The following is a 72089-nucleotide window of genomic DNA, read 5'->3' as shown; positions in this document are numbered from 1 at the left end:
AAAGAAATTCAAGGAATATAAATAGGAAAGGAAAAATTCATATTATTCCTCTTAGCAGATGATATAATGCCCTAAAGAGTCCATTAAGTGTCTCTGATAACTGATAAACACATTCAGAAAAGTAGCAAATTAAGAAAAATCAATATACAAAAATTGATTTTCCATATATCAACAACAAATTCTCTGAGGAAAAAAAATTAGGAAAAAACAATTCTATGTTTCAAATACAAAAACTCAAAAATACAAAATACCTCTTAAAAAAAAAACCTAACCAAGGAGTGAAAGACCTCTGTAATGAATAATATAAAACTTAGAAGCAATAAATTAAAGAAAAGTAGAACATCTATTTTCATTGATTGGGGCAATTAATATTCTTAAAATGACAAAACTACCTAATACAATCTACATATTCAATGCAATCCAAATCAAAATAACAATGACTTTCTTAATAAAACTGGGGGAAAAATCCTAAAATTTATGTTGAAGCATAAAAGATCCTGAATTACCAAAGCAATCCTGAACAAAAATAACAATACAAGAGGCATCACGATACCTGAATTCAAAACATACTGTAGAATCATTATTATAAAAACAGCTTGGTATTGGCATAAAAACAGACACGAAGGCCAGTGAAAAAGAATAGAGAGCCCCGGAAAACCCACACATCTAATAAGCCTATCAGACTCAAAACAAACTAGCCAAAAACATACACTGCAGAACCACAGACTCTTCAATAAGTGGTGGTGGGAAATATTTAATTTCCATCTATTGAAGATTAAAATTAGATGCCTGTGTCACACACCAGAAATCCAGACCATAGTGGAAGGCTTAAAAGTCTGTAACTACTAGAAGAAAACATACAGGAAACACTTCAAGACATAGGTATAGACAGCAACTTCCAGAACAGGATTCTATAGTTCAGAAAGTAATGCCAGGAATCGGTAAATGGGGTTACATCAAATTAAAAAGGTTCTGGGGACTGTGATTATGGCTCAGTGGTAGAGTACTTTCCTAAGGCACTGAGTTTGATCCCCAACACCTCCTAAAAAATAAATATATTGGGCTGGAGATGTGGCTCAAGCTGTAGCGCGCTCACCTGGCCTGCGTGCGGCCCAGGTTCGATCCTCAGCACCACATACAAAACAAAGATGTTGTGTCCGCTGAAAACTAAAAAATAAATAAATATTAAAAAAAAATCAAATGTATGGAAGACGATATGTCATGAGCTTTGTAATGTTTTGAACAATCAATAAAAAAATAAATTATATATATATATATATATATATATATATATATATATATATATATATAAAATAAAGTTATTATGTCCATCTACAACTAATTTTTTAAATAGCATATCTTAAAAAATGTTTCTGGGGAGAGACATGATGGCAGATTAGAGAAAGGAAGCACTTTCCAGTTGTTCCACAGCTTAAGATTAAAGCAGTGGGAGTATACTTTTCAAGAAGGCAACTCAAGGAATTCACCAAAATTCAATATTTGACATAAAATAATCATGAAGACACAGAAATTCAGAAGCTCTGAACAAAAAACAAGATATAATACATTACAGACACAGCAGGTTTGATGGCACCAGTGGCATCTGTACTACAAGTTCACTACAAATAGGAGGGATAATACAGACAGAAAGAGATAAAAAGTACTCTGAATAAATTTGGCTCAGGAGAACCTGTGGAACAGAGAGGGAGATTGATCTTAATTGACTCAGAGACAGCAATGCAAGCCGATAATGGAGAAATTCTCTAAATCTCTTGGCCAGCAAGCAGAGGGTTGAGTTGGGAGCCATTTTCAAGTGGCCATATGGCAGCTTTCAGTGGCAGGACCCTGAGAGTTCATAAAAAGCAAAGAGAACTAACAAGTCTGCCAGTCTGTTCCAGTGAACACTTGCTGACTGATGGGAGCTCCATAGTATTCCTTGTCCAAGAGACTGAAAAAGGCACAGAAAGAATTTTTCCCAGGGGGGATCCTGCCTGTGGATTCTAAGGGGAGAGAGGTTTATGATCTCTTTGTTTCTGGATGCCGAAAAATTTGCTAGGGAAAATGGTCAGACAGATGCATATGCCCTCCTGATCAGAACCTAGGAAATACACATTTTAATATGAGATCTGAGGAGTGTTGGTTCCCCCACCCTATGAGTGAAATTTTCAGGAGGTCGGAGATTGGCATCTTCCCAGTAACAGAGGGTGTGAATCTACTCTTTCTGGAGTAAATACCACCTGACAAAGTTCCAAAGGACAATTAGAACTAAACTCCAGAACATCCTATTTAGAACTCTGCTTCAGACCCCACTCTGGGAGTGCATCAACCCAATCTGTCCAATTATCAGTACTCCTCAGTCTATCCTACCATGTACTGTGAGACGGTAAGCTGAAATCAGCTTGGTTCCAGGACACAACAGCTGGAAGTTTGGTGAGAAACACAAAGAGGTTGAATTCAACAACCACCTCCTGTTGATAAAAAGGGTATATAGCCAAAAAAATAATTACAAGGAAGGATGCAACAGCACAGGCAGTGAACATCCATCCTTGTCAACAATTTTGACCATCTCAGTGGAGACAAGCCCTTCATTTTTCATTAAGATTTTTTTTCTACTTTTTCTTATTTTCCATTCTGCATTTGTGTGTGTGTGTGTGTGTGTGTGTGTGTGTGTGTGTGTGATGCATGTGTTTTCTCACTACATTGTTTGGTTTGAATACTTATATGTAGACCATATATTACTACTTATATTATATATACATATACATAATTAATTTTTTTCCATTTTTATTATTTTCTTTCCTCATTTGTATTTAGCCTTGTTTTGACGTTGGGGGTGTAGAAATTTTTATGGATTTGTTTTTGAGTGTGTGTTACATTTAGGGTCCTATCAAAAAAAGTCATGACCTAGACCAATGTTTTGAAGTGTTTTTCCTCTGTTTCCCTTTAATATTTTTAGAATTTCCAGTCATAAATTTAGATCTTTGATCCAGCTTATAAGGGTTCTATGTTTGGGATTGAGGTCTTTGATGATTTCATGGCTGTGGCATGCTTGATGGCTGGGAAAATTTCTGTTCAAAAGTACAGGATCCTAGCTGCTGGGAAAGTTTCTGTGCAAAGACACAGGATGTCTAGCTGCTGTTCCAATGCCCTCCATGAGGAGGCTCTTAATCTCAGGCGCAGAGCTTCTGGGAATAAAAGAACTTGCTTGTTAGACAACCACATGTTTCAAGAACCTGTCCACATAACAGGAAATTTAAACAATGGAGTTTCTTGAGAGCTACACAAAGCTCCTAGCATTGCACATTGCAACTATAGTATGTAACTGAGGAATAAATTGCATGATGTTGCTAGATCTGTAACTTGCATAATGATATAATGAACAATAATGTACTAATGATGCCAGTGAACTAATGTAACCTATTGATATAAACAAAGCTGAAAGCTTGGAATAGAGCCATTTTGCCTCTGCACCTTGCTTCTGTCTCCTTTTGATTTCTTTTTTTTTCTTCTTCTACAATATTGTTTTATTTATTTTTTTATTAATTTTTATTGTTGGATGTTCAAAACATTACATAGTTCTTGATATATCATATTTCACACTTTGATTCAAGTGGGATATGAACTCCCATTTTTACCCCGTATACAGATTGCAGAATCACATCAGTTACACATCCATTGATTTAAATATTGCCATACTAGTGTCTGTTGTATTCTGCTGCCTTTCCTATCCTCTACTATCCCCCCTCCCCTCTTCTCTCTCTACCCCCTGTACTGTAATTCATTTCTCCCCCTTATATTTTTTTCCCTTTCCCCTCACTTCCTCTTGTATGTGATTTTGTATACCCCTGAGGGTCTCCTTCCATTTCCATGCAATTTCCCTTCTTTTTCCCTTCCCCTCCCACCTCTCATCCCTGTTTAATGTTAATCTTCTTCTCATGCTCTTCATCCCTACTCTGTTCTTAGTTACTCTCCTTATATCAAAGAAGACATTTGGCATTTGTTTTTAAGGGATTGGCTAGCTTCACTTAGCATAATCTGCTCTAATGCCATCCATTTCCCTGCAAATTCTATGATTTTGTCATTTTTTAATGCAGAGTAATACTCCATTGTGCATAAATGCCACATTTTTTTAACCATTCATCTATTGAAGGGCATCTAGGTTGGTTCCACAGTCTTGCTATTGTGAATTGTGCTGCTATGAACATGGATGTAGCAGTGTCCCTGTAGTATGCTCTTTTTAGGTCTTTAGGGAATAGACAGAGAAGGGGAATAGCTGGGTCAAATGGTGGTTCCATTCCCAGCTTTCCAAGAAATCTCCATACTGCTTTCCAAATTGGCCACACCAATTTGCAGTCCCACCAGCAATGTACAAGTGAACCCTCAGAGCAATAGTAACAAAAACAGCATGGTACTGGTACCAAAACAGGCGGGTGGACCAATGGTACAGAATAGAGGACACAGAAACCAATCCACAAAATTACAACTTTCTTATATTTGATAAAGGGGCTAAAAGCATGCAATGGAGGAGGATAGCATCTTCAACAAATGGTGCTGGGAAAACTGGAAATCCATATGCAACAAAATGAAACTGAATCCCTTTCTCTCGCCATGCACAAAAGTTAACTCAAAGTGGATCAAGAAACTTGATATCAAATCAGAGACACAGCATCTGATAGAAGAAAAAGTTGGCTACGATCTACATACTGTGGGGTCGGGCTCCAAATTCCTCAATAGGACACCCATAGCACAAGAGTTAATAACTAGAATCAACAAATGGGACTTACTCAAACTAAAAAGTTTTTTCTCAGCAAAAGAAACAATAAGAGAGGTAAATAGGGAGCCTACATCATGGGAACAAATCTTTACTCCTCACACTTCAGACAGAGCCCTAATATCCAGAATATACAAAGAACTCAAAAAATTAGACAATAAGATAACAAATAACCCAATCAACAAATGGGCCAAGGACCTGAACAGACACTTCTCAGAGGAGGACATACAATCAATCAACAAGTAAATGAAAAAATGCTCACCATCTCTAGCAGTCAGAGAAATGCAAATCAAAACCACCCTAAGATACCATCTCACTCCAGTCAGATTGGCAGCCATTAGGAAGTCCTTTTGATTTCTTTATACCAGCTTTGATTGATAGTTTACAGGGTGAAAATAAGGGTCAAGTTTCAGTCTTTTGTATGTGGATATTCAGTTTTTCCAGGACCACTTATTGAAGAGGGTATCCTTTCTCTGATGCACATTTTTGTCACCTGTGGCAAGAATTAATTGGGTATAGATGCATGGGTTTATTTCTGAGTCTCTATTCTGTTCCATTCATCTATGTATCTGATTTCATGCCAATACCATACTGGTTGGGTTACCACTGCTCTGCAGTATATCTTGAAATTGGGTATTATGATGCCTCCAGGTTTGTTAGTTTTTCTCAAGATTGCTATAAGAGTCTTTGTTCTTCCACATGAATTTTAGGATTTTCTTTTAGTTCTGTGAAGAATGTTATTGGCATTTTAATGGGGATTGCATTGATCTACACATCACTTTGAGTATTATGGACATTTTGACATAAATTTTTCCTATCTGTGAACATAACAGGTGTTTCCTACTGTGTCTTCAATTATTTTTCATCAATGTTTTGTAATTTTCATTGTAGAGATATTTCACTTCCTCAGATAAGTTTATTCTTAGGTGTTTTATTTATCATAGATATTGTAAATAAGTTGATTTCACAGTTGCTTTCTCACCAAATTTTGATGTATACAAACTCTACTAATTTTTTGTGTGTTGACTTTGCTTCATTCTACTTTTCTGAATTATTTTATCAGTCCTAAGAGTCTTTTGGTGGAGTCTTTATGTTTTTCTATAAATAGAATCATATCATCTAAAAATGAATAGTTTGACTTCATCTCTTTCTATTCATATGCCTTTTATTCCTTTTCCATCTGCCTAGTTACTCTGGCTGAAACTTCTAGTACTACATTGAATAGGAGCTATGACAGTGTACACCCTCTTCTCATTCCTGATCTTAGAGGACATGTTTTCAGTTTTTGAATATTCAATATGATGTTGACTGTGTATTTGTCATATATAGCCTTTGTTATGTTGAGTTATAATCCTTTTATATCTAATTTGTTCAGGACTTACATCATGAAGGGGTGTGAAATTTTATCAAATACATTTTCTGCATCTATTTATATGATCATAGAATCTTTTCCTTCATTCTCATAACTGGATGCATTATTTATTTGCATATGTTGAAACATTCTTTCATTTCTGAGATAAAATCAAGTCGATCATGGTAAATAAATCTTTTTGATATGTTATTGAATTTCATCTGTTAGTATTTTGGGAGGGGATTTTTGCATATATATTTATCAGGGATTGGTCTCCATTTTGCTTTTTTGTTGGAATAGTGATTCTAGCCTTATAAGGCCTAATGAGTTTGGAATTCTTTCAATATTTTGAAATTGTTTAAGAAGAATTACTGTTAGTTTGTCTTTAAAAGTTTGGTAAAATTCAGCAGTGAAGTCAGCCAACCCTGGGCTTTTACAGTTTAGGACTGCCTTACTTGTATTTGATCTATTAGTGTTTTGATGTCCTCATTGTTCAATTTTGGTAGGTTGTATGTGTTCATCTATTCAAAATTCATCTATTTCTTATGGTTTGAATATAGGTTTTCATAATAATCCCTAACGAACCTATGTATTTCTGTGGTGTTGGTTACAATGCATCCTTTTTCAGTTCTGATTGTATATGATATGGACTTTGTATGATTTGTTTTTGGTTTATTCCAATTAAAGGTTTATCAATTTATTCTATATTTTCAAAAAACCAACACTTTATTCCATTGATCCTTTGTATTGTTATTTTTAGTCATTACTTCTTTTTATAACTTTATTTTATTCATTTATTTTTTATGTGGTGCTAAGAATCGAACCCAGTGCCTCACAAATGCTAGGCAAGTGCTCTACCACTGAGGCCCAACCTCAACCACTAGACATTATTTATTTTATTTTTTCACTGATCTTTGTTATTTCTTTCCTTCTACTAATTTTGAATTTGGTTTGTTTTTGTTTTCTAAACTTTTGAGAAGATTTGTATGTTCTTTGTTAGAAATAATTCTTTTTTTGTTTATAGGCACTTACTGCTATATGCTTCCTTTTTACTGCTACTTTTCTGTATCCCATAAGTTTTGGTGTGTTGTTTTTCCATTTTCATTTGCTTTCAGAAATAATTTAATTTCCATTTCCATTTCTACAATGACTCATTGTTTGTTCAAGAGTGTGTTGTTCAGTCTGCATGTGTTTGTGTAATTTTGAAATTTTCATTTTGTATTGACTTCTATTTTTATTCTTTTGTAATCAGAAAAGATACAGGATATAATTTCAATTTTAAAAAATGTGTTAAGACATTTTTGAGGCCTAATATATGATTTATTCCATAAAAAATTCCATGAAGTGATGAAAAAAATGTATATTCTGCAGCTGCTACATGGAATTTTCTGTGTCTATTAATCTATTTAATGTATAGTATAGTTTAACTCTGATATTTCTCTATTGATGTTTGGTCTGAATTATCTGTCCACTAATAAAAATGGGGTGATGAGTTGCCACAACTTTTATTTTATTGTAACCTATCTCCATTTGGATCTACAATTTTTGTTTTATAAAAGTGAGTTTTCCAACATTAGGTACATATAGATTTACAATCATATTTTCTGGTTGAATTGATCACTTGATCATTTTATCTTCATTTTCTTAGTTATTTTTTTCTTAAAGTCTATTTTATCAGATATAAATATAGTTAATCCTGTTCGCTTTAAGTTTACTTTTGCTTAGAATGACATTTTCCAACTGTTTAATTTTAGTCTTTGTGTATTTTTACTGGTGAGGCAAATCTATATGTTTTAATCCATTCAGTGGATACATACATTTAATTTGGAGAATATAGTCTATCTAAATTTAAGGTTATTATTTAGATGATAACTAAGAACTTTCTCCTGACATTTTATTGATTTTCTTATAGACAATTTGAATATTTTTTATTCTTTCTCTCTAATTATCTATATGGTTCAATGGTTTACCATATTAATACAATGTGATTTTTTTTATATTTATCTTTTGTGTACCTACTCTCCTAGTGGGATACATATTTACATATGCTTATCTTTAAGTCCTGAAAGTGGGACAGCTTTAGGCATCTTCTGTCAAGATGGTTTGGTGATCATGTATTATCTGTTTTTCTTGTCTTGGAAGGAGGTTAAATTCTCCTCTATTTCTATAGTCTTACTGGGCATAATATTATTCTGTTTTTTGTTTTATTACTATATTATAGTTATACATAATATTGGGATTCTTTTAAATTTTATTTTTTATTCTGATTTATTATATATGATGGCAGAATGCATAACAATTCATATTACACATATAGAGCACATTTTTTCATATCTTTGGTTGTATGCAAAGTATAGTCACACCTAAGTACCTCATACATGTACTTCGGGTAATGATGTCCATCTCATTCCACCATCTATTCTACCCCCATCCTCCCTATCTTCCCCTTCCTCCCCTTTGCCCTATCTATAGTTCATCTAATCCTTCCATGCTCCCCCCCATTATGACTCAGCCTCCTTATATCAGAGACAACATTTGGCATTTGTTTTTTGGGGATTGGCTAACTTCACTTAATGGTATATTCTCCAATTCCATCCATTTACCTGCAATATGCCATGATTTTATTCTTTTTTAATGCTGAATAATATTCCATTGTGTATATATACCACATTTTCTTTATCCATTCATCTACTGAAGGACATCTAGTTCCACAGTTTAACTATTGTGAATTTTGCTGCTATAAATATTGATATGAAGGGATTCATTTTGACATAATCATACAAGCAGGGAATATAATTGAATCTACTTCAATTCCCCATATTTTCACCTTTTTCTCCATTTCTCCCCTGTTTCCCTTCCTCTACTCTTCTGACTTTCTTACTAAGTATTTATAGTTTTTTAATTATTGCTTAATAGATAAACATAAAGGAAAAAAAATGCTGTGGTATGTTCATACATGTGCATAGTATAATTGCTCAGTTTCATTCCAACATTCCTCTCTTTTCCTATCTCTCTTCTTTACCCATCAGTCTCATTATTTTGATCCAGTGATCTCCCTTCTATTTTCATTGTGAATTTCCCCTCAATCTCCCTTATTTTAAAAAAATATTTTTAATTGAGATGGACACAATACTTTTATTTTATTTATTTATTTTTATGTGGTGCTGAGGATCAAACCCAGTGCCTCATATGTGCAAGGCAAGTGCTCTGGCACTGAGCCACAATCCCAACCCTATTCCCTTATTTTGGTCTAACTTCCACATATGAGAGAAAACAACTGACCCTTGACCTTCTGTGTCTGGTTTGTTTTACATACCATGCTGTCCTCCAGTTACATCCATTTACTAATAAATGCCATAATTTCATTCTTCTTTGTGCCTGAGTAAAACTCCATTGTGTATATACTACATTTTCTTTATCCAATTTATCTTTTGGTAGGCTGTTTCCATAACTTTGCTATTGTGAATTCTGCTGCTATAAATATTGATGTGCACATATCACTCTAGTGTGCTGATTTTAATTCTTTTGGATAAGTACTGGAGAGTGGGATAGCTGTATCATACAATTGTTCCATTTCTAGTTTTTGGAGAAATCACCTTACTGCTTTCCAGAGTGATTGTATTAATGTGCACTCACACCAACTATCTATAAATATACCTTTTCCCCACATCCTCACCACCATTTTTATTATTTATATTCATGATGAGTTTTATCATTTATGTTCATAAGATGTTTGCATCTATTTTCAAAAGGGATATTGGTCTGAAATTTTCTTTCCTTGTTCCTTTGTCTTGTTTTGGTATCCAAGTTAAACTGGCTTCATAAAATGAATTGAGCAGAGTTCTGTCTCTTTCTATTAAATGGGATGATTTAAGGAGTATTGGCATAGATTCTTTCTATAAAGGTCTACTAGAAATTAGCTGAAAATTCATCAAGTACTGGGCTTTATTTTTATGAAAACCTTGAAAGTATTATTCCAATCCCATTTCTTGATATTGGTCTAAGTTTTCTATATCCTCATGGTTCAGTTTGGGTAGGTTATATATCCCTAGGAATTTGTCAACGTATTTAAGATTTTTCAATGCAAAATAGTTTCTAATTATCCTGTGGATTTCAGAAGTGTCTGTGGTGACCTCCTTTTTCTTTTCATATTTTGTTGATTTCAGTCTTTCTTTTGCTTAGTTTAGCTAAGGGCAATCAATCATGTTTATCTTTTAAAAGAACCAACTCTTTTTCATTGATCCTTTGTATTATTTGAATTCTCAATTTTATTAATTTTGGCTCAATCTTAATTATTTTCTGTATTCTATTGGCTTGGGAATTAATTTTTTATTTCTTTCTCTGGGTTTCAGTTGCAAAGTTAGATTATTTATTTGTGATCTTTCTTTTTTTTTAAATGTGGGCACTCAATGCTATAAACTTTTTTCTTAGAACTGCCTTCATACTCTCCTGGAGACTTTGACATGTTGTAGCTCTGTTTTCATTTGTTTCTAAGAATTTTTTTTCTCCCCTGATTTATTCTGTCATCCATTCATCATTCCAAACTGTATTATTTAATTTCCAGGTCTTGGAATGATTTCTGTTTTTTTCCTCATCATTGGTTTCTAATTTCATATCATTTTTATCTGATAGGATGCAAGGAATTATCTCTATTTTCTTTAACCCTTATATTTGCTCATATTTTCTTTTGCCCTAAAGTATGATCTACTTTGGTGAATTTTCTTTCTGAAAAGAAAATGAATGCAGTTGTCAATGGATGAAGTATTCTATATATGTAGGACCATTAGATTAAGAGATTTTTAGTTGTTAATAATCTTTATTTAGTTTATTTATGGATGACCTATCTAATGGCAAGAGAGGAGTATTAAAATCACCCAGTATTGTTGTATTTGGGTCTATTTGATTCTTTGTATAGAGGTTTTGTTTTATGTATGTAGATGCACCAAAATTTGGGGCATTGATATTCACAATCATTATATCTTGTTATTGGATGATTCTCTTAATAGTATTAACTGATCTTTTTATCTCTTCTGATTTTGGCTTGATGTCTACTTTGTCTGATATGAGAGTAGTAGCCCTTGCTTGCTTTTGGTATCCATTTGCATGGTATATTTTTTTCCATCCTACCACTTCAGCCTGTGGATTTTTGCCTATAAAGTGAGTCTCTTATAAACAACATATGGTAAGATCTTGTTTTTAAATTCATTCTGCCACTCTATATCTTGATTGGGGAGGTTAAACCATTTACATTCAGTGTTATTATAGAGAAAAAATTGTTAATTTTCGACATGTTGTTTTGCTTCTGCTGCTTCATTCAGACTTTATTTTTCAATGGCTATTCTTTTAGTGAAATTCATTTCTATACTGGTTCTTAATACTATTTTTCATTTTGCCTACATGGAGTATTTCATTGAATATGTTTCTTTGTGGAGGATTAGTGGTTTTGAATTTTTTTAGTTTTTGCTTACCACAAAAGATTTTCTTCAATTCTGAAGCATAGTTTTGTTGATATCATAATCTTGGTTAGCACCTGTTTTCTTTCATGGTTGATATTTAATATTCTAAGCCCTCCTACCTTTTAGGGTCAAATCATTTGAAATATATTTCTTGGTTTTTTTTCTTTTTAGATAATGACAGTAGAGTGTATTTTGCATATTATGCATACATGGAGTATAACTTATTCTAATTAGGATCCTATCCTGCGATTATATATGTTGGATTATGTCTAAATGTGACTTGCTGTTTTTATCTTGTGGCTTTTAAAATTCCACCCTATACCCTTGGCATTTTAATTATAATGTGTCCTTGAGAGGATTTTTGTTGTTGTTCTTGCCAATTTGGGGTTCTAAATGCCTCTTGAAAGTGGATTACCATCTCTCCTTAGGTTTGGAAATTGTTGTGTTATAATTTCATTGAAAAGGTTGTTAATTTCTTTAGTTTGTATTTAGGTGCCTTCATCTATACCAATGTTTTGCCATATTTCTTGATTATTCTGGTCATGATCTCCTAACATCTTTTATTTATTTTTAAGTTTATTTTCAAGATTATGTACTTTGTCTTCAAGGCCTGTGAGTCTGTCTTCAGAGTGGTCTAATCTATCAGTGATGTTTGCAACTGAATTTTTAATTTGATTTACTGAATCATTTCCAGGATTGCTGTTTGGTTCTTTATCAAAATCTGTCTCTATTGAAATTAACTTTTACTTCCTATATTTTCTTTCTCAGTTTATTCCTTATATCTTCTTTTAGCTTATTGAACATTTTAACTATGAACTTTGTAAATTTTTTCTCTGACATTTACTCCACTGTGGCATCAATGAGGTCAGTGTTTTGAAGTGTTGTGGGATGTTTATGGTGGTGTGTTCCCTTTCTATTTTATATTTTTTGTACATCTACTCATATGCTGGGATTATTATTGCTTCTTTTTTTATCCAAGTTACTATATATTGAGCTTCTTTCTATTAAGTGCATAGGGATGAGCAGATATTCAGGTATTAATAATTTGAATCAACATGTGTCCTCTGCTATTGCCAGTGTGAGCACTACTAAACCATATTAACTACAATCACTTCAGAGATCAATCTGTGTATTAGTCAACCTTAGGAAAAACAACTTGTTCAAAATGTTCTCCACAATTGCTCTAATCTGGTTATACAGTTATAATAATGTTTTGGAATAAGATGGGAAATTAATAATGATAGTAAAATTATGATTACATTATAAAGGGGATGAGGTGGGGAGAAGAGAAAAAATTGGGCACAAAAAGAAAGAGAGGGCTGGGGATGTGGCTCAAGTGGTAGTGTGCTCGCCTAGCATGAGTGAGGCACTGGGTTCGATTCTCAGCACCACATAAAAATGAAATAAAGATATTGTGTCCACCTAAAAATAAAAAAGAATATAAAAAATAAAGAGAAAAGATAGAAAAGAATAATACAAAGCAAGGTAAACAGAAAAAAGATAAATGTGGACAATTGAGGCAGTAGCAGGTAATGCAAGAGGGAAAAGAGGGAATAAGTGGAACAAGTATGAACCTTAGATGGGATAATAAAGAAAAAATTATTTCAGTTAATGCTTTAAAACATGAGAAGAAATATAATCAAATCAAACTGGTTGACATTATAATATCAAATTCTAGGGGGAAAACTACTGATTCAAATTGAAAAGTAGTATATGTAAGATTAAAAGTGATATTGGAGCCATGCCAAGTTGGATAAATTTCTTATTGAGTCTTCCTGCTTTGGATTTCATCAAGAATTGGGACCTTAAGCCAGGTGCCCTGGCACATACCTATAATCCTAGCAGCTTAGGAGGCTGAGACAGGAGGATCATGAGTTCAAAGCCAGCCTCAGCAACTTAGCAAGGCTCTAAGAAACTTGGCAAGATCCTGTCTCTAAGTAAAATATTAAATGGGGGCTGGGGATATGGCTCAGTGTTGAGTGCCCCTGGGTTTAATTCCCAGTACCAAAAAAACATGGAACCTTTAAAAGACACCCACCATCACTCTTCCCCATGTGTATAAATAGTGATACACCAACTCAACAACTCACCACTAATACAATTTTAGGAGTTCTTCTCTGATCTTTGGTTTGTCTAGGTATCTAATAGCTTTCTGTTGGATCAGAGGAAATGATCCAAAATTGTGTATGATTTTATGGTCTAGTTATTCTTTGTTATAGGGTGTAGTTATGTGTGCCCTACTGAAGAAAAGCTCTGTGTATCCAGCACTGTCAAATCAAGTGTGATCTACTCTGTGTATATTTCAGAGTATGTGGAGGGTATAGCAGTCTAAGGTAGAGTTATTGTAACCTGTTGTCACACTGGGTGGTCTGTGGAAGGGTGAAGGACTGCTTTCCTCTCTGGGTTGCACAAGTTGCAGAACAATGAACTTCAACATAATCACACTGGGAAGTGACTGGTATCTTTGGCATGCTCCTCTGTAAGCTCCTTTTTGAAGTGTAGTGTTATTGAGTATGTGTGAGGTTGTCCACTGGCTGCTTGGGGTTATCCTCAGGAATTGCCTTGTGTTGGTCCATGCATCCAAATGAGCATGAGTTAATTGGCAACTCTGGATCCTCCTAGACATGCTAGGGCACAGGAGCTACTTCTCTGTTTGCTATGAATTTCTCACCAGCAAGTACTTTTTCATTAGACTAGGGGCCTGAGTCTACATGCTTGAAAGGTACTGTGCTACATGTGCTTATTGTTTTTGGTAGGTGCAGGAGCCCAGAATGTAGGATTCAGGGCTGTCACACTGACTACTGTGGGACTCTGTGGGCCTGCTCCTCTCCACAGGGCCATCTTTAAAATGACATACAGGACTGGGGTTGTAGCTTCATGGTAGAGTACTTCCTTGGCATGTGTATGCAAAGCACTGGGTTTGATTCTCAGCACTTCATATAAATAAATAAAATAAGGTCCACTAACAACTAAAAAAAAGTTTTTTTTTTTAAAAAATGACATCAAGGCTGGAGCTGGAGCTCAGTGGTAGAGCACTTGCCTAGCACATGAAAGGCACAGGGTTCAAGCCTTGGCACCACATAAAAATAAAATAATAAAAAAGTTGTGTCCATCTGCAACTAAAAATAATAAATGGCATAGATTTGTATTCCTGGTCATTTTGGTTTATTTCTTATTTTTAATTTGACCTAGCTTCTCCTTTGATTGACTTTTCCTTTAATATAGTTCCTCTATTTGCTGGTTTTCACTTTTTATTTTTCCATTTCATCTTCATGGAATAATTTGCTGAGAGTGTTCTCTAGTGCAGGATTTCTAGTTGTGAATTCTTTAACTTTTGTTTATTATGGAAGATTTTTATTTTATCTTCAAATTTGAAGCTTAATTTTCCTGAATATAAGATTCTTGGTTGGCATTCATTTTCTATCAGTTTGGTGTATGTTGTTCCAGGTCTTCCTAGCTTTGAGGGTGTGGCTTGAGAAATCAGCTGAGATCCAAATTGGTTTCCCTCTAAATATTACCTGACATTTTTCACTGGCAAGCTTTAAAGTTCTATCTTTATTCTGTATGCTAGGCATTTTCATTATAATGTGCCTTGGTATGAGTCTATGTAATTTTGTATATTTGTGATCCTGTAAGCTTTTTATATTTGATATTCCATTTCATTCTTCAGGTTTGGGAAATTTTCTGATATTATTTCATTGAAAATACAGTGCATTCTACTGTTCACAGTTGTAAATTGCAGGCATCTGCTCTCCTACACTGGGGGTTTATTGAAGCAGTGCTGTCTAAGCACTTGGCAAATGTCTGTAACTGTTTTAGTCAACTTTTTTATCACTGTGACCAAAAGAACTGACAAGAAAATGTAGAAGAGGAAAAGTTTATTTTGGCTCATAGTTTCAGAAATTTCACTCCATAGATGTCCAACTCTATATAGCTCTGGGCCCAAGGTGAGGCATAACATCATGACAGAAGGGCATGGTGAAGCTCAGAACATGGCAACAAGAAATAACAGAGTACTGCTCACCCAGGACAAAATATAAAGCCATATCCCCTGCTGTTTTCCTCTGCCACACACATTGGCCTCAGTGACCTACCTCTCCAGTCACATCCTACCTGACTAAGTTACTGCCTAGTTAATACGTATTAGTGGATCAATCCACTGATTAAGTTAAGGCTCTGAAAACCTAATCATTTCACCTGTGAGCAGATATTAAAGGAATCACCTTGTATCTACGCCCATAACAACAACTGTGGGGCCTGTGAGTACAGGTTCTCTGTGGGTCATTGGTGGCATAGAATCTTCCACCCAGGCTAATGTAGATCACTTGGGTACTATCACTGTATCTGGAATAGAAAATCAGTTGGCCCACTTGAATCTGAGCTCTTATTGCCCACCATTGTGAATTGTGGGCACCCACTTCCTTCTACTGGGACTTCTCCAGGGTACCTGATGATTATCTGCAATTTGGGAGCCTGTAGGTACAGGTTCTCTATGGGCCATCTGTGGCACAGCAAGATTCATCCTGGTTGGTGCAGCTCACCATGGTTTATCCATTACTGTGATGGGGTTATACAGACTACCACTGAGTTTTCAAAGGAAAGACTGGGAGGCCAGACAGCATATTGCATGGTGAGAGTCCCTACAAGCATAACCAAACAGGAAAATGCACAGAGCTGTGGAAATGAAGCCAAAGATGAAATGGAAACTTCAGGAAAATATAGAAGCCAGTAATATGCTAATGCTTATCAGGGAAAACTAAAGCTTGAGCAAAACCTTCCCAAGAGAGCAACCATGTGAGCTACAACCAGCAAAGATATGGGGGTGGGACCGACAAGCCTCTGAGACCACACATGCCACTTCCAGTGTGCCTCAGATACTGAACATTGGAGCTTTAGTATTTAACATTTGCCCTGCTATGTTTTGGTTGGTCATTGATCCAATCCCAATTATCCAATTATCTTCTGGAATAGTAATAAATGCTAGTGCCTGTCCCACCAGTGTATCTTTAAATTGTGTAATTTTCTTTTTTAATTTATATGAGCTCACACCTCCAGTTGGCTTGAGTCTCAGAGAATAACTTGGAAGAGGTAGGTCATTGGGGTATATATTTTGTTAAGCGGATTTCTCTCTCTGTCTCTCTCTGTTTCCTGCTGCCATGTCCCCTGCTGTTTTCCTCTGTCATACACATTGGTCATAATGTTCTGCCTCACCTCAGGTCCTGAGGAATGGAGTCAGCCATCTATGGACCTCTCAAACCATGAGCCCCAAATAAATTTTTCCTCCTCTAAAATTGTTCTTGTCTGGTCTCTTCATCACAGCAGTGAAAAAGCTAACTAAAATACTGGATAATGAATAAGTAGCAGTGCTCTGCAGATTCTCCCACCATAATGTACAGCCTCACCATTGATTGGAAAGCAATAAAGCCAATTGATCATGAACTGAAACCTACAAAACTGGGAGCTAAAGTACACCTTTTCTCTTTATAAGTTGATTATTTCAGATATTTGCTATAGTAATAGAAAACTGACTAACATATCTCTTCCATACAGATGAGGAAATTGAGGCTTTCTGCATCTCCCTCAAGCTTACACAACAACCATTGTAATTTCTATGAGCCCTAGTTAATGTTAATTAGCATTTTTTAAAATAGGAGATTACAGCTATTTAAAGGGTCCTGAATTCATTTTTAATCCTAACTGGATTTTAGAACAGAATAGAAAATGTCAGAGTACATCAACATAGAGTAACTTTTTGTGAAATTTTTTTGTTGTTATAAATATGGGGGTGTGTAAGTAAAATTTTTTACAAAGTAAAATGTTTTATTCTTGGCCATTCATCTTCTGCCTAAGATTCCTTATGCTACATCAGGTACTGGGGCACAAAGCTGGTACATGGAGTGCTAGGACCCAGATGTGGCATTGGCACTGGCAAGGGAAAAACTGAAAGATGATATCCAGCCTGCGTTTCACTTACAAGTTGTGTGATCTTTTTGGGGGCTGAGTATACCCTAAAGTGCAATTTTCTGATCTTTCAATATTGCTGGTATTCTAAGCTTCATAAAGGTATATGGCTGCTGGCATTCCAGCTGACTTAAGAGAGGGAACATGAGTAAATTGAGGAGGTATTAAATACACACTGACCCCATCCCCCAGCCAGCTCCATGCAGTCCACTGGAAGAGGTTAAAACTTGAATTGCAGGTTTGGGAGTCCACAGCCCACGTCAGAAATGTTGCAGGTTGCCATAAAAGAGTATCAGCCACATATAATGTCATTGTCCCATACACTTTGCTTTCTTCCCTCTGTTCTTAGTTTTTTTTTTAACATTTATTATATTTTTAGGTGTAGATGGACACAACACAATGCCTTTATTTTTATGTGGTGCTGAGGATCGAACCTGGGTCCCGCCCGTGCTAGGGGAGTGCTCTACCGCTGAGACACAATCCCAGTCCAATGTTCTTAGTTTTGACAATGAAATTCGTTCTTATTTTCAGCCTAGCCCTTCTATTTGATATTTCTTTGCTTGGGTATTGCTATTTATAATGTTAAATATATTTACCAATATTACTTTGGCTTTATAATTGTACATGCAACCTATAAAATTTGCTGTTTAAAAAATATTTTCAGTGTTCAATAAAGCTTTCCAAAAGAAAAGAAGACAGTTATCGTTTCTTCCTCCTCAAGACTCTTTTTTTTTAATAAGAAGATATTTTGAAGAAGAGGAGCATTTTTTAATATTTATTTTTCAGTTTTAGGTGGACACAATATCTTTATTTTTATTTTTATGTGGTGCTGAGAATCAAACCTCATGCACGCTAGATGAGCACGCTACACTTGAGCCACATCCCCAGCCCCGAGAAGAGGAGCATTTTAAAAAATATTCTTTTAGTTGTTGGTAGACCTTTATTTTATTTATCTATATGTGGTCCTGAGAATTGAACCCAGTGCTTCACACATGCTAGGCAAGTACACTACTGCTGAGCCATAGCCCCATCCCCTCCTCAAGCCTCTTATTTGAGCATGTATGGTGGGTAGGGTTTTTCTATGAAGTGTTTCAGAGAGGGAGATAAAGTTTTGTTTGTTTGTTTGTTTGTTTTTCTGTGCCACCCTATGAATTTAATGCATGTGGTAGTAAAAGAAGGTGCACTGTTATGCAGACGTCTTACAGTTCTTCTATGGACATAGGGTTTTCTTCTGTTTTATTCATTCATGACTTGTACTTGTTTTCATTATAATGTTTTGTAGATTACCATTATAAACATATGCTTTGTGGACTCTTAACAAGACTTCTAAACATTTTTTTATTTTATATTTTTATTTGTTTTTTTTAGTTATACATGACAGGAGAATATATTTTGAAATATTATACATACATGGAGTACAACCTCCCATTCTTCTGGTTGTACATGATGTGGAATTACACTGATCATGTATTCTAATATGAACAGAGGAGAGTAATGTCTGATACATTCTACTATATTTCCTATTCCCATTACCCCTCCATTCCCTTCATTCCCTTTTGTCTAATCCAAAGTACATCTATTCTTCCCTACCCTACCTCCCTTATTTTGAGTTAGCATCTGCATTTCAGAGAGAACATTCAACCTTTACTTTTTGGGAATGGTCTGTTTCACTTATCATGATATTATCCAGTTCCATTCGTATGTGTGTGTGTGTGTGTGTGTGTGTGTGTGTGATGTGAATTTATTTGTGTCTATGAATATTTCTATGTGTCATTTAGAATGTGCCTCTATATGCATACATTTGTTCCTGGAATTACAATACTGCCTTGAGTATCTGTGTGCATATATGTTTAGGTCTTGTCGCTTATATTGCTGCATTGTTTATCTATGTGTACATATGTTTAATTGAATATGTCTTTGTATTAGGCTTCATGTATTTTTATGTTTGCCTAAAAGTAATTGCATGTGGGATATATCTTTATCTGTGGGTAACCTCACCAATCTCACTAGGAGGGGAACAAGAGGATATCATTCCACTAGATTTAATTCTTCATCTGCAGTAACTTCCCAACTGGCATTCCTGATTTCATCATTGCCCCCTACAGTCTGTTCTGAGAACAGTTTGAGTTATTCTGTTAAAATTTTATGTCCAATCTTGTCCAATCCAACTCCTTTGCTTAAATCCCTCCAGTGATTACCATCTCCTTCAGGATAAATACAAAATAAAAGCATAGTTTCTCAATGTGTATTACATATACACACAAGGCACATTCCCATCTCTTTTTTAAAATATTTTTTTAGTTGCAGTTGAGCACAATATCTTTATTTTATTTATTTGTTTATATGTGGTGCTGAAGATCGAACCCAGGACCTCACACATGCTAGGCAATTGCTCTACTACTGGGCCACAACCTCAGCCCCCTACATTCCCATCTTGAGGTTTTTTGCATTTGCTGTTCTGATCGGAATACTTTTCCACCTCCCATCTGCATGACTCTCTCCCTCACTTCCTTCAGGTATCTCTTTACCTTCTTGGAGAACACATTTCTGACTTTCCTGTCTAAAATATCACCTCTCAATCACTCTATTTGTTCATCCAGCTCTACTTTTATTCACAGTGCTATATTACTATGCTGCTAATATATATGAACTTATTTGTCAATTCCCCCATAATGTAGCCACAAAAAGGCAAGAATTTTTTTAAGAGAGAGAGTGAGAGAGAGAGAGAATTTTAATATTTATTTTTTAGTTCTCCGCGGACACAACATCTTTGTATGTGGTGCTGAGGATCGAACCTGGGCCGCACGCATGCCAGGCGAGCGCGCTACCGCTTGAGCCACATCCCCAGCCCTAAGAAGAATATTTTCTATTTGGTTTTTTGCTGCTTTCCTAGCACCTGGAACAGATGTCTGGCATATACACCAAAGTGCTCAGTAAATATTTGTTGACTGATTTAAATGGAGAAAAGGTAAAGTAACAATCAGAATGAAATGCATCTGTAAAACAAGGATAATAACACTTCCCCTACTGGCCTGCATGTATACATGAAATGTAATGCTTTATTCCCACCATAGTCTGTAAACCATTGTAGGAATTTAATAATATTTTAAGGAAAAACTCTAACAAGCCAAACTTCATTTGCTGTTGGTAGCATCCTCTGGAGAGCAGGGAGAGCTCCGAGGTGAGTATGTGGTAGGGGAGCTGGAGATGCCCTTAATTCATAAGTGTGAGGAGAGAAGTGTGGTCTAGGAACAATTTGGGAATATCTGAGTCTCAGCCATAGCACCTTAGGATCAATGTGGTAAGGCAGAATCTCTATGTACCTCTTTTCTCTTCACTACCTCCCAGCAATGTCTCCAGACCTCCAAGAATGAAGCTTGCAGCAACTGCTTCTGATACAACACTTCTCTCTCTCAATCTCCCCTGTTCCCTGCCCCCATCCCCACTTCCATAACTCCATTTGTTTCTGCTTTGGGTGAAGCAGTAAGATTCAACTGGGATAGCAATCAGAAGCCACATTTAATGAATTTCTGTTCAGCCTCTGCCTGATTTCCCTTGGACCCACAGTCATACTTCCAGAGGACTCTGAGGTGAGATGGAGCTCATCTGTCTTTTCTGATTGATTTAAATAGTGACTACAAGGAAATCTTCAGTTACTGCTGTTCAGACTTCAGACAGGACCAGGGCAGGGATTTTCTCCAGGGCCTGTTACCTTTATTTCCTTGGCTCCTCAGAGCATGTGGCTACTGCCCTTCAGTTCTACCATTATTTGCCTCCCCTCTCTTTATGAATTTTTATTTATTGAGATATAATTTGTCTATCATATATTTAACTCTTTAATGCATAGAATTCAATGGCTCTTGGTATATTCATAGTTATGAAACAATAATTGCATATATAATTGTAAAAAGTGTCAGTGCTAAAGAAAAATCAGTACACATTAGTAGTTGCCCCTATTTCTTCAGCCTTACAGCCCCTTTCAACTATTAATCTACTTGCTGCCTTTATGGATTTGTCTATTCTGAATGGAATATGTTAGTTGGCTTCCCATCACTGTAACAAATACCTGAGACAATCAACTTATAAAGAGAAAAGGTTTATTTTGGCTCATTTTGTTAAGGTTTCATATCATGATTGATTGACCTTTAGCTTTGGAGCCTGTGATGAATCAGCGTATCATGGCAGGACATGCATGGCAGAACAAGATACTCACCCTATGGCCAGGAAGGATAACATAGGAAGAGGAAGGGACTGGGGTGCACCTATCCCCTTTAAGGGAATTCCTCTAATTCCCTGAATGTCTACACAACCTCTCAATGCCAACACATGGGCCTTTGTGGAACATTTGGGAACCAACTCATAGCATGAAATCATAAAATACATTGCCTTTTGTGACCTTTTTCAACTTAGCCTAATGTTTTCAAGGTTTGTCTATGTTTTACTTCAGTCCTCCTATTATAAAATAACTGTTACATGGAATTATATAGATATTATTATAAGGAATGATATGGGTACTATTCCATTATGTGGAAAGGAATTTTACTTATGTTTTTATCATTTGGTGGATATTTTGGCTTGTTGGTTTTTGTGCAGTGTTATGAATAGTTTTTGTGTAGACACGTATTTTCATTCCTTTTGGGTATACCTAGGAGTGGAATTTCTGGATCAAATGGATAAACTCTATGCTTAACGTCTTGTGAAACTGCCAAAACATTTTATAAAATATTTATATTCCTGCATGATATGTATTTCTGTCTTTCTAGAAATTTGTTCATTTTATCTATGTTATCTAATTTTGTAAGGAAGATAGTACTATCTTTCATTCCTGATTTTAGTAATATGGCTCTTCTCTCTTATCTTCATTACTATAGTTAAGGTTTGCCAGTTTTGCTGATCTTTTTAAAGAGCAAACATTTATTTGGTTTTACTGACTTTATTATTTTTCTATTCCCTATTTCACTGATTTATGATCAAATCCTTATTTTTCCTTCTTTTCCTATTCTGAGTTTATTTCAGTCTTCATTTTCTAGCTTTTATGGTGGAAGATTCAGTTGCTGATCTAAGACCATTCTTTTTTAATATATATTATATATATTTGATATAATATATCAGTATATTTATATTTATCATTCTAAGCATGGCCTCACTGCATCCCATGTTTTGATGTGTTGTGATTTTATTTTCATTCATCTTAAACTATTTTTTCTAACTTCTCTTGTGATTTATAGGCTATTCAGAGGCATATTGTTTAATTTCATCATAATGATGATTTGCAGTGATTTCATGTCTTCTATTTCTTTATTGATCTTTCGCCTAGAGGTTCCATTCATTATTAAAAGTAGAGTATTGAAATCTCTAGCTATTGAATTGTCTATTTCTCCTCTCAATTCTGTTAGATTTTGTCTCATGTATTTTGAGGCTAATTTCATGATGTATACATATTTTATAATGATAATATGTTCTTGATGGATTGACCATTTTATCATTATGAAATATATTTTTATCTCTAATAACATTTTTTGCCACAATGCCTATTTGTTTCATATTATTACAGGCACTTAAGCTCCTTTCTGGTCACTTTTTGCATGGTATATATTTTTTATACTCTTGCTTATACTTTGATTGTGTTTTTGAAATTAAAATGTGTTTCTCATAGACAGAATATTATTGAATTATGTTTGTATCCATACATTTTGGTTAGAGGTCTTAATATATTTACATTTACTAAAAGTACTCAAGATTTATGTCTGCCATTTTTCTGTTTGGTTTCTTTATGTCTTCTGCCATTTGTTGTTACTCTGTGTCTCTTTTCCTGCCTTTTTATGTTAAATAGATATTTTCAAGTGTATTATTTTAATCACTTTTTGTTTCTCTTACTTTATTTAGAGTCATTTTATTAGCCTTTCCTGTGAAGACTGAATTAATATTTTAATTTACAACAATACAAATCAGATTAATGCCAATTCATTTCAATAGTCCACAGATACTTAGCTTCAATATCTCACTATTTTCTCACTTGTTTGTGCTGTTATTTTCATATATATCTTATAAATTATATGCCTATCAAAAATTTTGCAATTATTGCTTTATATAGTTGTCTTTTATATTATATTGAAGAAAAATATTACAAAGAAAAAGGCATATCAATTGCCTTTATATGTACTTATTTTTGGTACTGGGGCTTGAACGTGGGTGTGCTTTACCCAGCTGAGCTACATCCCCAGCCTTTTAAAAATTATTATTATTTTTTATTTTGAGGCAAGTTCTCGCTTAGTTGCTGAGGCTGACCTTGAGAGATTACAGATGTGCACCACCACGTCTGGTGCTCTATGTACTCATATAGTTACATTTATTGGAGTTCCTTTTTCCTTCATGTGTATTAGAATTTTCAGTGTCCTTTTATTTCAGCCTAAAGAATTCCATTTACTATTCTTGTATGACAAGTCTGCTTATGGCAAATTGTCTTGGATGTTTTAAAATATGGAAATTTTAGTAATTTCTCTTTTGCTTTAAAGAATATTTTTCTGTATATAGAATTCATGGCTGGCATACAGTTTCTTCCAGTCTTTTGAATAAGTCATTCCATAGTCTTCTTTTCTCAATGGTTTCCGATGAAAAAAATCAACTTCTAATTTTATTGAGGATCACTTTTATATGATGAACTGTTTCACTCTTGCTTTCAGTATACTTTTTCTGTCTTCATCTTTTGGTAGCTTTAATATGATTTGTCTACCTCTGATTCTTGGTGTTCATTCTTCTTGACCCCTTCTTAGATTTACACTTTTTTTTCATCAAATTTGCAGTAAAATACTAAAAAAGCCATTATTTCTTCACATGTGATTTCTGTACTTTTCTTCTTTCTCTATTTCTGGATCATTTCTTATAAATATATGTGTATATTTGAGGATGTCCCACAGTTCTATCATGTTTTGTTTATTTTTCTTTTTAAATTTTTTAGTAGTAGATGGGCTGCATGCCTTTATTTTATTAGTTTATTTTTATGTGGTGCTAAGGATTGAACCCAGTGTCTAACCCATGCTAGGCAAGCATTTTGCCAGTGATCTAAAACCCCAGCCCCAGCTCCAGCTCCTGTTTATTTTTCTTCATTCATTTTTCTTTCTGTTTCTCAGACTGTGTAACTGTGTGATTTCAGTTGATCTGGAGTAAGGGTTTCCTATGTATGTTGTAAAAAATTTACCACAAATTTGATGGCTTAACAACAGAATTTATATTTATATTTAATTTATATTCTCACAGTCTGAAGGCCAGAGTCTGAAATTATGGTGGTCACAGAGCTGGTCTATGGGAGAATCCATTTCTTGTCTCTGGTAGCATGTAATAGTTGCTGATATTTCTTGGCTTAATGCTGCAGTATTTCCATCTTTGCCTCCATCTTCACATTACCTTCTCTCTCTCTCTCTCTCTCTCTCTCTCTCTCTCTCTCTCTCCTCTCTCTCTCTCTCTCTCTCTCTCTCTCTCTCTCTCTCTCTCACACACACACACACACACACAGGAGAGAGAGAGAGAGAGATGAATGTGATGAATCTCCTTCTATCTCCTTCTTACAAAGACTATTGTGATGGTATTTAGGGCCCAGCAGGATAATCTCTTTAGATTGAGACTCTTAAATTAATTAAAGACTCATTATCAAAAAATGAAAGGAAAGAAGGAAGGAATGAAGAAAGAGAAGGAAACAGAGATTAGTACATAGACACATATTTGGAAGACATTAACACCCTTACATGCCTATCTTCAAGTTCAGTGATTCTTCTTCTTCCAACTAAAACCTGATATTAAACATCTTTATTGAATTTTTTCAGTTATTATGCTTTTTAATTCCAGAATATCTATCTGATGCCTTTTAATTATTCTTTTTATTGAAATTCGTATTTGTTGAGACATTATTCTCAGAATTTCCTTTAATTCTTTAGATACTGTATCCTAAAATACTTTAAACATATTTATAAGAGCTGATTTATAGTTGTTTTTTTTTTTTGCATCCAATACCTGGGCTTCCATAGGGCAATTTATATTGATTTTCTTTCCTTGTGCATGGGCTGTACATTTTGTGTTTCTTTGCCTCTCATAATTTTAGGTGAAAACAGGATATTTACCAAAATATAATGTGGCAACTATGGAAATTCGACTTCCTATATCCCTCAGCATTTCTTGGTTTTTGCTCTTAATGATGATGATGATGATAAAATTGTTGATATCGTTCTTTGTTTATTAAGTTTCCTTGACTAATTATGTAAAATCCGCATTCAAGTCAAGAGAAACCGGTGCAGTGTATTCTCATTTAGCTTAATACTCAGCTAATGATAGTATGTAGATGTCTTTAATTACTTGAACAAATTAACCTGTCAGCCCTTGCTGAATGAATTGAGGGTGGATTTGGGCACACCTTCACCATTCTGGAAGAAAGTTGACGATTCAGTGTTACCTTTCACTCCCTGCTTATGCAGAGACTCATGATCAGCCATAGGTTTTATATTAGGAGTTTCTTAGGTGTTCATTAAGTATACACAAATACCTGAACATATGCATAGTTTTCTAGATTCCCAGTAATATGTTGGAGTATTTCAAAACTCACTATGAGCATCTCATTACACATATTTTCTGGAATACTTAGACTAACCTTTCATTTGACTCAGCTAGCCAGGCACAGTGGTCCCTACCTATAATCCTAGTGCTTCAGAAGGTTGAGGTGGAAGAATCAAAAGTTTGAGGCCTGCCTGGAAAATTTAGGTAGACCTTGTCTCTCAATGAAATAAAAATTTCTTGGGATGTGGCTCAGTGATAAACCCTGGTTTTAATCTACAGTACCAAAAAGCAAAAATCCTTTGACCCAACTTGTATCACTGCCTTGGGTAGCTGCAATGTCACTAAAAGACTTCAATGAATGCAATTGTCACTAAAAGACTTCAATGAATGCTTTGGGGATAATTTTGTCTACTGAGCCTAAACTCTAAATCAGGGCCAATAATCACAAGCCCTGTGGATAGAGCTTTTCTTGGAAACTTTCTGGCATATCAATTTTCTAAGACTAGGCACTCCAAACCCAGTCTTTATATTGCTTACTTTCATAGCATCCATGGATGAAAAACTATTTGCTTTCAAGACTGCATGGAGACCATGATGTGACTTACATGCTCTGGCAAATGGAGAGGTCTGATCAAATAAGAATGTTAAAATGCTTTTTTTCTTATAGTACCTTAATCCACAGAAGAGTGTGTAGAACATTGCCAAGAATTGATTTTTATTTACTCTAAAATACGATCTGGACTACTCAATTAAGACCAACTGCAGCAAAGAAAGGGCCAGAGTTACACATGATAGTTATATGAACAAGAGCACTCACCCAACAATTCGATGTGTTCATAGAAATATAACATCTCATTGAATATGCAAACTAATCCTTCTCTCCCTCCAACAAGTCCACTGACCAGTCCATAAGAACTTTGATCTAGGGCTGGGGTTGTGGCTCAGCGGTAGAGCACTCGCTTAGCATGTGCAAGGCTCTGGATTCGGTCCTCAACACCACATAAAAATAAATAAATAAATAAATAAATAAATAAATAAATAAAAGACATTAGTAAAAAAAAACTATAAAAAACTTTGAACTATATGTGCTATGTGAGTGAAATTGGGGGAATGAAATGTTCTTTTGGTAAATATGAAATATTGTTTCCATGAGAAGTTCAGCATATACTTTCTTTGTTGCCATTTGGCAAAATGAAATATAAAATTTAATTTTTATTTGGTAAAATGGATGATGAAAGTGGTAGAAGCCAAGGGCAGAAGTATCTGTCTTCAAATATGGAAGACTGCCACATAGAAGAGTGTGTTCATGGTTTATATATAGATTAAGGTGGTAGAATAAAGAGGACTCAGAACAAGATACCAAAAAATTTCACTTTAGATTAAGAATATAGTTTTCTCCCACACTGATGTACCCACATTGCAATGTGGTGTAGCAAGGAATGAGACCTCCTTGGCTGCTGCATAAGGGTTGTGTGTAGGTTTTCAGAGAAAGATAAGACAATTGTTCTGAATTCAAGATTCTGTGCTACTATGTTCATTGAGCACCTAACAACATCTACAGGTATATTTTCCTTTTCCATTAAAGTTTTAAATTTGCTTCCAGGAGACTATTTTGGAATAAATGTGAAATAGAGACATAAATAAACCTTGATCATTGCTCAGAGACCATTTTATATTTCTAGCATTATTTCATCGAGATTCTTTTGACTTGGGCACCCAGTCTAGTTGAAGCCTCACGTGCCCACCTGCAGGCCCAAGCCCATTCTCAGGTCTGAGCCAGTTCTCACCAGGGTAGTAACTCAATCAAAAGTTTCTACATATTAAGGAATAAAACTTGTAATTAAGATGTATTGCCAAGCAGAGTGCTGACAAGGGCAGTAGTGAATAATAGCCAACATTAATTAAGCACCGACCTCAGGCCACACATTTTTTCTAAGAATCTTAAATGGATTCCTCACAACACTATTTTCACATTTTACGAAAGAAGAAAATGATGCTTAAGAGAAATTATTGGCTTACTCAAGGTCACACAACCAATAAGTAGAAGATCCAAGATTCAAACTCAGATCAAATTGCCCTTCTCCCCATATTTATGCTACCTTAACACATGCAACTCAAAGCACCTACATGACCTCTAGGTGGCACCACTCCTCTTCACTGAGCTAACAGCAAAGTTTGGTGACTGGTCTCTAGTCTGGGCAATGCTAAAATCTAGATGATGTTGGGGAACTATGAATTTTAAACTTTTTCAGGCAACACAAAGCTGAGAGATTTTTCAAAACACTTTGCTGCCCAGAAGAGTAACAGCAGTTGTCCTTGATTTGGGTTTCTTCGGGCAGTATAAGGAAGGGCAAGACACAAGGAAAGCCAATGGTATTGCTAATCTAAATGTTGAAACAATAGAATAAGAGGTTCAAGCTTTGGAAAGAAGGCAGGACAAGGTGAATGGACTAGGAGAGTGTCCCAGGCTGAGACTTTTGTGAGATCTAGGGGTAGGTTGGCAGAAGGGACTGAGAAAGAAAAGAGGAAAACTAGGAAACATGGTAGAAGTATTGCAGAAAGACAAAGCTGGAACATGGACTATGACTAAAATTCATAGTCCACCAACATCATCTAGGTTTTTAGCTTTGCCCAGTTAGTCTCTAGTCACCTTACTTTCCTGTTACCTCAGTGAAGAGGAGTGGTGCCACCTAGAGGCCATGTAGGTGCTTCGAGTTGCATGTGTTAAGGTAGCATAAATATGGGGAGAAGAGCAATCTGCAGTTAGGTTGATCTGAGTTTGAATAAGATTTCAGAGGTAGAGCCCTTTGGGCTTTGGACAGATATGGGTATTGTGGGTTGAGATGGAGTAGAAATGAAAGTTAAACAGGCTTTGATTTGAAAATTGAGGGAACAATTAGGCCTTAGCAGTGATGACTATTCTATTCCTGGGAGTTGTTAATTCTCGAACTTCCTTGGTCGGGTTGGATGTTTCAAAATAAATAAATAAATAAATAACTGACTGGTGTGTGGATCCCTTACATACCATGGCATATAGCAACAATTTCCAGAGGCTTCCATTGCTCATGTTGATATGTTGGTGACAGGGCCACTTGGGGATGCCTCAGAGATGAGGGACTCAATAAGAAAACATCTGGCTGTTTAGAAGAATCAGAAGACATAGGACATTAGGAACCTGATATAAGTTGGAACTCAGGAAGAGACCTTGGTTCTACCCCTTCCTCTGTTACCTCATGCAAGTCCCTTTTCCTTCTGTGTTCAATATTCCCATTAAAAGAAGGACAAGTAGGATGAAATGCCTCTAAGTAATAAACCTGTTCTAATGTCTGATAAGTTATTAAAGAGACTTGATGAGATCATGCAAGAATTCCTGAATTACTTTTGAAGCTTTAAAAGCTTACAAAGAACAACAGCTGCAGAATACAACAATCACTAATATGGCATTATGTAAACATTGTGAATGTGTAACTGATGTGATTCTGCAATTCGTATTTGGGGTAAAAATGGAAGTTCATAACTCACTTGAATCAAATGTATGAAAGATGAAAATAAAATAAAATAAATAACATAAAAAATGAAACCATGAAAAAAAAGAACAACAGCTGAATTTCTTCATATTAAAGATGGTCAAATTGTTGGCTAACATAATACAGGCTTCCAAGATCCCCATGCTGGTTGAGCATCATAATATTCTGATTCCCAGACAAAACCAAATTTGTTTTTCCTGCTTCTCATTCTCCTCCAACCCTGAACTTCAGCAAAAGAATGATGAGTGTGTCTAAATTGGCATTTATAAGATGGATTAAATAAATGCATCACGAATCCTCATCAATCTTCAAGTAATTACCCTTCATATGGCATTCTAGCATAGCCTTAGATCCCCAACCCCACTCATCACCTCCCCCATGCTGATGCTGATCATGATTCATCTGCAGAATGCTTTTCAAATCGGAACTTAGATAGTTTTCAGGGCTAAGTGCTGGTGTACATGGGGAGATGTTTTAAGGCATGACTCGGAATTAACCTTGATGTATACCAGCTTCTATACCCCTGCCAATAATTGCCAAAACATAGAGTCAGAGGGGAAGGATTGAGAGCCATAGGTCATTTCCATCCAAAGCTGTACCACTGTTTGGCTGTTGCAGTGCTTGGCATGATGTGATTGGGAGGCAGGGCAAGGAAAGGTGAAAGGAACAGGTGTTTGATTGCCCTTCCTCAAAAGGTAGGGTCAAGGCTGGCTCCCTCAGTCTAGAAAACCTGGTGACTATGGCCAAAATTGCATTCAAAGTTGCTGCAACCTCTAGAACATAGAGAACTGAAGCATCAGATGAGGATGAGAACTGGGTTCCCATCACTGACTCAACTATCCCCAACCCTAAGGCACAGAAAGAATAAGAGGTAGGATCAAGCTGGGTGTAGTGGCACATGTAGTGGGTGTAGTGGACACAATATCTTTATTTTACATTTATGTGGTTCTGAGGATCGAACCCAGTGCCTCACACATGCCAGGCCAGCACTCCACCACTGAGCCACCACCCCAGCCCTGAAAATGATTTTTTAAAAGAAATAAGTATTAGGATGGCCTAGGGGCTTGTAATAAATAGCCTTGATGAATGTGTCCACCTTTCAAAATGGAGTACTCCTATCTCCAACCTATACATGCCCTTCTCTGATAAGGTCTAGCCCTTGGCCTTCTTGAATTTGTTGGTGAAGGACTGTAATATATTCTTACGTGTTGTAGAGATGAAAAGTGGCTTTTCACAGGCTTTCATTTGGCTCATGATCCTTTACTGCACCAGACATTGGATCTGTCTGTGGTGCTGGTGAAAGTCCAGACCACTTCCATTCTGCTTTCCAGTTCTCCATTTCTGTTTGATTTGGGTGAACACAGGGCTAAAAGTAGAGGACGGGCTCTAGGCAGGCCAGATAGAGCAGCTAGCTATAAATGGCAGATAAATGAATCTTCCTTGACAGTGGCAGCTGGAAACACTTTGTTTCTTTCGTAATTGTTTTCCAGTGTTTTGCAGGGGTATGACTCATAAAAATGGGCTCTATAGGAAGACTATCTTCCCCAATGCCTGTGTACTGAGTTTTGCACTATTCCTCTGTAAACTCCAATGAGTCTTTTTTAAAAAAAATATTTATTCTTAAGTTTTAGGTGGACACAATATCTTTATTTTACATTTATATGGTGCTGAGGATCCAACCCAGTGCCTCATGCATGCTAGGGGAGCACTCTACCACTGAGCCACAACCCCACCCCCACTCCAATGAGTTTTATATGAATTTGTAAAGGTTTTCGGCTCAAACAACTGCTATCAGGCTAATAGTAGTATGCTATGGGGTAGGGTAGCAGCAGAGGTAAATGTTATCAGGGTAGAATGAAGAACAGTGGCCAATTATGTGCATGGGTCCAGCATTAGTAAGGTAGATAGACCAAGCTTATTGTCAGTAACACGTTTAGCAGCTGAAGTTCTCTCTTTCTAGGCCCTGACTATTCCTGGGTTGTGGTTGATAGACTAGAAACATATAGAGGCAGAAGGAAATAAGCAGTAATTTGTATTATAGCATCATTGCTAAATCCTATTGTGAACTTCAGAAGAACTTACGCTCTGTTGTGAAGTTTATGATAATTCTGTCCAGAAGCACTTCCACACTGAAAATCAGATGATAGCTTTTTGTGGGAGGCTGGTTTTGCACTCAAGTTTTGCTGTCTGATTTCTTAGATTTGAGTCTCAACTGTGCAACTTACTGCATGACCTTGGACAAGAAACTCAATCACTTGGTGATTCCATTTTCTGTAAAATGGGAATAATAGCACTACATTTTTGGAATGTTATGAGGGTTAAAATGAATATTATGTGAAGCACATAGTTCAGTGCTTTAACTGCTCACTCAATAAGAAAAGCTGTGATATTTTATCTCATGCAGATCTGTGTTTACCCCCAATAGGTGTAACAGAGGGAAACATACTGGAAAGCATCAGACCAAATGCAGGGATATCAAAATTCCTAGCAATTCCTATTTTTAAGTAGATGTAACTTTTTTTAACTAACAAAGTAACATTAGGCAGAAGGAGTGTACCTCTCTGTGCACTTCTCTCTTGGAAATACGTAAGCAGCCATTTGGGGACCCCCTGAGTTTGCTCTTCATTTCGCCTAGGTGTTTCCAACTATGACAATTTATACCTTGCCTTTTTTTTTTTTTTTTTTGAATAAACATAAGTACCTGCCTGCTGTGAAGTTAGTTCTTCTTCTTTCTGAATGGAACCTAGACGCCTCCTGGTGGGCAGTGTGGTTAAGTGATCAATGTCTTGAGTCAGAGTTACCAATGGGACCTGGAGGCCAGCAGCAATGTTTCAGTGCCTTTGGTGATGGTGGAGCTGTTTAGGATTTCAGGCATAAAGAGCCAGGACTGTAGTGAAGTGTGGAAGAAAAACGAGAAGTTATAACTGCCACTGCACCGGATGTGGAGAGTTCTGTGGGAAGAGGTCTGCAACAAGTGCTCTTTTTCATCAACGGGGGAAGCATCCTCCCAGATGGCAAAATGAGTGAGTCAGGGCCAGATCTCAAACTGCCTGTCTGGAGCCCCCAGCATGTTATGACATGGGTTAGAAACAATAGGTGGCAGCTACTCTTAACACTACCAGAAAAAATAAGAAAGTTCACAGCACAGCTGGGTCCAAAAGTATAGTAAGATTATCCACCATTCCAGTTTGCCTAAAATTAAAGTGTTTCCCAATATGGAGGAATTTCCACTTTAAAACCAGGGCAGTCCTAGGAAAACTGGGACAAGTTGGTCACCCTAAGTGGGAGTGCAGATTTATCACCCTCTCTTCATTATTTACTCCCTGGTGCTCTGTCAATTCCACTGGGGTCAGTGAAAATTATGCTGATTATTTAAGAAGTCAGATTATAAAGTGTCTTACATGCTAGGGAGCAAACCAATGATGTTAGGCAGCAGAACAATGTTACCATACATATATTTCATTCCCCAATATTTTGTTATGAAATTACAATAAAATATAGCAAATTATATAGGTAACACCCATATGTCCCCACCTAGATGCTGCAATTAGCATTTTGCAGGATTTTTTATCACATATCTGTCCTGTTACAGGGCAACAGTCTGCTGTAAAACTGAGGCTGCCACACAGGCCTACCTCTTCACACTGATTCTTGTGATCATTCCAGAAAGTTTTCACACATCACACACTGTTTAGCAGTCAAGAGTTTATTGAAGGAATGGGAAAAGGGAAAAGGGGGCACTCTCAAGGGATACAGTGGGTCCTCTGAGAGGAGAAGGGCAGTATGCCCCTCCTGAAATTTTAGGAGAGTCCCACCTAGGTCTACCTCTTGACTTTTTTTAAAATTATAGTTATAGATGAACAGAATGCCTTTATTTTATGTGTTTATGTGGTGCTAAGGGTCAAAGCCAGTGCCTCACATGTGATAGTGAGCTACAGCCCTAGCCACCCACCTTTGACTTTTGACTGACAGCAGGATGACATCAGACTTTCAGTCCCCACTGAGCATGACAACTCTAGGTCACTTTGGCCCGTGTGTCCAGTTCTAATTGGACCATGTTATTACATATTTTATGGTTAGGGGAAGCTATCCTTATATTCCTGAATTCTGGGCTTTGCTCTGTGAAAGGGTCACAAAAGTCCACCACTACCCCATCCTTGCTTTCAAGATAACTTGTGTACTTTTTATTAATATTTCAGGCTTGCATTTATTCTCCAGATAAGTTAGTTTGCTGAGGAATGTAATATATCCTATTGATTTAAGTCAGGCAGGACTGCAGGTAAATTACTTTTTTGTATGTGAATTTTTTTGGGGGGGTTACTGGGGTTTTAACCTAAGGGTGCTTTACCAGAGTCACATCCACACCCATTTTTAAACTTTTATTTTGAGAGAGGGTCTCACTAATTTGCTTAGGACTTTGATAAGTTGCTGATACTGGCTTTGAATTTTGATCCTCTGCCTAAGCCTTCTGAGGCCCAGCTTAAAGAATTATTCATTTAAACTTATGTTCTCACTGCTTGTGTTTGTCTGTTCACTATTACTTCCATCCATCTATAAACCACCTAAGAATTGATGCATTTCAAAATAAGTTGCACACAACCATATATTCCATCCCTAAATACATATATCATTAATATTAATATGTATATTAACATAAGCATTAATATTGCTTATAGGTTTTTCTTTTGAAAAAATTTACATACAATTCAATTTATAAATCTTAAGGGTATTAACCTCTAAATTTTGACATTGGAATACACTCATTTAACCCAAATCCTATCAAGATATAGAACAGGGCTAGGGTTGTAGCTCAGTGGGAGAGTCCTTGCCTAGCATATGTAAAGCACTGGGTTTGATCCTCAGCACCACATAAAAGTAAATAAATAAAATAAAGGTATATTTAAAAGAGAATTTTAAGAAAGGTATAGAGCACCAGAACTGTACAGAAAAGAGTTAATATGGTCAGTCTGACTTCATTCCTTTGATAGCACTGCTTAAAAATTGAGCCTTGGATGGCATCTAGGAATTTGAATTTTTGGAGGGTTCCCATCATTCTGTGGTGAGAATGGATCACTCTGCCTAGATTGTTTGTGCAAATAATATGGTTTATGCTCATACTTAATTTTGTCTGAGGAGTATGACATGCTAGGCAAAGGGTGGCTACATGACAAGTTCCCAATTTAAAAAAAAATCCTCATACTGAGTCTCTAATAAGCTTCTGGTCAACAAGATTTTTATAGTGTTGTCATAGATCATTGCTAGGTAATTAATTATGTCCCAATTGTGATTCTATTGAGAGAATTCTTGGGAGCTTACTCCTGGTTTCCTCTAGACTTCACCTTATTTACCTTTCTATTTGCTGATTTTATCCTTTTCCTTCAACTGTAACAAATCATAATCACAATTATGACTGTATTCCTAGTTTTGTGAGCCTTTCTACAAATCACCTAATGTAGAGTGAATTCCCATGTTAACAGGTTAGAATTCCCAACACAAACACCTTGCCAAAATTTTTCCCATTGCTCTCGCCTTTTAATCCTCATTTCTCATCCTCCAAAAACAAATATTGTGCTAATTCATTCACCATATATTACTTTTGCCTCTTTCTATAATGTCATATAAATAGAATCATACAGTGTGTACTCTTGTGTCTTGACTTCTTTCAGTCAGCATGTTTTCTGAGATTCATCCATGTTCTCTCAAGCATCAATAGTTTGTTCCTCTTTACTGATGAATAGTGTTCTAGGATACAAATAAGCCATATTTTCTTTATCCATTCTTCTATTGATGAGCACCTGAGCGGTTTCCAGATTGAGAATTTTATGAATAAAACTGCTATGAACATATAAATATTTTAATGGAAATGTGTAAAAACATATTTCTTTACTTAAATATATATATCTAGCAGGGGGGTCATACTACTGGGCTGTAGTGCTGGATCAAAGTGTAGATGACTATTTTATTTTAAAGGAAACTATTATATCTTTTTACAAAGATTTAAAGATTTTACAGTGTATATTTGTTACTCCACATTTTCACCAGTATTTGGCATCATAATTCATTTTATTTATTCTAATTAGTTATACATGACAGCAAAATGCACTTCAATTCATAGAGCACAAATGGAGCACAATTTCTCACTTCTCTGGTTGTACACAAAGTAGAGTCACACCATTGTGCAATCATACATGTACCTAGGGTAATGATGACATCTCAAGCCACCACCTTTCATCATTTATGTTAATATTATTCATTCTAGTAGATGTGTATTGGCTTGCATAGTCTAGTTTTATTTACAAAAGTCAAATGTACTTATTAAAAATAAAAACAATTCAAGGATGGGGGTGTTAGGTTATTGGTAGAGCACTTGCCTCGAATGTACAAGGCCCTCATTTCCATTCCCCATACAACAAAAATTAATCAAATTAATAAAACCTAAACAATTTATAAGTTTAAAGTATAGTAAACATTTTTTCAGCTCCAATTTCTCCCACATACCACTAACCCCAATCCCACTGCCCTCTGGGAGTAGTTGGCCATTCATTCCTCCAGGCCTTTCTTTGAAGGGAAGTTCCTGTCCCAGCATCAAGGGGCTCCCAGAGTTCTGTGGGGAATAACTGTCTCTCTCCATGCCTCAGCTAGGCCTCAGATTCCCTACCTACAATAGCTAACCCAGAAAACTTCTTTATGGGGAGACTCCTTGGGAGAAGTACTTTGGCAATTGATTATATTGTAGAAGTCACAGTTCCCAATTAGCAAAAGTACTTCTGCCATAACTATCCAATTTAAACCTCAGAGAAAACAACAACATCACTAAGGAACTAGGAATGAATTCTAGAATTGGCAAGCCTGCATTCCTCCTCCTTAATGCTACAGGCCAGAAATGCTCTAATCCATGACTGTAACTCTGTCCCTTGTTGAACTTAAAGAGGAAGACTTTAGGTCTCAGTCTGGAATAAGCCTTCTCAGTCATCCTAGGCATAGTATTTCTTCTTTCCTTTTCCCCAGGAGCCTTTTTTCTCCCTCCTGAATTTTAACTGAATCTGTCCCTCTCATACCATCCCTAATGCAATGCCTTAGTTCAAGACACTTTTGCCTTTTGCCTTATCTATTACAGTAGGCACTCAGAGGATCAGTCTTCCTCAGGCTCTCCCTCATGTCAATTATCCACATTGTTATGAGAAAATCTTCTGAAATAAATCAAACTCTTTTGTTTTACATGAGTACTATGTGTTTTGTCTGATCTTTGACCTTTGATATTCACCGTTCCTTTAGCCTGGAAAGTCATTTATTCTCTAGTATGACGTGTCCAATTCCCCCCCCCCAAGTATTCAAGCTGTTACCTCCTTGAATTTATCTCTAATTTCCCAGTCTTTCTGCCCACATTGGGGAAAAAACCTTCATTTGAAGAATTTTGTATCATTCTCTGAAAACATCATTCTCTACCTGATAGAACAAAATGGTTGAGAAAAAATATTCTGAAGTTTGGCAGACCTGAATTCAAATCCTAATCCCAACATTCATAAGGTGCAGGGTCAAAGAAACTACTTAAGCTATTTGAGCTTTAATTTCCTAAATAATTAAGATGGGAGATAATAAGAGTAATCCCTGTTCCCATAAATCTCTTGTGAAGATTCTATGAGGAAATTTATGTAAAGTACTAGGCACATTGCAAATGCTCAATAAATCCCAGCTGTTGTTATTCTCCTATTTGTTTATAGCCCAAGAGGAGACAGATCAGATATGGCAGTGATTATTGTCAAGGAGCTGTTGAAACCAGAGGATGGGGTGGTAGATAATATCTCTTAGAGACTTTATTGTAAAATTCAAAGAGAGAAGAGCTGAGGAACCACATGGAACTTCAGGTAGCAAGCAAAAACACAATAATTCACAAAAGAGAATACAAAAGATGGCTATAGCCAGAAATGGTGGCATATACCTGTAATTCTAGTGATTTGGGAGGCTAAGGCAGAAGGATCACAAGTTCAAGTCCAGCCACAGCAACTTAAAGAAACCTTCAGCAATTTAGTGAAACCCTGTCTTGAAATAAAACATAAAAAGGGATGGGAGTGTTAGTCAGTGGTAAAGCATCCCTGGGTTCAATCTCCAGTAACAAAAAAGAGAGTGGGGGGGTGTATTCCAGAAGGTACATCAGGATGTGGAACCAATATGAAGCATTGTGAGAAGCCAGGGAAAGGCAACAATACAGAGTGTTAATGATACAAGAGGCAAAAAAAGATCAATTAGGGTCAACTCAGGTCCACTAATTTTAACAAGGTGAAAATTAGTTGAGGTCTCTCAGAGAGTCCCCATGGATCAGGAAGCAGAGTAAACTGAAGTGGTAAGAAAAGAAATGAGGAAGACAGAGGGCTCAGACTATCCAGATGTCTATGTGTAAGTTTGGCTGAAAGAGGAGAAGGGTAGAACATGAGAGAAAGTATTAAGAGGGATTTATTTTTTTTATTATTCCTTCCATTCTCTTTCCCTTTCTCCTTCTTTTTAGTTGTATTTTTTTCTAAAAGATAAGAACTAATGGAGCTTGTTAATAAGAAGAGAAGCAGCCAAGACACAGGTTTGTGTTGGGGAAGAGAGGAAGGATAGATTATGGAATGAGTAGGACCTGAGGAGGAGAAAGTTGATCCAGAACAAGGTAGAGGGATAGGCCTTGTCTGGTCGAGATACCAGAGAGAAGAGTATGTTTGGATAATAGGGAAGTTTGTCCCATATCTTTTACCCTCCAGAGCTTAGCAGGGCAGGAGGTCGATTGCACATGACATTTGGCAGATCTCTAGGAAGTGACAAAGTAAAGAAGACAGAAAAATTGTGGAGAAACAAGCTGCAGGAATAGGGATATTTTATGTATCATATGAATTTCTTGATGTAAAAATGATAAAGCCTGGGCTGGGGATGTGGCTCAAGTGGTAACGCGCTCGCCTGGCATGTGCGGGGCACTGGGTTCGATCCTCAGCACCACATAAAAATAAAATAAAGATGTTGTGTCCACCGAAAACTAAAAAATAAATATTAAAAAATTTCTCTCTCTCTCTCTTAAAAAAAAAAAAAAAAAGATAGAGCCTGATATTGGAACTGGGGAATGAGGGATGTGAGGATATAAAAAACCAATTTTGTGTGAAGAGAGATGTGTGTGTGTTGGTGTGTGTGTGTGTGTGTGTGCGCGCACATGCATGCCTGTGTGTGGGTCTGTGCATGAGCATGTGCACAAGTGTGCACATATGGCTGGATTGGTAAGGCATGCACTACAAACTGGCAACCGTTAATTAAGTTGAATTAGTTCTAGTTGTTCCATTTCTGAAATGGTGTCACTTCCTTTTAATTGGTTAGTACCAGGACAGCTGGAAAGAAGCAATCCTGAGATTGAATGATTGATGGTGCCCCCACCTACCTCCTCCTGTCTATCCTCCTCCCCACTTTCAGCCTAATTTAGGTGAAATCTCCCTAGTAAATGATCTTTGCCAGTTCTCACATTCCTATCTCCAGCTTCAATTAGAGACCTCAGCTGCAAGCCAGATGAAAAACTATTTATTAGGAGGGAGGGAGCCTGTCTGGGGTGTTCTGGAAGGCTGTGTTTTCAGTTTCAACAACTCAGTAACTCCCAATGGAGACTGCCCAAGCAATTGGAGATACAAGCTGGGTTCTCAGGAAGCTCAGCTCTTAGTACAGAATAAAGGCAGACAAGCAGAGAAATTGCCAAAATTGTGCCTGCCAAGATGGCAAAGGCTAGCCTGAACTTTATGTAGAAAGGAATCGCTTCCAGAGGCTTTTTATTGAAATGTAACTTTGCTTCTGTCTCAATTTTCCTCCTCTCTTCATTGACTCAGAGTAAAACAAAATTCACACTCATGCCTTCACAAGAAAGGAAAGGGATGTTACCAAGGATCTACTTGTTACCAGGTTCTGTTTTAGGTACTTTTGGAGCATGTTAGTCACACAGAACCAGGACATTTGACTTCTCCCAACCTCTTATCTCTAAGTTGATAACACATAATTTTGCTCAAAAGATTTTACTCATTTAGTTTTTTAATCAAACACTCAATAATGCTTTCTATGTTCACTTTACAAGTGGCAATTCATTTAATCCCCATAACAACCCAGCCAAATAAATTCTATTATCTCCATTTTATAGATAGTAACACTGAGGTTTCAGGAAGTCAAGTGAGTTCACTAAAGGTTATGTTAGCAAATCACATTGCTAAGATTTGAATTCAGACCACCTTGCTTTAGTATCCATGTTCTTAGCAACTAAGCTGTGAAGTATAATTAAATACCTAGTGCAGTATTGCTACATTATGGGCACCTAATGAATGTTGACTCTCCTTCATTTTTAAAAATTTCACTGAAATTCCTACTGCAATCTCCATTTTTATAATTAAGAAAACTGGAGCTCAAAGAAGTTTAATAACCTGCTCAAGAATGCACTGTTAGTAAATAAGGGATCTACAATTTGAACCGAGGAACAATTGGCTTCTGTGTGTATCATTTCCCTCCACTAGGCAGTATAGGGACTACTGAAGTGCACGTGGGTCTAAACCACTGATAGGAGATACTTGATTAATAATGATCTTCCCTCATGTGTAACTAAAAAGAACAAATAAAAAATTGTTAAAAAAGAATGATTTCCCTTCCCAGCCACTTACTGGACAGAGGGGCTTCCACTTAGTTACCAAGAAGGCTGTGAACCTTTTAACAGATTTTGTGGCTAGAAGAAGCAGTCTCAAAATTTCCACAATCTTCAGGAATTTCAGCTATCAACTTTCCCTCTATGGGAGGCCCTACACAGGAACAGCCTAGTACCTATTGTACCTTCTAACTTTTTTGAACATTTGGAGTTCTAAGTAAACCTTTACCACCATCTCCATCATCATTATCATCATCTTTGGATTCTCAGAAAGCCAATCATCTTCTTCAGAGCTACCATTTATTCAATTCTTTTCAGGTGCTATTCTAGGAATTTCCCATGTATTAGCTCATTTCATCCTCAAAACAATGTTATCAAGAAAGGACTTACTATTCCTGCTTCATGTGTTAAGAAATATAGGCCCACAAGGATAAGTAACCAAAGGCATGTGGCCCTTGGTTACTGGAGTTCACCCTGGGAAATGTTGATCATTATAAAATATTATTAATTATTATGGGAAAGCTAAAGGCACAACAGAACAGGAAACTGGACTTTAAGAGCCAAACTGCTAAAATTACATAACTTTCCCTGTGGAGTGAGCTCTTACATTCAACATAATAGTAAGAACTCTCTGACACCACAAAGCATTCCTACAATTCATTGCTCCTGGGTCAAGCTTCTGAAAAGAAGTTTCCAGACTAGATTATGATTCCCAGATTGGAAGGCAAAAATGGTAGTTGTGGATTTACTCTGAACTTACTATGTGACCTTATGCAAGTAATTTCCCTTCTCTGGGCCTCATCTTTAAAAGGTAGATAATAATAAATATTCTACAAACAGTACAGTGTTGTCGATGTGAGTAAATGGGAATGTTGAAGAAGGTGTTTTAAGTGTCAAGTATATTACCAATATAAATGATGACTTTTCTTAGTCCTGCTCCCCTCCTATTCCTTTTATTTGCCCCCATCCCCTTTATCTCAATTCACTATTTTGTTCCTTTAACTCCCTTCTTTACTTTCCTATAATCAGGTTTTGGGCTTACCTGCAGTATTGTACCTAGGTAGGCAAAAAGGAACCCAGTTTAGGGGCAAAGAGACTTGAGTCTGAACTGGCTTTATCCTTCCAAGTATTTTGCTGGGCAATTATTTGACCCTTTTTGAATCTGTTTTATCATCTGTAAAAAATGAAGATTGTGATGACTAATATAGATTGTTTATTGATTGGATTAAGGAGACTTTGGAGTCAGCTGATGAGGATGTTTTCAGATATTACTGACATTTGGAACAGTAAACTGAGAGGGGTAGCCCCACCCTAAGTGTGGGGCAGTGCAGCTCAATGAACTGGGTGCATGGTAATAAGGAGGGCAGAGGAAGGAGAAGCAAGAGCACATGCAGATGCTGTTTTTGCTCTCAGATGGGTGCTTGGCTTGCTGCTTCAAACACCTGAGGACATCACACACCAGCTCCTTCATTCTTCCAAAATGGACTCTCACTGAATGACTCTCCAGGGAGTGCATCCTCCAGTCCTAGAATTGGGCTGCATCATTGATCCCTTTTCTTCTGAGGCTCCAGCTTTTTGAACTGAAGAGCTACTCTTTCCTCCAGCTCTCCAGTCTGCAGAAGGCCATTGTGGGACAATCCAGCTGCTGATACTTTAAGTCAATCTAGTAAATCACCTTTTATAATCATATATAAACAGAACCTTTTGGTTCTTTTCCTCTGGAGAACTCTGAATAATATGGACACTGCATTACCTTCCTTGCAAAGTTGTAGGCAGAAAATGTGGTAGATTGCCTTCAAATGTAAAACTAATTCTTCCCATCTTTAACATGCATGCAGCTCCTTCCATTAAAAGGAGAAGTCTCCCCCCCCCCCACTTTTCCCACCTCTTAAATCTGAGCTGGCCCTGTGACAGTTTGTTCAATATGGTACTATTGCAGTACTGTTGCTATATGACTTCTGGTTTTATGCCAAAAGAATTGCCTTGCAGCTTTGGGTTTCACCTTCTTAGAAGCCAGCTGCCTGGTGAAATGTGTCATTACTCTACTGGATAGAGAAGCCATATGGAGAAAGAAAGACCCTGAAGGATAAAAAACAAGAAAAAGAGGATAGGCTTCCAGCCTACAGCTATTCCAGCTGAGGGGCCAGATGACAGTATAGTCATCTAGGATCCTCTGGCCCCAGCCAAGCTGTCTGAAGAGTGCATGGAATAGAAGTTCATCACTGTCAGCCAATCCTGCTCAAAACATAGAACCATAAGCAAATAAATGTTGGTTGTTTTAAGCCAGTACATTTTGGGATACTTTGTTTCACAAAATATAAAATAAATGAGAGAGTAGTGCCCATCCAAGTGGTGCTCACCAAGGCCTATACTGAGTAAGATGTATCCTCATTTACACAGATGAGTACCCTCCCTTTGCCCAGTGAGCCTGGGCTATCTAGAAAACAGGGATATGGCTGAACAAACTCTGAGGTGTTGGAGTAATGTCAAGAAAGATGAATAATATTTATCTCGACTGCTCATCTGATCTACTTGATCTCAGAAGCACAGGGAATAAAAGGAAATTAACATTTATTGAGTACTTATTATATACCTGACATTGCTCATAACAGCCCTCTAAAGTAGGTGCTATCATTTTCCCTATTTCCAAATGAGGGCAATGAGGTTCAGAGTGGTTTTTGTCAGTATTTAGGCTGTCTGGGAAGCACTGAGACAGTGTAATAATAGGGTAGTAAAGGAAACCCTTGGGAGCAATATTCACATAAGAGAAAAGACATGGGGATGAAATTGGAGATGCTAAATTGTGATGCAGTCATAATGGACCCCTCGGCAACCCCTTTGAGGATCTCTAAACCTTGGATGCCCCTTAATTCTTCTCTATTGTGTCCCTATAGGGGATCAGGACTTTACACCCCTGAATCAGACACTAGATAGTTAATCCCTGATTTCAGTTTGAGAGTTGTTGCAATCATTTTCATCATCAAGCCATTCCCAAAAGGAGAAACGTTTAAAGAGAAAAAAAAATGATCATGGAGAAGTAGAAAAACTAAGCACTGGAATCAGACAAATCTGGTTTCAAATCTTGAAATGTCCTCTTAATAGCTAAAGTTATTTAACATTTCTGGGGTTCAGTTTACTTTTTTGGAAAATTACAATAAGAATACTTAGCTTAGGGGTGGGCCTGGGGCTCAGTGGTAGAGCATTCACCTGGCACATGTGAGGCTTTGGGTTCAATCCTCAGCACCACAGAAAAATAAAATAAAAATGTATATGTTCATCTATAACTAATATATATATGTGTGTATATATACATATCTATGTATATAAATAATACATATATATATATATATATATATATATAAAGAATACTTAGCTTATAAAGTTGTTTTGAAAATTAAATACAACAGTTTGTATAAAATACTTGGCATAGAGTAGGTGCTAAATAAATGGAAGTTGTTATAATAATTGAATAAATTATTGTGCCGTGATGTCTGGTTTTCTCATTTGTAAGCTGGAGTGAATAAAAGCATAGAGCTACCTAGAAGTATAAATGGTATTACATCTTCTGTATTATCCAGCACACAGTAGGCACTCAGTCAACCTTTACTCCAATGAACGAATGTTTATTTAAAAGAATTTGTACGACAACACTCTTACTTTCAAAGAGCAGAGGAAAGTTTTATATTATTAACACATACACTGTGGCAAGAAAACTACAGTTAAGGAAAGAAGGAAAAATATTCCCCCTCCATAGCCAGGGACTGAGACCCGAGGCCAAAACTTTTTCAGTTAGCCAGCCCCCAGCTGCCTTCATTAAATCCAAGAGTGACTTAACAAGGAGACATAGCTTTGGTGGAGAGAAGAGCTGTGGGGCTTGGGAGCTCAGTGCCATTTCTTTTAGGAAGAAAGGCCACCCACACAGTCCATAAAAGGGTGGCTAGAAGCTGTCCCGAGCTGAGGCTGCTTTATGGAAGTGGACAGATCCAGGAGAGGGAGAGATGAATGGAAGGGAAGCCCTACCAATGTGCATGTGTAAAGTGATTGACACTCAACTGAATCTAAATCCACTCCTCTCCTCTCAATGAAACACCATCAAACTGATGCCAGAGTAATAGTTTTGAACAGAAGCCAATCTAAATGTCAACCTGGGGTTCCTCAGCCTAAGGCAGCCTCTATATCAGAGGCCTCAGCCCCAGTGTTTTAAGCAGTGAGTTAAGTAAGACTTATAGAGTAGGTATGGTTCCCTAAATTCACTGTGGCAAACGTCTACTGATTTTCAAAGACTGGAGGTATGGAGGAAAGACCCATAGATCTCAGGATACCCAGACATGGCCTGGTACCTGAGACATTTAGTATATATAAGTGAGTGGGACAAGCTATAGAATAACAGCTAGGCCTCACAAATGAATATATAAAGGAAGGCTTGTCCAATCTACCTCTAGGCCTTAAGGATGAGGGGAGGATATATGCATATAGCCTGTTAGGAAGCCCAGCAAGAAGACTGTTGTCCCTTCAAAACCTAAGGCAAAAAAGTACAGGGAAGAGAAGGACTGGAGCATTTTCCTGAAACAAAATACAGGCCTACCCCAGCCCTCAGAACCTACATCTGCTCAGGTTCCAGGTCTCAGGCACATGAGACAGAGAATTACATCTGGGCTCCTTGCCCTCCCCTTAGCTCCAAATAAGGGCAGCAGTGTAAATGTGGGTGGGAGAGAAGGGATCATGAGACACAGTCATTAGCACCTGAACCACATCTCTTCCTAAACCAGAAATGCCAAGAGCAAAAAGAAATAAGTAAAGTGAGAGAGGGGTTGTGCTTCTGTCACATTAAATAGGAGACAGCGGGGGTGGGGAAAGGTGTTTTCACATCAGGACATCTATCACTCTGGCCAAAGGGAGGGGTTATGATCAGCACAGCTTCACATGTTTTCCCTCTCTTCATTCATCCTGCTTCCGCTTAGGCTTTTTGGGGTTTCGGGACCGACTCTTGGCTTTGCACAGAGGGCATATAGGTGCATTCCGGTGAATTTGCTGATGACATGACAAGCAGGCCTGGTGAGGGAGCACAGGACAAAGAAAATTAGTGGTCAGATTTTTCTAGGCTATGGCTCAGACTTCTAATACCCAGAGGCCCAGAAAGCAATCATGATTTCCCATCAGAAGATAATAGTAATCATTAAGATCCAAGTAGAGATCAGTGTTCTTAGAGACAATAGAAGATGAGAGTGAAGGATTAGAGTAATCAGATTAAAAGGGATGCTGAAAAAATGTCTGCAAAATGTGGAAATGAGGCAAAATGAGGACTACATGTTCATTCAGCATTATACTAGAACACTATTAACAGGTCCATTCAAGGATTATTTAATTTCCTAGATTAGGACTTAGCAAAAATTTTTGGTAAAGGCCAGATCATTAAATATTTTAGACTTTTTTCATTATATGGTCTCAGTTAAAACAAAAACTCAACTGTTTTACATTAAAGAAACTATAGACAATACATAAAAAATGGGTGCCCATAAATCATTTAAAAAAGCAGGCAGCAGTTCAGACTTGGACCATAGGCTATAGTTTGCTGGCCTCTACTCTAGGAAAATGTTTCTTTGGTTGACTGTTTACTGTTGATCAGATTCTGAGATGTTACCCTGATAAACTGCAAATGGTTTTTGCCCAATAGAGATGCAAATTAGTCTTTTCAAAAGAAAAGGTAACCATAAAGATCACAGATTTATTTCCCTGTAGAATATGAACCAGTTCTGTATCTAACTTGGCAAATTTATGTTAGCATCCCTTTCTTTTGTTGATTATATAAATATATGTTTCTCAAATGCTCTTGGAAGCTGTTTTGTAATTCTGTTGGCTCCCACATTTAATGACACATGCTCACTATATATTTGTGTAAAAGTTATACTTCTAAATTTAGAAAGTTGTACTTCAGCAAAAGCCTGAAAACCTCCCTGCATTCTGTTCCCTCTGAGATGAGGAACAACAAACCAGTGGGGCCAACAGAACAACTCTTTGTGTGTGTGCCAAGCAAAGGCTGCTTAAGAAAGACCCAAAATAAATTAGACCAAAGTTCCAGACTCAGCATTCCATGTCCTTCCATAGGAAGATATTTTGCATCCTCCAAAGCCCCTCTCTAGCTCACTCACCTTCATAGGTGGAGGCTGTTGCCTGAAGGTAGCCGTCTGCCGAGTGTCCTGCTTCCTAGCCACTTGAAGTTGTTGGGCAGCAGCAGCTGCAGCGGCTAGGGACTCAGGGATGGGGGGCTCCTGAGGCTCTGTCTGCCATTCTGCTTTCTGCTTCTCAAAGTAACTTTGGAGATGAGAAACATTGGCTGGATCATTCTGAAAGCAAGGAGAACCTTGCCCCTCCTAAATACTCCATGGCACAGAACCAAGAGTTGGACTGTGGCTTACTCTAGAAAGTTCCTGTACCTTCCTTTGCACAAAGGTATTTTCCCTGGGTACCAGGCTTATTGTCTGTTAGGAATAGTAACCCTTCTGCTACTTGGCTCTGACAGACTCAGATGATCAAGAAATCTCAGGGATAGCAAGGTCATTAAAGAACATTTACTTCTATTCTCCATCCCATGATCATTTTCAGTATTCTTATTAAGTGTCCCCAGGTCTATGTTTATAGACTTGTAAGAATAGGAAGCTCACAACTTCCACAGACAATCTGCTCTACGTTTATGCTTCCTTTGACTGGGCTGAACTCTGTCTCCCTTTAAGGCAAGCCTACTTCTCCAACTCTTAGATTTTGAGATGAAGTCCCCAAGCTAGTCCCTGGCCCAGCAAAATTAAGCCTTTTGTGTTTTCAAAGATTTATGAACACCCCTTCTAGACCCTGACTTAGAAAGTAACCCCTTAAGAGTCATAGAAAAGTCCTGTATTGTCGAGCTGGGGTTGTGGCTCAGTGGTAGAGCTGCTTGCCTAGCACATGTGAGGCCCTAGGTTCAATCCTCAGCACCACATAAAAAAAAATAAAATAAAGGTATTTGTGTACACCTACAACTAAAAAAATAAAATATTAAAAAAAGAAAAATCCTGTATTGTCAAAATCACACAAACAATTTTAAAAGTCATCTAGTAATTCTAGTCTAATCATCCTTCTTTAGGTGTAAGAGCCCACCACAGAGACTTGTTCAAAATCATAAAATGAATCGGCCATTGACAAACCCAAGCTCAGTATCCTGACTTTCAGGCCAGATTTTTGTGCCTATGTGAGTGTGTATGTTCTTATGTGCTATGTTATAGGGACAAGGGCAGGCAGCTTACTCCAAGGAGAGCTTCTCCTCCTCTTCACACAAGTCAGGGAGCCTCTGCAGGCCCAGAGTCATGCGTAGGGCATCCACATGCTCCTTCAGTGGCTTATATTCATCATGCAGGCGCCGGGTAGACTCTAGCAGCTTGTTTAGGTCATTCTCAGATTGTTTGATAGTGTTTTCCATCTGCAAAGCAGAACAGGATAGGCACAGAGAAAAAAATACCAAATTGCTTCCAAATTACTGAGTGGATACTAGCACAGACTCTAGAGCCAGTCACATACTTTCTATAATGAATGGTCAAGCCTCAGTTTCTTCATCTCTATGATGGTGATAGTTTAATAGTGAACATGTCATGTAATCTTGGTGAGGATTCAATGATCAAATTCATACAAAGCACTCAACACAGGGGCTAGAAGAACAAAGGCTCAATAAATGATAGTTATTGCTCAAACATATCATTTCAGAGCTGGATGGCTTTAGAGTCTATTTTAGTTCACCCTACCACCATTTTGCAGGTCAGAGAACTGAGCAACTGAGCCTTAGAGAGAAGAATGGACTTCTCTTAGGGAAATACTTCTTAAGACAAAGTCTACATAAAATTTCGGGGCTTCTGTCTCCAAGACCAATGATATTTCTCTAGAAAAGTCTCTAGATCAATGGTTCTCAAAAAATGTTGTTGCCAGATCATTAGCATTAGTATAATTCAGAAACTCATGAATGCAAATTCTCAGGCTGCAACATAAATATATGGAACTAGAAACTATGGGGTGGAGTTCAACAATATGTGTTTTAACAGGCCCTCCAGGTGACTCTGATGCTCAAGACTGAGATCCACTGTTCTAGATTTGCAGACCCTCTCAGGAAAATATCTTATTCATTTCACTGGCTCTGTATCCTTGATTAGCTGGCAGAAAAACTGTCAATTCCTCATGAGATCCAGAATCCTGTGATCTTTGACACAGAAAATTCCAAGTGCCTACTTCATTTATATTTCTTTTAAGACCCAAGGCCTGACAACAGGAGGAAATAAGTATTGCTACATAAATGTGTTTCCCAAAAGCAGAAATTTAGCTCCTTCAAATGTCAATTTTTAAAAAGTAATTATTGTCATAGGCTCTAAGAATTGCAAAGGACCTTATAGATCAGTACCTCCAACTTTCTTCCTAGTGAAGGAATCATCAGTACACCATCCCTAATTCTGCATGAATAATTTCAAAAGAGAGATAAGCTTATCACTTTAATAGTTAACTTTCCAATTTCCAAAGAGTCTCCAGGGAAGACACTCTAATGAGGGAGCCCCACCTTAGTAGGCAGGCAAACTTTATTTATTTAGTCTGGTTGGAAGCTTTGGAGCACCTTGAGCTATACTCCAGAGGCAGGTGACTACTGTACTTTTTAAAAAGGATAGGTATTAACTCTTAAGACTCCCAAAACAAGAGCACATCAGAGCTGAAAGAGCCTTTGGAGATTATGGAGTTCTTCCCATAGTGCAGAGAAAAATTGAGACAGAGAGATGAGACTTGTCCAGTAACAGAGTCAGTCAACAACAAACCCTGTACTCATCTCAAAAATCATGGATTCTTCCACCTCATCATAGCCTGATGATTGTTCCCCCAGAGTGGCCACAGCCATATCTAAAAAGAGGCCACAATAATCACTAATACCTCTTCCTTAATGGGCCCAGAGGTAGGCTCCAGGCAGCCAACCACATACCACATTGATGTCAGCATGGATCAGTCTGAGTTCCTCCACATGAGCCATCTTCTCCTGTAACAGGAGGTCCATCTCCTGCTTGTATTCTTTCAGGTGCCTCTCCTCTGATTCAAGTGCCTCAAACTCAGCCTTCAAACGGGCCTTGATCTTTTCCATCTGCAGGGTCTTGTTTCTGAAATCCCCCAAAGTATTAAATAGGCCATCAAAAGAAGGAAGGAAAATGGAGATGGAGGACAGAGTTAGGTCCTGAGGCAGGGCTTTCTTTCTAAGTCATCTTTCCAAATGTCCCTCTCTCCATGAAGAACCAACCGCATGCCACCCCACCCCCAATGCAGGATATGCTTTCTTTCAAAATAAAAGCTCAGTGGGTTTCAAACATGATTAGTGTTTTCCCTTGGGGTACTTGCAAACATGAGTCAGGTTTTGGATATTAGCTAGATTCAAGAGAGAACAGTACTGTTATTTAGGGGATATGGGCCAGAAATGCTAAATAACTTCTCAATGCACAGGAAAATCCCACACCACAAAACTCCCACCCAAGATGCTAACAGTGACCTCTTGAGAAACCATAGAGACGGACAACAGTGGGAGGACAACAACTTTTCCAATAAACTTTCTGCAGTGATGGAAATGTTTTGTATCTGTAGTTTCCAATATGGTAGCCCTATGCACACATGGCTGTTGAATACTTGAAATGTGGCTAGTGTAACTGAGCAACTGAGTTCTGTATTTTTTTTAATTTCAATGAACTGAACTATTTAAACAATCACATATGACTAATGTCTCTCAAACATCACAGCACACCCATCAATTTTAGAAGAGAATCATTGTGGGTCACTTCTCTCTAAAAAAAAAAAGAAAAGGAAAGAAAAACCCAAAATCTGGTTATGGTTGCTAAATCTCAATTGTATACCCTCTGGCTTAATCCCATACCTGGAAGTTTATCCTAAGGAAGTAATTCAAACAAGCAAAAAGTTAATATATTGAGATGTGTTTTCTGGTCTATCAGCAAAATTGGAATATGGTAGTCATTACACTACCCTAAAGTTACAATTTCAAAATAAATTTTCACGTGATTAAACAATAAAAGAAACTAGAAGGATGTAGTTTCAAGGGCCTTTCAAATCATTTGAAGCCTGCTTACATGAGAGGGCTACACATTTTGAAAGGAGGACCAACTAAGCCATGTTGTTATCCTCCCACTGGCCTCCTATTCCCTGGTTCTCAGGACCTGCCTAGCCATTAGCCATTTACACATATTTGGCATCTCTTCTGCCTCAATAGCTGGCTTTCACCTCTGTTCCAGAGTATCTCATGGATACTCCAGCACCATGCCGTGGCCTCAGGCCTCTGATGTCAGCCAGCTTCTGTCTGCAGTCCCTTTCTCCTTTTTCAGCACCGCCTGAGTCTCTTGTCTCCTTCAACAAGTGCCCATCAAGTACACAGAACCACACAAAGAACAGTGTTTAGGTACATAGAATAATGGGAGTTTTTCTTTCTATGCTCCATTTTTTCTTTTTGTGTTATTATTTTGTTTTTACTTTAGAAAGGAATATTATCCCATTTGTAGAGAAGAAAATTGAGGTTCAGAATAGTAACTTGTCTAGGACCACACAGTTACTAAATTTTGTGTTGGAATTTGAATGTAGGGCTCTCTGACATCAAAATCTACATACAACTCACTTCTACACACTGACTTTGAGTGAGGGTACCAGGCTGAAGTGCATAAACATACCAAGGGTTTTTGGTATAACTGCTCAACTGTCTTGCAGAAGATTGTTACTGATTTGTATTGGTTAATTATTTATTTATGTAGATCCTCTCCTATCTAATTTTGCTTACTCCTACCCCATTTTTCCAGATGGAAAACTGATATTCAGACTTGTATCATTTCTTACCCAAATTCATATAGTCAATAAAGACAGTGTTGGACCAATAACCTATTTCTGCAGGCAGAGTCATATTGTGAAAGGAGACTCAAACCTGGGTATAAATACCTGTTCTGCCTTTGACAAGCTATTTGCTATTGGACATTAACAACAACTATGATTAGAGCTTAACTATCTAGCATACTTACTATGTACCAACACTAGAAAGTTTATGTGTATATTCATTAACCAAATATTTATTGAACGCCTATCATATGACAGGCACTGTACTAGTTGCTAGAAATTGAGCACAGAACAATATATGAGCCAGGGGCTTCATCTAATGAGGAAAATCAACCCTGAACATATGGTTATATGTAAAACCATATGAAGAATAACAGGGAAGAGATGAACAATGTAATAGAAGAACACAACAAAGAGGACTAACACAGTCTGAGGGATACTGCAGAGTCAAGGATGCAGTCAGGAAAAGGTTCCCTGAGAACCCAAGGATGTGATATCTAAACTAAGTCCTGAAGAATGAAGTACAGGCTGACACAGTGGAGAGTAATCCAGACAGAGAGAATGGCATGAACAGTAGTAGCCCTAGAGCAGAAAAATATGACACATTAAAAAAAAAAAAAAACAACTAAACAAAGACCAGTATGGCTCGATTATGTACTGCAAAAAGAAGAGGGACCTAGATGAAACTGTAGAGAATGGCACAGGTCAAAACACAGCTTAGAAACTGGGATGAATTAGGCCTTTGTTCCTCAGAGGTAGAGGGATCTTAGAATTTTAAACAGCAGCAAAGTGACATTATCTAATCATCATACCTTGCTTCTCTCAGCCTTGACTTCCTCACTAATAACACCTACATTACAGATTATGTGGAGAGGATTACATGAGCTAAGACATGTAAATTTCCCAAATACATTATGTAGTACACAGTAGGCAGGCAATAAATGCTAATACCCTTCTCTCCCCATTCTGCCCAACTCTTCTGCCATGGTTATCTTCTTCACCACAGTAATTTGGACTTTGTTATAAAGACTTTACAGTGCATAGAGTGTCTTTGTGTGTAGGGTGTGTATACACATGCACATGAATGTAGGTACATGTACCAGTATTATTATTTAGCTATATTACTAATTACTAAGATCAAAATAGCAATCACTAGCATAAGCAACCTTATAATGTCAATACAAAGATATTTTATGGAGCCAAGCCAAGCCTTCCTAATTTATAATTAATTCAATTAAGATGGCAACAAATGTGAGTAGATGTTTGTTGGAGTCAATAATGTCAAATTGTAAAAGTCATTAAGTTGAAGAAGTTCCCCTCCATTCCTAGTTCTCCAAAATATTTTACCATAAATATGTGCAGAATTATCTTGTGTTTTTTAAATTTTCCTTGATTTAATGTTGAAAGTCCTATCAAATGACTTTTTTTTCTGGTTGTATACAAAATATATTCACACCAATTCGTGTCTTCATACATGTACTTTGGATAATAATCATCATCACGTTCCACCATCATTTCTAACCCCCTGCCCGCTTCCTTTCCCTCTAACCCCTCTGCCCTATCTAGAGTTCATCTATTCCTCCCACACTCCCCCTCCCTACCCCACTATGAATCAGACTCTTTATATCAAAGAAAACATTCAGCATTTGGTTTGGAGGGATTGGCTAACTTCACTTAGCATTATCTTCTCTAACTCCATCCATTTACATGCAAATGCCATGATTTTATTCTCTTTTATTGCTGAGTAATATTCCATTGTGAATATATGCCACATTTTTTTTAAATCCATGCAACTATTGAAGGGCATCTAGGTTGGTGTCACAGCTTAGCTATTGTGAATTGTGCTGGTCTTTAGTGTTTTAATTTCATCAATTGACATGATAATGCAAATTTCCTTCTTTAACCCTGGTACCATAAGTGACACTGATTTTTGAATAAATAACTGGTTTTGCATCTCTAGAATTAACCCAAGTTTTTAACAATGTAAAATTCTTTCTATACATTGTTAATTATATTTACTAATATTTTGATAAATATATTTGCATCTATATTCATTATGGATATGTAACTGTAACTTTCTTTTCTTAGAATGTTTTTGCCTGGAGTTGATATCAGGGTAATAAGAACTTTAGAAGATGAAATGGAAAGTTTTCTTTACACTGCTAATTTCTGGAAGAGACTGTGAAACATTGGTGTTAATTCTTTTTAAAATGTTTGGAAGGATTCTCCAATGAAACCATCTGGACCCAGAGATTCCATTTTTGAGAGTTTTTAAATTACATATTGAATTTCCTAAATAGTTACATAGGGTTATTCAAATTATTATTTAATTTTATTGTGCTTCACAGAAATTACATTTTTTAAAACAAATTGAAGGTTTTTGGGAACCCTGCATTAAGCAAGCTTATTGGCATAAGTTTTTAAAATAGCATATGCTCACTTCTGAATGTCTCTGTGTCACATTTTCATATTTTTTGCAGCATTTCAAAGGTTTTTATTATTATTATATGTTTTATGGTAACTTGTGACCAGTAATCATTGTAATTGTTTTGGGGTGCCACAAACTACAGAAATAAAAGATGGCAAACTTAATCAATAAATGTTGTATATTTCTGATTGCTCCACCAACCAGTTATTTTCCCACCTCTCTCTTCCTATTCCCTGAGCTATAACAATACTGAAATTTGGCCAATTAATATATCTATGATCCTACAAGGCCTTCTAAATGATCAAGTGAAAGGAAGTGTCAAATATCTCTAACTTTTAAATACAAAGCTAGAAATGATTAAACCAAGAGAGGACAATGTTAGGCCTCTGTGACAAATGGTTAGCCAAGTTGAAAATACAAAGGAAGTTTTTGAAAGATATTTCAACTGCTACTCCAGTGGACCACATAACTGATAAACAAAAAAAGTGAAACTGCCTTCCTGATGATATGGAGAAAATTTTAGTGGTATGGTTAGCCAATTGAACCAATCACGACATTTCCTTAAGTCAAAGCCTAATTCAAAGCAAATTCCTAACTCTTTTCAGTTCTCTGAAGTCTGAGAAACGTAAGAAGTTGCAGAAGAAAAATATGAATCTAGCAGAAGTGGGTTCATGAGGTTTAAAGAAAGAAGTCATTTCCATAACAACAGTGTGAGACAAATAATCAAGTGTCAATGTAGAAGCTGCACAAGTAATTCAGGAGATTAAAGAAAACTGATAAAAGGGGCCATATTTCCATGTAAATGAAATAGACTTTACTTGAAAAGAAAACACCTTTTAAAACTTGATAGCTAGAGGGAAGTCAATGTCCATTTCAAAGAACAGTTTAACTCTTGCTATGGACTAATGCAGCTAATGACTCTTAAGTGAAAATCAATACTTGTTTAATATTACACATATCCTAGGTCCCTTAAGAATTATATTACATTTTTTTCTTCCTGTGCTCTATAAATGAATAGCAAAGACTGGATTACAGTATGTCTGTTTACAACAATATTACTATTGTAAGCTTTTATTGAGAACTATTGTTCAGAAAAAAATATTTCAAAATGTTATTGCTTATTGACAAGGCATCTTTTTACCCAAGAGCCTGATAGAGATGTACAAGGAAATTAATGTTGTTTTCATGACTGATAATGCAGCATCCATTGTGCATTCTACAAATCAAGGAGTAATTTCAACATTTATGTCTCATTATATAAGAAATACATTTCAAGGGCCAGGGCTGTGGCTTGGTGGCAGAGCACTTGCCTAGCATGTGTGAGGCACTGGGAGCGATCCAAAGCACTACATAAAAAAAAAAATAAAGTTATTTAAAAAATACATTTCAAAAGGCCATAGCTGCCATTGATAGTGATTCCTCTGATAGATATTAGCTAAGTAAATTAAAAATCTGCTGGGAAAGATTCACCATTCTAGATGTCATTAAGAACATTCAGGATTCATGGAAGGAGGGCAAAGTATTAACATTAACAGGAGTTTGGAAAAAATTAATACCAACCCTCATAGATGATTTTGAGGAGTTCAAGGCTTCAATGAATGAAGTAAGTGCAGATGTAGTTAAATAGCAAGATAATTACAATTAGAAATGGAACCTAAAGATATGGCTAAAATTGCTACAATCCCATGATAAAATTAACTAGATAAGGAATTGCTTTTTATGAATGAGCAAAAAAAGTAATTTCTTGTGGTAGAATTTATGCCTGGTAAAGATACCCTGAACCTTACTAAAATGGCAAGAAAAGATTTAGAATATTACATAAACTTTTTGATAAAGCAGCACCATGGCAACATGGGTTGAAAGGATAGACTCCAATTTTGAAAGAAGTTCTAGTGTTGGCAAAATGCTATGAAAGAGCATCACATACTACACAGAAGTGTTTCATGAGTATAAGAATCAAACAGTTTGGCAAACTTCATTGCTGTCTTATTTTAAGAAATTACCTCCGCCATCCCAACCTTCAGCAACCACCATCCTGAAAAGTTAGCAACCATTAGCACTGAGGTAACCAGCAGAGATTACTATTCAATGAAGGCTTGGATTATAATTAGTATTTTTATTAATAAAGTAATTTAACTAAGTCACATACATTGTTTCTGTAGGCACAGTATTATTGTATACGTGATAGACTACATGTCATTTTTATATTCACTCGGAAACCAAAATATTTGTGACTCTATCTTGAGATTTGTTTTATTATAATGGTCTGGAACTAAAACCACAATATCACTAAGGTATGCCTGTATTTCATGGGAGGTTAATAGTGATAGTTCGTGTTTTTAAGAATTGGTTCAAATTATATATGTTATGCAATTTACATATACACAGCTGTTCATAGTTGTTATCATTTGTTGTCTGTGGGATCTGTACGGAAAACTCTCTGCTTCATTCTTGATATCAAAAATTTGTATCTTCTTTTTTCTTTGTTAGTGTTGCAACAGGTTTTTGGATTTCTCAGATTTTGTTTCATTAATTTCTTTTATTTTTCTGTTTTCAATTCCATTGATTTTGATTCTTTATGTACTTTTTTCTGCTTGCCTTGGTCTTATTTTTCTCTTCTTTTTCAGTCTGTAGAGGTGGGAGCTTAGATTTTCAATTTAAGGAATTTCCTCTGTTCTAATGTAAGAATTTAGTATTACAAACTTTCCTTTCCCTAATGTTTTTGCTGTATCCCACAAATTTTGATGTATTTTCAGTTTCACTCAGTTCAAAGTGTTTTTATTTTTCCTGAGTCTTTGTCTTTGTAATGTAAATTATTTCGATGTATGTGGCTTAGAATCCAAATGCAAGTCAACTTTCCTGGTATTTTTCTATGATTTATTGGATTCTAGTTTGATTTCATTAATGTCAGAGAACATCCTATATTTCAATTCTATTAAGTTTGTTGGGTTTTATATCCCAAGCTACGATCTATTTTGGTGTATTGTATATGGGCATTTAAAAAGAATGTGCATTCTATTGTGGTTAAGTGTTCTACAAATGTCAATTAGATCCTGTTGGTTGATGGTGATTTGGAGTTCCATATTATTGCTGGTTTCTGGCAGTTCTATCAAATGTTGATAGAGGTGTGTAGAAGACTCCAACTATAATTGTATATCTAATTCTTCCTTTAGTTCTTTGATGGTTTGGATATGAGGTGCCCCCCCCCCCCCACCAAAGATCCTGTGGTAGTGAAGAAATATTCAGAAGTTAAATGATTGGATTATGAGAGCTGTGACCTAATTAGGCTATCCTAGTTTGACAAGACTTACTGAATGGTAAAGTTAGGCCGGTAGGGTGTGCCTGGAATAAGTGGCAGTGTGCCCAGGAGGGGTCCATCTTCCTTGAGGCCATTTCCTCCTTCTCTCTCTCTCCTTACTCACTGCCATTAAAGGAGAAGTCCTCCACCAAGCCCTTCTGCCAAGATGTGCTGCCCCACTTTAGGCCCAGAGCAATGGAATTGGCCCACCATGGATTGGAACTCTGGAACTACCAAAATAAACATTTCCCCCCACTGAGTTTTTCTTATTGGGTATTTTGATCACATTGATGCAAAGCTGACTAAAATAAGTTCTATCAACCTTTAATTCACATAGTTTACAGACCTGTTGTTTGATATATGCATATTTAGGATTGATGTGTCTTCTTGGAGGATTGCCACTTTTGTTATTATATAATGTCCCTCTCTCTACCTAGTAATTTTCTTTTTATATGAAGGTTACTTTACCTTGTATCAGTATATATTCCCACTTTGTTTTCTTTAAATAATGTGTCTATAGTATATATTCATCTATTCCTTAATTCACCAAGTATAAATATTAGTTAAGAGGTAGATCTCATATTCAGTGCTTTTACCAAAGTAAAATAAAATAAAGATAAAATAAAATGTATATAGGTTAATGCAGATCAAGAAGGAGGGCTCTCTATATATGAAAAATTAATTGCATAAATGTTCAGAATTTGATAAAATAAGTTCAATAAGTGGCAAGCATGGGAAACATTTAAAAAACTACACAAACTTATATAACAATCAAATCACTTAAACCAGTGACAAAGAATAAGACTTAAAATAGGCCAGAAGAAGAAAAAAAAGCATATCACATACAGAGGAAAAAAGAATAATTGAAGCAACATGACAATGGTATATCATAGTTATACATACTAGTGTATTATGTATATTAGCGTATTATAGTTATGCATAATAATGGGGTTCATTCTGACATATCATACATGCATAGAATATAATCTGCTCCACTTCAGTCCCTACTACTTCCTACTTCCCTCCCCTCTCCCCCTTCTACTGTACTGGACTTTCTTCTACTCATTTATACTTTTTAAAAATTAGTTCTTTATAGACATACATAAATGTGAAATTCACTGTGATATATTCATATATGTATACAGCATAGTTTGCTCAAATTCATTCCAAAGATCCTCTCTTTTCATTCCCTCTGCTTCCCCTTCAATCCCTTTCCTCTGTTATACTCATTTTCCTTCTATTTTCATAGATTCCCGCGCCCTCTTTTTCTCCCTTATTTTGGTCTAGCTTCTACATGAGAATAAACATTCAACCCTTCACTGAGTCTGGCTTATTTTACTTAGCATGATATTCTCCAGTTCCATCCATTTACCTGCAAATGCCATAATTCATTTTTCTTTATGGCTGAGTATATCTCCATTGTGTATAAAATCACATTTCTTTATCCATTCATCTTTTGAATGGCACCTAGTTTGTTCCCATAACTTGGCTATTATGAGTTAAACTGCTATAAATACCAATGTGAGTGTATCATAGGCTGATTTTACTTCTTTTGGATAAATAGGAGTTGGAGAGCTAGCTCACATGGTGGTTTCATTCCTAGTCTTTTGAGGAATCTCCATACTGCTTTCCAAAGTGGTTGTACTAATTTGCAGTCCTACCAACAATGTACAAGTGTACCTTTTCTCTGCATCCTTGACAGCATCTATTATTATTTGTATTATTGATAAGTACCATTCTTACTGGAAAAATCTCAATGTAGTTTTGATTTACATTTCCCTGATTGCTAGGGATGTTGAACACTTTTTTATATATGTGTTGCCCATTTGTGTTTCTTCTTTTGAGAAGTATCTTTTCAGTTTCTTGCTCATTTATTAATTAGTTATTTGTTCTTTTGGTGTTAAGTTTGTAAGTTCTTTATATATTCTGGATATTAACCCCCTATTGAAGAGCAGCTGGAAAAGATTTTCTCCCATTCTGCAGGCTCTCTTTTTATGTGCTTAATTGTTTACTTTTATGTGCAGAAACTTTTTAATTTGATGCAGTCCACTTGTTGATACTAGGTTTTATTTCTTGTGCTTTCGGAGTCTTGTTAAGGAAGTTTGTGCCTGCACCAATATGTTGGTGTGTTGAACCTCTTTTCTTCTAGCAGTGCAAAGTTTCTCGTCTAATTCTTAAGTTTTCTGATCCATTGAGTTAGCTTTTGTGCAGGGTGAGAGATAGGGATCTAATTCCATTCATCTACATATGGATACCAATTTTTCCCAGCATCATTTCTATTCACACAGTCCCTGACAATATAAAATTATTTTTTCAGTGAAAATAAATTTGAAAAGCAATGGTAAAATGAGAACCTTTCAGATGCAGAAAGGCTAAAATGCTACATCATCAGCAAATCTGGACTTGAAGAAATGTTAAAGGAAGTCCTTCAAGCAGAAGCAAAATTATAGCAGAGGGGAAAATGTTATCTATTCAAAAGAACAAAGAACAATGAAAATGGTTACTTCAGAGAAAATATGATAAAACTGCAAAAAATGTCAATTAAGTGTTTAAACAAGAAAGTGCAACAATCTGCATGATTGCAGAATGGGAAAAATATGTTTTAATATTGTTGAGTTTCTTTTCTTAAAAAAAAATGTTTATTTTTTAGGGGTAGATGGACACAACACAATGCCTTTATCTTTATGTGGTGCTGAGGTCCCGCCCCTGCAAGGGGAGCGCTCTACCGCTGAGCCACAATCCCAGCCCTGTTGCTGAATTTCTTACACTGAATTTACAGTAGAATAAGCTCAGATGCAGGTAAACTAGGATAAGTACACATACTATAAAACAAAAAGCAACCACTAAAATACAATAAGCCAATAAAGATATAAAAATGGATTCACAAAAATGTAATGTGGTAACTTGAATTAGATGCTGGAATAGAAACCAAACCCTATTTGGTTTCACACTGACAAAATTCAACATATTATTATATAGATATGATGAAATCCTATTAAAATCATAGTATATTTTCTACAGAAGTTGATAAGTAGATTCTAAAATTCATACAGTAATATAAAGGGCCTAAAATAACCAAAATTACACTTAAAAATTATAACAAAGTTGGTCAATATTTACTATCTGAATTCAGGAATCATTATTAAGGAACAGTAATCAAAAGAGCTAAGTATTGGCAAGAAAGACTGACAAATAGATCAATGGAGAATACAAATATTTCAGAAATAACTATATATATATATATAACTATATATATATATAACTGATTTTTGACAACAGTACAAAGGCAATCCTGTAGAGAAAGGGATAGTCTTTTGAACAAATGGTCCTGAAACAACTGAACATGTTTATGAAAAAAAATACTTCAAAGCACTTCAAAGTGTGTGTGCATGCATACACACACATACAGAGAGAGAGAGAGAGAGAGAGAGAGAGAGAGAGCAATCAGTGTGGAATTTTCAAGGTGAAAATGTGACTAAGGGTTAGGCAAACAACCATTTTATATGGCACATAACAATTCAAAGGTGAAATATTAATGAATTAGATTTATTTTCTAACATTAAAACTTTCAACAATTCAAAAGACACTGTTAAGCAAATGAAAAGTCAAGTCAAGGTTTGGGAGAATATCTTTCCAAAGCAAATGACTGACGAGGAACCTGTATCCATAAAATATAAAAAATACTCAAAACTCACAATCAGTAAACAAATGATTCTACTGAAAAATAGGCAAAAGTTTTAAATACACACAATTCTCCTGAGAAGTGGCAAATAAACCCATAAAGAGAAACTAAAAAAAATGAGTCATTAGAAAAAGGCAAGTTAAAACTACAATGAGACGGGTTGTGGCCCAGTGGTAGAGTGCTTGCCTGACATGTGTGAGGCACTGGGTTCAATTCTCAGCACCACATATAAACAAATAAAATAAATGTCCATTGACAAAAAAATAAAAACAAAACAAAAAACTACAATGAGATACTACTTCATATCATTAGAAATTTAGAATGGCTATAATGCCTCCTCCTCCTCCTTCTTCTTCCTCCTCTTCCTCCTTCTTCCTCCTTCTCCTCCCCCTCCTCCTTCTCCCCCTCCCCCCTCCTCCTCCCCCTCCTCCTTCTTCCCTCCCTCTCCCTCTCCCTCCCCAACCTCTCCTTCTTCTTCTTAATTTTTTCTTATACTAGGGATTGCATTCAGGGACCTGAACCACTGAGAAACAACCCTAGCCATTTATTTATTTATTTTTTTATTCCTCACTTGCTTAGGAAACTACTGAATTGGTAAGGCTGGTCTCAAACTTGAAATGCTCCTGCCTCAGCCTTCCAGGTAGCTAGGATTACAGATGGGCAGCACCAAGCCTTGCTATAATGTCTTTATGACATAATAAAACATATTGTTGAGAATACAGAATAACTGGAAACCTTATATACTGCTTTTGGAGATGAAAGTTGGGACAATCAGTTCGGAAGAGACCTTTTTAGGAATCTTAAAAAGGAGAATGAAGAGAAAAGAGGGAGGATAAGAAAAGGAAAGACAACTGAATGAATCTGACATTCATATATGTACATATATGAATACACCACAGTGAATATCACCATCATGTACATCCACAGGAAATCATTTAAAAAAAAATAAATAAAAATAACTATGAGTAAATGGCAGAAAGATTTACAGAAAGAAGGGAATAGGGGGTAAGTAAAGAGAAGGGGAAGAAGAGGTACTAGGGGTACAAGTTAGAATAAGAAAGATATATTCCATGATTATATAATTATATCAAAATGGACTCAACTGTCATGTATAATTAAAAAGAACCAACAAAAATGAAAATGAATATTAAAAAGTCATAGATGTGATTGTCATATGAAACAGAAATTTTACTCCTGGAAATATAAATAGGAGAAATGAAAACATGTTTCCATAAGAGGTTTGTATACATATGTTCACAGTAACATTATTCATAAAGGACAAAAAAGGTGGAAATAAATGTTCATCAACTGGTAAGTAAACAACCTGAATATAGTATACTCATGCATTGAGATTATAGTCACTAAATAAAAAGGAAAAGTTTACTAATATGTGCTGTAATGTGGATAAATCTCAAAAACTATATATTTTAAGTGATTGAAGGGAGGAGAAAATGATCACATTTGTAAAACTTAGCTCAGATGCAATGTTCACAAAAGACAAACCCATATATACATGAATACATTACTTGTTTCCTGGGGTTCTGAAGCTAGACAAAAGAGGTTTCTTTCCTTGCTACCTTGTTTGTAGTACTGGGGATAGAACTCAGAGTCTCAGACATGCTAGGCCAGTGCTCTAACACTGAACCATAACCACAGGCAAAAAGAGCTCAGTTAGCACTGATAGAAATGTTCTAAAACTGTATTTTAGGAAGGCTTTCTCGGTTCTTTACATTTACTAAAAAATCATTAAATTGGATATTTAAAATAGTTTCTGTGGTTTGTAAATTATGACTCAATAAATACCCACAGTGGCTTTGTCCTGCATGCAGAATTAAACCCACAACTCCTTATGAACACAAAATCTAATCTCTTTCTGTTCTGTTCATGTTTTTCAGGAAAATAAGTGATTTGTTCAAAAGGCATGTACAGAAGAAACAAATTCTAAAATCTGCTGAAGGAGATACACACAAGGAACAGAAAGAAGAAAAAGGAAAAAGAGAAAGAAAAAGAAACACATAGAGAATGTAAAGAAAAAAAAGAAACAAAGAGAGAATTTTTCCCTTGAGGTTCTTTGCATTTCCTATGCTCTTTCAACATAGTATTTTATGCTCAAACTTCCCTACTCTGACAAGCAACTGGGCAGTTTGAGCAATGATTAAATCTGAATCAAAGTGTTGTGATTCTCAGATTTACAGAGAGAGCTTCATGCCATCTTCTCCTTAGATACACACAAATACTAGTTTCAATTCCTTTACAACTTTCATCAGTCAAGCAGACAAACACTGTATAAAGCAAGCACTGTTCTGGTTCCTGTGCATTCATGATGAGAAGACCCCTTGCTTCAAATAAATAATTGAGGACAAATATATAAATAGTGCATACAAATCAAAACTATTATGGATGAAGTAGAAATGGGACCCCCAGAGTCACTATACTCACTTTAAGTTCACCCCCACCTGATTCTACCAGAGTGGTCTAAGATGAATCTCCCTGGAACCCATGGGGCTGCTCACAACATTATTTCAAAGAAACAAATTAAATAAATCCTCTTCATACTAGAGAAAATGAACAAAGTCCACAAATGGGAAAGGAACTATCAAAAGCTACACAGCCAGCATCCTCTGGGTCCTCTGCAATTTGAAATGAAGATAATTATATACACAAGAAACTTCTAAAGACTGGCAGCATGCCATCTTTCTCTTTTGAACCTCCATATCACTTATCACATTGTTTTGGCCACAAGTGGACAGGGAACAATTAATTACATTTGGAATGATAATAAGTGAGAACAAATAGATGGTAAAACTAGAGAACTGATTACAACATCAATAGCTGCAGAGAAGGAAGTCAAGTAGGTCTGAAAGGGAGAAGTAAACGTTAGGGAAGATTTCATTTATTTTGTTAGAATTTATTAAGAAGCCATTAGTGCTAGGAACTGGAAAGGAATCTAGTCTTCAGAAAGGCTAGATAATTTAATAAAAACACTTAATAATAATGCCTATTATATTTGTGGAGCCTAATATGTTCTAGCAACTGTGCTGGCACTTTATAGGCTAAGAAATTTAATTCTCATCATACCAATACAAGCAGTATGGTCAACTCCATTTGTACAGATTAAGAATTTGAGATTGAAAGGAATAAAGTGACTTACCTAAGACCAAAAATTTAAGAAGTAAAAGACACAGTGTAGTGAGCCTGATCACTTGCATCACACCTAGGATTTTCATCATATGATGGATTTAAAGTCAATGAAAACAAGCCAATAGGGTGAATTCTTATCCTAGTTCAGCCACACATTTTAGATGAAATAGGACACATCATGGAACTGTGTTAAACCTTGAAATGGGATTCCTGAGCTTCTCTTAGGCCACTGTCTCTCCAAGCACTGGCCAAGACAAAAACATTCTCCTGGTTATATTCTTCCCAATGACTCCTTGCTGGCTATCATAGAGAAGGAAAGAAGAGGGGCAAGGGATATGGATCATCATTCCTGGGACAAACTTGGAAGGCTCACCTGTGACCCAGCTTCATAGGTGACTCAGCACCAATGCTCACTCAAAAAGCAGGGCAGCAGAGCTGGGACTTATAGCATTTGACAAAGGAATGATCAGTGAATAGACACTGGCTAGTGGAAGGGGATGGAGAGTTTCCTGTGTATACTGATGAGTAAAGGACATGGTGAGAAGTGGACAGATCCAGGTTATATTGTGGAGGTACAACTCACCAGGCCTTATGAATGCAGTGGTTTTCCAAGGATGGTTGCTGCAGCAGCACCAGTAGCATTGCCTAGGATCTTGTTAGAAATGTGAATTCTCAGGCCCCACCCCAGAGTTGCTGAACCAGAGACCCTGGGGATGGGGCCCAGCAATCTATAATTTAAAGGCCCTCCAGGTATAACTCGAATCATGATCAAGTTTGATCCTACTGTGCTAATGATTGGTCTGGAGTTGAGAATTCTGTTGGGCCTGTTGGAGATACCAGTGTCACATACAGTGTGCTAGGTTAACTGGGCAGTGGAATATGTGAGTCTGGAACTAGGGATAGATCAGATCTGTTGACTTTCTTTGGAGGATCATTCAGATCAGGTGCTATTCATCCAAAGTGGCAAACTCCACAGAATAGCATAGCCCTGTGTTGGCCCAGGATAAGTGCTCTGTAAATGCCACTGCGTGAATAAAGAGTCAGCCTATCCTGCTGCCTCCAGGAATGTGAGATCATTGCTTAAGGAACAAGTGTTCTTTCAGTTCATATTTATTTGCTCATCTGAGAAAACCGCTGCTGTGGGAAAACAGGTTTCATAATGTAGTCCATTTGAAGATTTTATACAGCTCAATACCAATGCTAACTCCTTTCCATGCTTTCTGCTAAGGTCAGCATTGTTTGGCTTAATTTACCCATCCCCAAGTCCCAGAGCTCCCAGCTGTCCTGTGCCTTGCTCCTGACTAGGCACAGCCCTAGTGTCACTTCTGAAGCCCACTCTCAGAGGAGCCTGCTGAGCCTGCCAGAGTGCTGGCTGAGGAGGAAAAAGGAGGACAGAAGGGAGGAAAGGACAAAGGGAGGAAGGAAGGGTGGAAAGGACTGAGACACATGACAAAACTGTAAAGTAAGACAGGTTAATGTGAGTGCCAGAGTAAATATTCCCATACAGCATGCAGGGCTGGGGGAGCCTGACTCATTTGCTCTGGGGACTTTGAGAAAGTTTGAGAGAAGTGGCATTTCCTCTGGGAATTTCTTGAAATGTGAGAGGATTTACAGAACTATGAGTAGGATTTACAGATTCAGAATGTGGAATGAGGCATCTACACAGGAAGAACCCTAGAGGAATGGAAGTTCATGAATTAGGAACTTCTCCATGGCTAAAGGACAGAGTGAAGGAAAGGATTAGTAGCAGGTAAGTGGAAATGAAGAATCTGGATGTGATTTGTGGGGCAGTCTTGCGTGCCATGGTAAAGTTGATGGACAAATGTTTGTCCAACAGATAAAGACTAAGAAATGACCTAAGTGAGAAATGAAGTTCACATCATTACCTCACACACAAACACACACACAAAACTGCAACAAAATCCTTCCCACTGCATGCCCACTAACTCTTACGTTGATAATCTCCATCTTATTTTTAAAACTAAAGTTCAATAGTACTATAAGCAACTGACTTAATTTGATTTAAAGCTAACCATATGCAATGGCCTGTATTTTCAAAAAGACCACTGTGAACAATGGGAAGACAATAGGGTATTTGAGGAACAAATGACCTGCATGCTTTAGCAAGGGAGTCCTCACAGTAATGTGGATAGCATTAAATATAGGGGATAGACTGGGGATATGGAAATAATTTTATAGGTCCAAATGTATACAACATTACAAATTTCCATCTGATTAAGGCCTGAAATAGGACAGTAAGTGTGGAGTTGGAAAGTGGGGCTTGAATTTGAGTAAGATGTTGAAGGTAGAAACAGTAGGACTTGCTAAATGATTGGAGGCCAGTCAGAAAATAAGCAGAAGAGTCAATGTTGACTTTCAGATATCAATCCAAGGTAATTGTGCAGAGAGTGGTGGCATTAATTTACAATTTTAGGGGCAGGAGCTGGATTGCACTGGGGCAGCATAAAGAAATAAGAGTTGGCCATACTGAGCTAAATCCAGGTAGTCAAGCCAAGTGGGCTGTGGGATGTATAGGGCTGAAGCTTAGAAAATGGTGGTATATAAAGACTGGAGATTTAAGAGACAATATTTAAAATCATGGGAATATAAAAGTTTTCCCCAGGAGAATGTCTAGAGTGAGATAAGAGATGGACATCCCAGGGCAGAAACACACATCCAGGAGCATATTTTAAACAGATCAACATGTACTTCCAAAATGAGATTTTTTCTTTTCAAATGAGGAATTCTTGCAGCATATGAATATGTATGTATCTGTACATGGATTTGTGCAACATGCACGTATATATGGCATGAACATATTGATGCAATGTTGGTTATGTGCATGGGAAGCTGGTGTAGGCTCTCTAAGTTATGGAGGCTACACTCAGTTTCTCAGGCTAATTACTGATCTCCTTTTCCCTCTTTTTAATCCACCTTCTGTTTCTTCAATTCTTTTTTTCCTTCTCCACATATCCACATGCTCCTGCCTTACAACTTAAAAGCCCAAGGAATAGATGAAGAAGGCCTGAGGTCTGAAGAATAGTTTGGAGTAGGATTGTGCTAGGCTTGGCACATGGCCAGAACAGGAGCAGGGAATGGGCTTAGATGAAAGAATCCATTCCTGAGGCTGTTTCCAATGCAATTTCTGCCATTGGTGTGTGTGTGAGTTCTGGGTATGTTTCTGGGTCTCTGTGTGTGGAAAGGCTCTGAGTTTGAATTCCTTAGCCCCAAGAATATTCCATTTTTAACAGAAACAGGCTGCTTTGCTTATAAATTAAGAAATTTGGGATAATGGTAATTATAATTTAGAGTAGTTGAAGAACCATGAGCCATGAGTAATCAGATTATCAGCATTTGTAAGAGTATTAAATGTCATTAAAATGTGTGCCATGTGAGTAGGATACACTTTTTTCCATAGCTGTGTCACCATAGATTGGTTGCCTAATTTCTTGTAAATCTCAGTTCCTTGTGTATAAAATTGGAATAATAATTCTCAGCACAGGTTTCCATTGGGAACGTTGAAGATTAAATGAGCTTTTAAAAGAGCTTTTAAAATATTACGTTCTCAGCAAATGTTTGTTCCTTTTCCTAGTTCTTTCTGGTTGCTTCCTTTGCTGTTTCCTTCTGCCTCTCATATGTGTTTGTCTATGGACATCAAGTGTATATTTGTAATACTTTCTGCATTCTAAATTCATAAACCAGATTTAAATGCTGTATGTTAATGTAAAATTGCCAAAACAATTTATTTTAAGTCATTTTTGAAACATATAATTTTGGGTTCATATTTCCTTGGTTGATTAACCCTTTTTCAATATGCAGTGTCCCTACCTCTCTCTGGGATTTTTTTTTTTTTACTCTGGTATCTGTTTTCTTTGATAATAAAGTAAGCCACTTTTGCTTTCTTTTGATTAATTCTTTCATAGTATCCCATACTTTTAATCTCAGCTGCTTATATCTTTATTTTTTAAGTGAGTTGGATAAATGACATCATAAAATTAATTATGTTTTTCTTAAATCCTCTCTGCCAATCTCTACTTTAATTGGTCTATTTACATTATTTTTATTTACCATAATTATTGAGATGTTAAACTAAATCCGCCTTTTTATTTTTGTATTGTTTGTTTTCTCTCTTCTTTGTTTCTCAGTTTCCTTTCTTCTGCCTTCCTTCAGTAAATTACACTTTTTTTCAGAATCCCATTAAGATTTATTTTTTAAAAAGAGGGGGGGGGAGAGAGAATTTTTTAATATTTATTTTTCAGTTTTTGGTGGATACAACATCTTTTTTATTTTATTTTTATGTGGTGCTGAGGATGGAACCTAGTGCCCCGTACATGCCAGGCAAGGGCACTACCGCTTGAGCCACATCCCCAGCCCCAAATATTTATTTTTAATGTTTTTATTTTCATCTTTTTATTTAGTTTTTTAGTGTTATGATCTCAGTACTACATTATATATACAAAATTTATCACCATCTTCTGACATCATCATTTTATCAGCCTTAGTGAAGTACAGAAAGCTTTTCTCCTTTTTCTTTCTTTTCATGCACCCATTTATAAATGTCATACATATTTCATATACATACATGAAATCCCATTAGATAATTTTAAAATTACCTTTCAATCATAAAAATTATTAAGAAATTTGAAAAGAAAAAGGGAATTGTGCAATATTTACCTATGTTTTTGCTTACAGCATTTGTTCTTCCTTCCTTGGCTCCTTCTTTTTTTCTGTTTTGCATACTTTTGTCCATTTTCAGGATAGATCTGCTGATAAATTCCCCCAATTGTCCTTCATCTGAGAATGTCTTGATTATGCCTTCATTCAAAAAATATTATCACTGGTCATAAAGTTCTGGGTTAACATTTCTTTTTCTTCAACACTTGAAAAATATGCCACTTGCTACTAGGATCTTATCAGTTTCTCATCAGAAATCTGTCATTCTATTTTTTTTTTTCTTGTAGGTATAGGTAAGGTATTGGTTCTCTTAAGACTGTCTTCCCTTCAAGAGTTTTTCCTTTTTCTTCTTTTTCAGAAGCTTGGTTACAGCACATCTTAGAATGGATTTCTTTTTGTTGATTCTATTTGTGTTTAATCCCCTTTGTGAATTTGTAAGTCATTCACACAATTTTGGAAATTTTAGCCATTTTTCTTCAAGTTCTTTACCAATGCTGTTCCTTTTCTCCTTTCCTACTGGGAATCTGTTGGTATCAATATTAAAGTTTCTGTGATAGTCTTGCAGACACTTCTATTGTTTCATATTTAAGCTAATATTTTCCCTCTCTTCTCCAAAACCTTGCTATGGAGACCACCCATTGAGTTTTTAGTGCCTTGCTATATTTTTCAATTCTAATATTTTTTGCTGCTTCTTTATTTTATTTTCTTGTTGTTGAGACTTTCTACATATTTGTTGTAATTTTCTTTTTTATCATTTATTTCAAGTATGTTGTAGTTGCACATTGCAACATTTTTATGATCTATATTTTAAAACCCTTTTCAGCAAGGAGCAGTGGTGCACACCTGTAATCTCAGTGGCTCAGGAGGCTGAGGCAGGAGGATCATGAGTTCAAAGCCAGCCTCAGCAAAAGTGAGGCACTAGCAACTCAGTGAGACCCTGTCTCTAAATAAAATACAAAATAGGACTGGGGATGTGGCTCAGTGGTCAGGTGCCCCTGAGTTCCATCCCTGGTACCCCTCCCAAAATAAATACATCAATATTCTCATTCAAGTTGCTATGTTGGTATGGTAAGTGGTTTTTCATTAAAAGTTGGACAATATGGGTCTTACTTACATCTTTTGTCTCAGCAGGCTTCCTCTGATATCCCCTTCATGGAAGTTCAACAGAAGTCCAGTTTCTCCATTAGGTCTCTTTTGACTTCCAGGGTGAATCATCTTTGTTAATGCTGGTTAGTGGCAGGAATTCAGCCTTCTCTCTAAATCTCTGTTGATCCCATCCCAACTAGTTAGAGGAAAACCTCCTAGATAGCACTTGAGGGTAGAAATCATGGCTCCCTAGGTGTTCTCCCTTGGGTGTGGTCTGTTTTCATTGGGGATGAAAGTCCTTGTTGTGGTATGGTCCTTCTCTGGGGATGAGATAGTCTTCTTTTAAAGCGCAGTGAGAGTAGACAACTTGGTTTTCCATTTGCAAGCCCAGACATCTTATTAGCTGCATTGTTATGACAGTTAGCATTTTCCTGCAACAATGACTCTCCCTCCCTACCAACTGATGCTTTTGTAGAAAAATAAATTCCTTCCACCTTCCCAGTCCTTCTGTGGGAGACAGTGGGCAAAACAGGGCCTCTCTGTAGGCAGACTTGAGTTCCTGTCAAAATATGGCATTTTCAAGGAGCATGGTGTGGAAGGATCCCAAGTTTGAGGCCAGCCTGGGCAACTAAGCAATACCCTGTCTCAAAGTATAAAAAGGGCTGGGGATATAGTTCTGTAGTAGAGTGCTTGCCTTAGGATATGTGAAGATCTGGGTTCAATTCCCAATATCATAAACCAAAATGTGGCATTTTCAAGCTGTGTGGCTCTGGGATATTCAAATTTTCTGAGCCTCCATTTTCCAGCTCTAAAGGAGGAGTACAAAGATCAGAGGATTTGCAGAAATGAATGAAAGTAGGTCAGAGTGTATGGCACATCAGGATCTCAATAAATAATATTTTTCTTCCTTCCCCTCCCCTGCAGAAGGAGAGATGCAACTTCTTCAGAGGAAGAAGGATGTACAGATCTCACTAGGTATTCCCAGGGTTAAATCTCATGGTCGTATTTCTTAAAGAGACTCACTTAACATCCTCCACCCATTTTCACTGAAAAACACGCCACAGAGACACGGAGACAACCCAACCTAAGTCACCCTCAGAGAGTGGGAGTCAAAGTAGGGGCTAAGGCAGTGCAGGGAAGACAAAAGAAAGCATAATGCTGGCCCACACAGTCGGCCCACTAGGCACAGTTATGTTCCCAGCAAGGACAACATCATCGCCTTGACAAAGCTGCTCCAGGAGTAACTGGGATGGTGGACTTTCGCAACTCCCACTTTGCCACCCACCCTACTCCTCTAGCTTCTCAGAGCTGCTGTCGTCATCTCAGTGTGGTGACCCCATCCTCAATCCCATAGCTCCCATCCCCCAACTGAGGCGGGATAGAAAGAAAGTGGCAACTAAGTAAAATGAAAACCAGTGCGCGCCATCCTCCCAGTCCCCACCCGCTAGGATTCCTCAGCACCCTCAGTCCCCTGGCCACCAGCAGCCGCCACTAGCTTTGACGCTGTAGACTCAGCTATCAAAGGCTTTCCTGAGCTCCAGGTCCTGAAGTTAAACCGGAGACCGGGGAAAGAAAATCTCAACAAACAGCAAGACGCCAAAGACACCTTAAAGTCAACAAGTACTTTTAAATAATGCGTCTGTAAATGCCAACCCTGACTCCCAGCCCAGGAAAAATAAAGCTGTCTTGGGACCAGCCTCTAGTATCTCCATCTGTGCTTTCTCAGTCACAACTGGCAAGGGCGCTCCCTTCCTTTCTCTCCCTCTGTTTCTACTACTCTCGGTTCCAAATATCCCCAGACCCCGCTCTCCGAATCTCACCTTACCTGTAGCGAATGCGCCCCTTTCCAGATCCCCTCTGCAAGTAGTCCAACAATAGATACTTTCCATAGGTAAAGCCCTCTCCCTTAGCGAGGGATTGGGGCGGGGAGAGGGGGATCTCAAGGAGGGTGGAGCAGGGAATGCTGTTCGTGCTACTTACCTAATCTCTTTAATGCTTTCCAATTTGCACATGATTTCTTGTTCATCTGCCATGCTTTTCCCTCTCAATTTCACGTCGCGAGAAACCTACAAATACACCAGCCAAGGGATACAATGGATACAATGTAGCCACCTCCTCGGGGCTTGGGGCTCTGAGTCTGTGCGGTAGGGGCTTGGAGAAGGGCTGGGAGCTGTAGTCCGCAGCTCCAGGGCCAGCCAGGCATCCCAGGGGCTTGCAGAACTACCACTCCCAGAAGGCCAAGCGACTAATGCCTGTTTCTCTTCCTGCAGCCGCACTTTAAATCAGTTTGTCACCGATAATTATGTCAAAGGTTGTGAGAAGTGCAAGAGTATAGGGTTACCCTGTGCGGAAGAATGGGGTTAAAATTACCAAAAGCAACTAGAAAGATGAGAAATACACCCATTCACACCCCCTCGAGGGACCCTCTTGCTTTAGCTATTGGCAAAAGGTTACCAGGACTCGCTAATTACTCAAGCCTTGGTCTAGGAGAGAAATCCTGCAGGGGAATTAGAGGTCAAGTGCTTTAGTTGCTGCCAGGAGACTAGTGGCTTTGGTATTCAAATGGAAGTGGATCAGAGGTGGGAAAAGGAGGAACTGAGGAGGGGTTGATACACAAACTGGGATATATATTGCGGTTGAGGAGGGACGTTTTTCCTTCCAG

The 72089-nt window shown here is 37.0% G+C and overlaps 1 protein-coding gene across 2 annotated transcripts; it reads right to left on the bottom strand.

Annotated features, from left to right (window-relative positions):
- Window positions 1–43867: 43867 nt before the first annotated feature.
- Zc4h2 (zinc finger C4H2-type containing) lies at window positions 43868–71619 on the bottom strand. 2 transcript variants are annotated; one of them, XM_077106892.1, is made up of 5 exons: window positions 71408–71619; window positions 49227–49398; window positions 47524–47696; window positions 46396–46558; window positions 43868–45298 (listed from the first exon to the last, which is right to left on the bottom strand). In XM_077106892.1, exons 1-5 carry the CDS (start codon window positions 71458–71460, stop codon window positions 45185–45187), a joined length of 675 nt encoding a protein of 224 aa, XP_076963007.1. In that variant the 5' UTR covers window positions 71461–71619; the 3' UTR covers window positions 43868–45184. The 2 variants fall into 2 exon arrangements, with proteins under 2 accessions (XP_076963007.1, XP_076963008.1); XM_077106893.1 differs by lacking the exon at window positions 46396–46558.
- Window positions 71620–72089: the final 470 nt, after the last annotated feature.

Source organism: Callospermophilus lateralis, chromosome X, assembly GCF_048772815.1.
Source record: "Callospermophilus lateralis isolate mCalLat2 chromosome X, mCalLat2.hap1, whole genome shotgun sequence".
In the NCBI taxonomy this organism is placed as follows: Eukaryota; Metazoa; Chordata; class Mammalia; order Rodentia; family Sciuridae; genus Callospermophilus; species Callospermophilus lateralis.
The sequence above is the reverse complement of the archived record's forward strand: the minus strand, read 5'-3'. Positions and strand labels throughout refer to the sequence as shown.

What these genes read in the sequence shown, in the direction of transcription:
- Zc4h2 (XM_077106892.1), bottom strand. Translation starts at nt 71,460, where the DNA reads ATGGCAGATGAACAAGAAATCATGTGCAAATTGGAAAGCATTAAAGAG. An exon ending in TCCATGCTGACATCAATGTG is followed by an intron (nt 47,697 to 49,226) that starts GTATGTGGTTGG and finishes TCTGCTTTGCAG; the next exon opens with ATGGAAAACACTATCAAACA. An exon ending in GAGGAGAAGCTCTCCTTGGA is followed by an intron (nt 46,559 to 47,523) that starts GTAAGCTGCCTG and finishes TCATCTCCAAAG; the next exon opens with TTACTTTGAGAAGCAGAAAG.